Raw genomic sequence first — 72,089 nt, forward strand, 5'->3', positions numbered from 1 at the left:
CTACTGGTAAATGACCTGTTACAACCACCTCCATTTCAGAGGAGCAAATCACTTTTTGCTCATAATTTATATGGATAATTTTCACATATCCTTGCTTCCATAGTTAAGAACTTTAAATAATTATTTCTCTTCCAAAAAAAATATGCTGGTTCAAAAGGATTCTCTCGACCCCCCATGATAGCAATATTAATGGTGTAAGCAGTACAGAACCACATCTTTCTTGTACTCCAAAGATCATATTAAGGGATTTCAGTTTAACAGTTCATATGTAGACCAAAGAGAACTCCCCCTTTTGAAGTTGGGATGGACTAATGCAGCTCTCTTAAATCACCAAATCTGAAGCCCTTCATTGAAGGGGAAAAAACACAAGCTAGACACAACTATGATAATAAGATTTCAATCCAACGACTGTTACAGAGATCTACTACCTCACCACAAGTATTACAATTTGCAACAGATAACTATGACCTTTCATTTAGCAAATCACTATTGTATTTAACAGAAGGAAAACAGATACAATTTGCAAGAACAAGAAGGGGGTCCACAGAAAACAGAGCCAATCAATGGTGTGAGCACTCAGATATGACCAACTTAGGAGAGAGAATATTGAATGGAAGGAATCACTTTGTATAGTGCAAGTTTAGAAGATTACAACAACTACACAGTAAACAGCCCATCTTTCTTTTTGTGTCAACTTAATTCCACCCATTGTACCATATTTCTTTATTTTTTATCTTGCCCAAGAAAAAATAAAATAAAAAAATAATCACTACTGTTTTTATACAAGGACATAACTTATCTGATACATGCATGGGGCACAACTATCTATATTATGCAATATGTATGGAAGAAATGCCTGATGAGATTTCAATAGCTCGTGGATCTCCACTTTCTAAAGAAACACCATGAGGATCTTCTCTCACTAGCAGTGATAGAACACCAAGTGAAGTCCACAATTTAGTGACAAAGCGGCTGGAGTCGCCTAAAGTTACAGCAAAAATTGCATCAAAGCCACCTGCTCCAGGAACTCCAGCCAGCAGAACCCCTTCCATATTCATCGTGGTATCCAGAAGCTGAGTTTGTGATTTGGGCTCTATCTGTAAATTTAGAACAGAACAAATAAATGGCAACATAGAACCACTGGATCTGGACATACATTTACATATTCAAACAAATTAGAACTCTGTAATGTGGAACATAGAGAAATTTCTACCTAATACACTGAAAACCAAAATTTGGAAACCATTTTTTCCATGCTAAAAACAGAGCATCCAAACAATGATCCAACAATACAATTGCTCCAATATGATCAAAATCAGAATAATAGGATAGACCTCAGGTTTCTCCTTCAAGAAGGTTGGCAAATTTTTTTAATTTAGTTTCTTTTAATTAGAAGATGAATGGGATTGTTTATATATATGTGAAACACATAGATGAAGCATCAGCTAGGACATCTCCAAGGGCACACATCCATATTCCCAAGCATTTTGTAGGTTAACAAAATTTACCGAACCATTCGCAAGGAAAATATAAGCCTTTTCCTGAACCAACCAGCACTTGAACCGAATTTGAAGTATTCTTCACGCCAGAATTTACACTCTTCACTCTGGAACAACTCAGTTTGATGCTTTTAGATTGCATCCATACTCTTAGGGAAGTTCTCTTTCTAGTTTCAAGGATTTAAACTGGATTGTACTGATAAAACATATAACCTTTTTTTCTTTCTTTTGACATTTTAATTTCATTTACTTATTTTGGATAAGGAACGCCTATTCAAAATTCAAATGGTATTATAAAAACACCAGTTTAAAAACTACTCGCAGAAAATCATCAACAAATACTATTACTATCAGGACATGAGGAAGTGAAGTAGAAATATTCCCTGCTGCCATACAAACCGCATACATGGAAGGGATTGGATCCATATGATGATGTCTCAACAAGAAGATGCCTAGGCAACCAGATCCAATGAGTAAGATATTAAGATTATTTGATTAGATAGTTTTCACATAGAGGATCTACTGGTCCAAACCATAGTTGTCAAGGCATCGCCTAGGCGTCCAGGCCGCTCAGCCTGGATTGGCGCCTTGGGCACCTAGTCGACATTTAGTCGCCTTGCTGGTGTCGTCTTTGAATTTCTTCCACCTCGAATGCCTTGGTTCCGTGACAACTATGGTCCAAACTTAAAGTCTTTTTATCCGATCAAACCTAAAGATGCGCCACATGTATAGCATAATGCATGGAAGAATTCGTTTCTTCATTTTTATTCCCAACCTTGATACACTCATTCTTTCAAAGAGGAAATACCTACCGGAACACCTGCAGCTTCACCCATTTGACGCATATGTAATCTGATATCAAGAACAGCATCTCTTGCTCTTAACAAAGCATTAACAATTGCTTGTCCACATGGATCAGCGGCTTGCTTCATCCACTGTTCATGTGATGCAGTTCGTCAGATCTTAAAAAGCATCAGACTACAAAAATAGAAACAAGATAGAAAATATATTAAAGGCCAGTGAAGGGAGAAGATCAGCCTTAAACCACCAAAAAAAGAGAAAAATGAGGGAGATGATCATCTTCCTATGAGGCTACTAATGAGCTAAGAGCTTGATGTAAAACTGAAGACCTACCGCAGGAGGGCCAAGAAAGTTTCTGTCTAGCGTGGCCCAGTCTATTTCCAAGGCTTGGGTCCACTTTTATTTCATGGTTTAAGTGTTTCTTTTATGTTTGAAGTTGTTTGGGTCACTTCCGATTGAACCGGTGGCATGTTTCCTCCAGTTTAAATTAGATATTTCTTTTACTGTTTTTTACTGTTTTAAGTCTTTAAGTTGGGTCCACATCCTTTTGAAGGCCACGTAGACTTTTAAAAGGACTTGTGAGTTGGAATTGGAGTCGGCTAGGAGTTTCCCAGCCCAACTTTTTAACTCTCTTTTCGGATTTTAATTAAATACCATGTGTGGGACCCATACAAATAATTTGTTTTGAAAAAAAGAATGCTGCTGTTACTCCTTGCGTGGAGAGCTCCCCTTGTGTGTGATCAAGGTGTGATAGGTGTTTGATCAGGCCAAATACCTACAGGTGGGAAGCCTTTGTGCTATACTCCTCTTTCTTTCATTAAAGTACTGTGCTCTGTTGTTCACGCAACTCTGCCATTACTTTTGTCTGCAATTCTTACCTATCCCTACTAGGAATTGCTGATTTGGAAGTGAGTTCCTAACCTGATTTAGAACCTGTTTTCAGAAATATTTAACTTAAACTGCTACCTTTCATATTCTGTTCCAAGATCTAAATTTTGTTGGCTTATTAGTGCAGTCCTTCAAGTAGGATTGACTCTTGTTCTTGAATTACTGCAGTAAGTGTCCATATTCAATTTATTCTTCTGAATATTATAACATAATATCAGTTCTTACTTGGGTTTTTTAAAGTACTGCTGTTTGATTATTAATCTGAACTGTAGTTTGACATATATACCCTTCTCCTAGTGTCACTAGGAATACTCCATAATTACAGATCCACCCATTGGATCAATCTGGAATTTCAGCAAAGAATCTCTCCTTTAATAATAGAATTTGAACTGCTTTTTAGGTTCATCTATTGGTTTGATTCTTTTATCTGGAGAGTTTTTTTTCCCTAATCTGGATTTTTCTTTCTCTGGTTTCAGTTCTGTTTGGGTACTGTTTTAACCCCTTAACTCAGCATTACATTAGAGTTCATCATTGACATGCTATTGGCAGGAACTGACTTACTGACCCAAAAGCTTAGAAGCATGTGAAACCAAGACCAAGTCTCCAAACATACAAAAAATAAAAATCTTTGCCCAAGTCCGGTGATGCCTGCTTTTTCATTTAGCATTGGCGTCATAGTATGATTAGTTTTTTTTTTTTTCTGGTAAATTCATAGTATAACTAGTCACATCATGTATATGTTACAGGTTGAACACAATCTGACTCACCAATCCCACCATAGAATTCACAAGCCTAAGCAATGGGGAGACAGAGGCCAAAATCTAACATTTGTACGAGTGAAAAGCCTGAGAAAAGACAGCTTAATTAGCCCAATGGAGCAGGATAATTCCCTGGTCAATTTCCTCACTGAACTTGTTATTACTATATCCATGATTTAAGCCAACAAAATGAACTTGACTGGTGCTACCCAACAGACCTATGCAATCTCATATTTGATACATAATTATATTTATCTTCACAGCCAGGAGAAAATGGTACAGCCTGAAAGATCCAATGACAAACAGATCAATTATTCATATGTTCTATAAGACTTTCAGAGGACCAACACCATGAGTGTCATCTTTAGAGCAAAGTTGGGGAGAATGGTTACCAAACTGGATTATCGTGAAGTTTACATTCAAATATTTTTCACTGAGAATAACTACTGGAACTTCAATGCTCCATGTGTTATATTTTGAGCCATTTCTTCGTTCAGAAACCTTAGGAATCATTTCTTTGGTGAACAAAAAATGAAAGAAAGCTATGCTGGTAGCAAATGGATTAACTTCGTCTGCATCAAAGTTATCGAACAACTGTACTCTGCACCACATGGACATCTATCATCCAAAATAAACCCTTCAGATATATGCCCATCCAATCAATTGATTTTTCCCCCATAAAGGTTATTATTTATATGGGCAAAGCCATGAAGGAATTCTGAAAAACCCAAATACCTGCCACATAGCAGATTAGATGGGGTCCAAATTTTGTGGTGAGGTAGACCTCGAGGTCTCCTGCCTACATGTAAAGTTTCATCCCAAACAGAAATCGCAAAGTGGCAAAACAAAGCTTTGAAAATCTAGGGACTATGGGAGCGTACATGGGCATACACGGATGGCTGAAAAATACAAGGATGAATGGCAATACACAAGATGTGACGACCCAAGAATACGGCAAGTACCAGACCCGCATGGAAGATTGGTGAGGTGTCCCCACCAAGAATACGGCAAGTACCAGGGGGTTTGGGAGATCAGTGAGGGTGTGCAACTTTAGTCCCACATCGCCTAGGGAGAGATTACTGGGCTAGTTGATAAAATCTAGCCTCCTTAACATGGCACAATGCATTTTAAAGCCTTGAGGCCCATGGGCCAAAGAGGACAATATTGTGCAAGGCTAATGGGGTCAGGGCATTACAAAGGGTATTAGAGTGGACCCCGACAGTGTATGGGGACGCTATGCATAAAGGGGGGAGTGTGACGACCCAAGAATAAGGCAAATACCAGACCCGCATCAATGAAGTGTCCTCACCAAGAATACGGCAAGTACCAAGGGGTTTGGGAGATCGGTGAGGATGTGCAACTTTAGTCCCACATCACCTAGGGAGAGATTACTAGGCTAGTTGATAACCTCTAGCCTCCTTAACATGGAACAACGCGTTTTAAAGCCTTAAGGCCCATGGGCCAAAGAGGACAATATTGTGCAAGGTTAATGGAGCCGAGGCGTTACACAAGAGGGTACAACAAAGGTCGGAATCGACACACCATCTTCCCAAGTTCTCAAATAGTGGACCATTATGAGAAGTTTATCTCAATGGGCCATGCAAAACAAAATTATTCCATTTTTACTTTTTAGATTATCCAGGTGCAATTAAAGAACTAGACTTGATCCTCCAATATAGTCAACTTCAAGTTGGACAATCTCGTAGGACCAAATGGAGGCTAACAGGACCAATCGTGTGCCACACATTTAACAGTAGCCACTTTTAATCACTCTTCTGATCTACCCTACAGCATCTTGCTACCTATGACCAGGACTAACGATATAAATTCCTACCATGAAAATAGAGCAACTTTTAGGCGGAAGTATACAAGTGGACAGACTAATAAATCAAAAAGGAGAGAAAATTTGAGAAAAATTATTTCTCACTCCTAAAAATGCTAAAATATTCATAGGCATCAGCTTTAGAGTCCAGTTCAAAGAAAATATATACTCTTTTTCTACCCTAAATCCTACTTCTTGGGAGCAATAATACTATGAGCTCAAGAATTACCTGCCCACACTTATACTCACTGCACTTGTTGAGAACATATTTGTAGGTATCCCAGTGCTCTTCTGCCAATTTACTCAACATACTGAGTTGTAGTTCGAGTTTTGAGTTCCCTTCTGTTAATCTTCTCCATGTATCTTGGGCCTTTTGAGGTTCAGATATTTGCCACTTCTTAACAGCACCTACCATTGATGGTGTTGATGATCCTCCTGTTCCTGGCTCACCTAAAAGCTGCAAAAACAGCCCCATCAATAAGTGCAACTTAAACAAAACATATACCACCAGTAAGAAAAAGGCTCTATAACAAGGACAAGAGTGAAAACCAAGCACATGCATGCAATGGAATAATATGATACTCACAAGATTCATCAATGGTGGTAAGGAGAACTTAGTCTTCTGATGATCCCAATTTCCTTTTATAACATCAGTGATGACCTCTTGCAATGGCTTTCCTTTGACAGCAACCTGTAAATCCAAAAGTGAGTGGATAACATGATCCACAATGTTAAATTCAAGGAGAAAACTACTAGATAAATGGATTCTTATCATTTACTCTGATTAAAGTGTTTTCTATTTATGTTACTTTCAGAGAGGAACATCATCAAAAAACGTAAAAAGAGGAACATCATCAATTGATGTTCATTGAATAAAAATGCATAAATTATGTGGTTTACCAAGTAGGGAGTATTGAACCAAAAGCGTGGTTGAATGCAATCCTTTTTTCAGGGACCAAAACAATGCTTAAAAGGCTTACAACAAACTTGTTTATAGCAATGAAGATGCATCTCTAATTAATTTCATTAGACTTTTGGTTGTTACCAAGCAGTTTTGCTAATATTGTGTTATTTGCAATTGTTAGTACTGTGTTAAACTGAGAGATTCAATCTGAAGTCATATATCCCTTTATGTTTTTTTAAAGTAAGAGTACAAGGATTTCAGAGTAACAAAAATATAAAGCATGGGACATGATATTAATTGCTACTTCAAGTTAATAGTCACCATCTTATGGAATTTAGTTGGTTAACTATCAAAGACAACCCATGACCCATCTATCAACTACAAAAATAATCATATGGAAATGACTAGTTTTTCTTCAGGTTATATGAAAATTCCTAGTTAATCCACACAATGTTCTCAACTTTTCTTTTTGGTAAACAATGTTCTCAACTACACTGTTATATAATAATGGATGTTTAGATTCAAGAAATCAGGTTAAGCCTATACCCTCTATTCTATGGTGGTTCATCAAATAATATGGTTACACTGTCCCGACCAGCACATTTTTTCTTTAATGTTCCCATATGCTTTTGTCATACTGGACATTCTAGATATAAGGTACCTTCAATCTCCTACATAAACTCCATTGGAATCTTCCACAACCCACCCCCCCCCCCAAACACACACAAACATACACAATACTCACACAGAAACCCACAGAACAAAAACAAATAATATAATTACCATTACAGCCTCCCACATATATGCAACATATACCTTAGAGATTGAGAGAGAGAAAGAGAGACCTGGGCAGAAGAAAGTACTTCTGGTGAAAAACGAACATAGCGTTGACTGCCATAGACTGCAGCACTGACATCAAACCCACTGCCAACCTTCCCTTGTGCAATACAATGAGCACTCTGGGCTACCACATGCACCAAATCAAGAATCTCGGTTCCAGTCTTTCCTTGGCATAGAGTATTAGTTGGAACTGGGAGATTAACAACTCCAAGGTATTGAAGCAAAGCTGCAACCACAGCAGTTGTCATTGCTGCAGATGATCCCAACCCTGTTTTCGCAACTTCAGGTTTAAACTTTTCCCCGTTTAAGCCATCTACATTAGAAGTAATTGCTGAAAAAGGTGGAAGGGAGGCCAATGATTCTGGTGTCAAGGGGAGTCCCTGTGCCTCAATCTAACAAGAAAAGGTGAAGGATATTAAAGTATTTAATTTCCAACATGCAGTTAAAATAGATGTGTAACTGAAAACTCAATTAACAGGGTGAAAAATACAATACTAAAACAACCATTGCAAAAAAAAAATCTAATACATCATTCCTTGTGGCAAAATGAATAGATCATCATCATACTTTCTTTTGGTCCAAACACTCAATAATTTGTATTCAAGAAAGAAAAAAACGTCATATAAAGCTCATGAAGGTAATGAACTAACATGCAGAGAATTTGTTTTCATTCAAAAATTTTATTTGAAGTAACAGGGCTCACAAACATCAGCAACTGAAAGCATCTTTCAATATACACAACTAAGTCTAATACCACCCCTATAACACATTCAATGGTAAAAACATAATAATAGCAATAAAATAAACAAAAGGCAATACAAAATAGTGAACACTAACATGAACAGGTGGTGCACAAAAGAGCAAAACAAGTGAAGTATCCTGCAGACCAACTCTCCCATTCCCCTTCTTGCTCTCTTTCCCTTGACACAAAAAAACCACTCATAGCCCACTCCCCACCCCCCAACCCCCACTAAAGAAAAAAAGTAGACAGGACATCTCAAATCATAGTAAACCAGATTAGCAACAATAAATCAGAAACGAATAAGTGGAAATAGTATGAGCAACAGTTCATATTCACAACCAAGGTTCAAAGTTTTGGGCCTTTTGGCTCTAAACTGAAATATTTCACAAAATTGCAAAATTTCGACTAGGTTTCAGCCACAGGTTTCGATTGCTGGTTTCAAGGCCCAAATGACCAAATTAGGTCCAGAAACTTCAAGGAAAACCTAGGAAGACACTATAAACATGGTGGAACCCTAGATTTAAAAAATAAATAAATAAAAATGGTAGTTTCTCTTTGGACCCTAGGTCACTCATGTATACTTTCACTAATATAACCTATACTACAGAAAATTTAGTACTAGAACACACATAATTCAATTAAAACAAATAAAATATGTATTAGGAATGAATAAACATAAAATTAGAAACCATTCCGTAATAATGAAATGTTATATATGGTTCATTACAAAGAAAATGGAGTGATTTAGCCAAAAAAAAAAAAATGAGGCTTTCTAGGAAGTTTCCCTCTTTGGAGTCAAAATTGTCAAATCTACATAAAAGATACCAAAACCCGAAACATGGTCCAAATTTTTCTGAAAATACAAAATTTGATAGAAACCATGCCCTTTTTACAGAGGGTTTGACAAAAACAATATCAAAACCCAAAATATGGTCGAAAATTTACCGAAACAGAAAAATTTCAACCGAAACTTGGTAAGACCCAGGTATTGCACCTGCTTTCGTTTTGACCTTTGTCTAAACTGAAATATTTCATGTATTGTTCACAACACAATTCGTCAAATGATCATTTATTAATTTAAGTAATTAGTATGCCTTGGGTGCACATGCATTTTAACTCTTGAGGTAAAATTTTCCATTGCATCTTGACCAAATTGACATTTTCATAGAACTTACCTTCTGGTTGCAAGAATGCAAGTGAAGGGAAATGAGAGAAAGTGAAATTAAATTAAAAAATAAAATATAAACTAACTTAAAATCTTATTGAATATGGTAATTAAACTTTTAAACTGGATCCTTGACTTTCCAATTCAAATCCAAGAAATTTCATCTAAAAGTAATTAAACTTCAATTACTTGCTAACAAAAGTTTTTGAGTTATTTATACAATTCATTGAAAGTTTTAGAGTTATTTATACAATCATTGCTGGTAATGAAAGAAAAGTTCCCTTCATATTTTTGTCTCAATTCATTTCCTTTCCCTTCCCCGTCCTTCACTTCACCTTTAACCCAGACTCAGGTTCAGGTATTTTTGTAATTTGTAAAATAGAGTAGAATGAAGAGAAGAATACAACTGCTGCCATGCTTGAATTTAAAGGTTATTTCTTTCAAGAAAAAAGAAGAATAAAAAGAAAAGAGTGGGAGGAGGAGTAGGAGACCATGAAGCCAAAGAGATCTCAACAAAAATCATCATCACTGTGAGAAGAATACCTGGTTACGGTATGAATAGAAATCGTTGGAACCTAAGATCGTAATATCAAGACCTGCAATGCTAATCCAATTAAGATTTTAGATTCATAGAGTCCTATTGCTATATAAAGTAGGCAAGATTAGTTCATAAAATAAAAACTTTACCTCGCAAGAGTAGATTGCATAGCACATCCTTCTTACTTTTGTCAGCAAATACTGCATGCGCAGTTGCCACAGTGTATTGTATTGCTTGTTCTACGAAAGGGTTGCTTAACTCCCTGAGATATTAAACCAATACAGTGTCATTCTTATGAATGAATGGTCTATTTCCATTTCAACCTAAGAAACTTCACAACTAGATAGTTTGCATCCAAGCATAACGGATACAGTAACCTCAAATCCACTGGTTATGCATGATTGATCCCACACTCTGTTTTAAGCCATACCTACAATTATGTTCCACACATACAGGCACATGTAGCAGTCCACATAGTATAAACTAAAACTGGTAGGAACTTGCCTTGAAGAGACACACTGAAGGGTCAAGTTCTTAAGAGACATTTTGTACATGCTTTCTCTACAGAGTTGAGGAGATGTCAACTTCACATCTATCCATGCCTGAAAAATCCCAAAGAAACAAAAAAATCAGCAAGAATTCAAAAAAATCTACTCAGTCTTAATACCTAGTAGAGCAAACACAACCAAATATTCCAATTTCTTCACAAACACCCCCCCCCTTCAGTGAGAATGAAACAGATTTCAAAAAGAGTGCAAATTCAAGTTTCTAGTCACAGGAACAATAACATTAGAAAATCCGAAAAATTTCCTTATAGGATAAGATATTAGAAGTGTTACCAACAAAATTAGCAGTAAAAAAAGTCAGGGTCGTAACAATGAGGAAACATAGGAAACTACTGCAATAAGGTACCAGAATTTAAAGAAATTATGTATTATGAAGGTGTGGATTAGAACCCTAGAAGCATAATTTCTGGTTTAGATGTGAATTTTTTTTTTTTTTTTCCGTTACTATGCTTGTGAAGGCCACTTTGGGGTTCCCAAAACCAATTCCATCCCATTTTCAAGATTTTACTTTTAGATAAAAAGCAGCAATGAACTAGTAATGATATTTTCAAACATTAGAAACACTATAGGATTATACTTTTCATATAGATGTTTCCCCTTGATTTTTTATTTTTATTTTTTTTAAATCAATCTTATTAGTTATAGTAAGAACTCGGAGGTATTTCCATGCTAACAATTTCTTCTTAACTTTTCCTGCCTGAAAACCTAGGAAATTTCTTTTGAACTTAAATAACGCAGAGGGTTGAGATTCACTCTCAGCCTGCCCTCCAACCATTGATGTGCTTCAAGAAGCCCAAGAGAAAGACTTCTTTCGAGATCAACAAGTATAGAGATGGGTAGATCAAAGAGCACAGGTAAATAAGAGATATCAGTATGGGCCTATAGCTTAGTTGGATAAAGCATTACCACATCTACTAAGAGCGCCATTTCACCTCACAAAAAGATAATGATATAATTCCACAATGGTCATTTCTTGCATTGAGGTAAGTTCTAATATTTTATCAGACTAAGGTATATTCAGCTATCATTCCCCACTTCAAGTTCCCGACCTTTAAGCCATGATAGTCACCACAGTGACAACATTACAGCGCCCATGAATGCAAAATAATCAATACAAATTGGAGAGGACAAAGTGGCGATCCCTATGCATTTAGGATTCCAAACTGAAGACATCCAACACAAGTTTTGGACTGCATCACCTATGGGGTACCAAATCTAACTTCATTTGTTTTGGTAGACATTCCTCGGAAAGAAAGATGAAAAAAAACCCAAATATGAAACTCGGGAAAATATACAAAATATATACAAATCAGAAGAAGCACACACCCATGTCCATCTGTGAGGACTGACAGCTTCATAAATTGGCTTCACGATTGCGTAGAAACGAGCGTTTGTGCTGAGGACAAGGCCAGCATTTGGTCTCTCCAAGATAAGGTAGCCCCCAGTCATCAAAACCTTGCCAGGGGCGGATGCAACTCTGAAAGAACAACAATAACCAATACGAACAACCGAATTCAGATGCAAGTGTCTTCTATTTAAAAACCCAAACAGAAACAAACCAGAGAAACCAAAAACCATTAGATACAGCAAAGCAAGAGGAAACAAAAATTTTGCAAACTGGAATGGAGCTTACACTGTCATTGCTCTCCACTTATTTGCTCCACTCGTGTGCTCACTGCTTAATCAATCTGACTCCTACCCACTTCAGTACTCCCCAGGGACACCTAAACCACAATAAAATTACTTCAAAACATTGCTTGAAGGATGCAAAATAACCAATTCGATTGGATCCGTGAGGTCATAAAAAGTGAATTTTTTGTAGTACTTCGTTTTAACTGTGGGTTGCAGATTTTACAAAACTGTTACTTCGCTAATTCAATCTGCTAATATGTTCAAGAAACATGAAACAGAGAAGAGAATCAAGTTAGAGTTGAATTGGGCTGTCTTTGGTTGGATTTAGATTTCTATATTAGATTGATTTCTTAAAATAATTCAACAATTTTTTTTTTCAATAAATTGAAATTGTTTGGTTGCATCTTTCTTGGATTTGATAGAACATTTGCAGAGAAGGGGGGTGGAGTTGGGCAAAAAAAAAGGTCATCCGCCATTTTCAGAGGTTCAAATCTCTATACGTTGTTTTTTTCCGGTAGGCAGGACCACCATAGACAGAGCATCAAAGCTCTGCACGTCATGGTTCGTGGAAAAAAATGGAAAAATGGCCACTTTCCAAGTTCCAGTTTTAATTGCATCATGGGAGCTTTGCTGTTCAAGACTCAACAGAGAGTTCGAAAATGAAATAATGGCATTTCATATATTTCATTTCTGCAATGATCTGTGAGAGAGAGAGAGAGAGAGGGGAATTTTACCTGTACTCGTGTCGTCGAAATATTTCTCAGTAAAATCTGGAAGAAAACAGCCACACTCTACGAAGCAGTGATAAGTCTGGTCACATCAAGACTCTCCCTAAGCCCTGCAGTGGCGGAAGCCTCGGAGTTCTTTGGGGGTTGCGAAGAAGATGCAAGAGAAAAATAAACTAAGAGTATGGCCCCTCGGTTTGTCCCAGCGAATGTGAGCGTAAGCCATGGATTTAGTTGTCGATATCGGTATCGGTATCGGTATCGGTATCGGTATCGGTATCGGTATCGGTTTGGTATCGGTATCAATATTGGTATCGATATCAGTATCAAAGAGGATCCATGTATATCGGTTATTTTTATTTTTACATTTTAGAATAAGAAAAACATTTTTTACTGTTTTACCTTGAAAATGATATGGATATCTGATCTGGATCGATCAAGCAACAAGGATTGATTGAGGATCGATCTCAATTGATACCAATTCGATATGACTAATATGATACTAATACTTGAAACCATGGCATAAGCCATCAACCATAGGGGTACAGTACGGTGATCATTTCATACCTCCTTATGTCTCATTGTAACAATATGCTCCCTTTCTAAAATTAGCAATTTTTTTGGAGAGGGTACCCAAAAAGATAGTGTGACATCTGAGTCAATATGTGAACCAACGGGAATAATGACAGAAGTATTAATAGGGATGGGATTTCTACTTTTTTATGAAGAGTGTGGCTATCATTTCTCATTCATCGTGTTTGTGAGTAAGAGCCACGTTGACTTTTAGGCCTCTTCTTTTGTCCATTTTTTCTTTAATTAACGAAATAGTATGCTTCTCCATTTCATAACAGATAACATACTCTATGCTCCGAAGTCTCAATGGCTTTATTATGTTGATAGGGAAATTGAAAGGAAGGTAAAAGATGGGAAGTAAAATTTTCAAATCTAACAAAAAGAACTTTGAACGAGAAATTGCTACCCTCTAATGCAAGTACATGTCAGCAGACATGGCCAATGGGAGGGCACGTGCGAGCATCTTCATCATGGGGTAATGCGATCTTTTCACACCCCGTTATGTCTACATATCAATACACACCAGGAGGTAGTAATTTTTCTTCAAAAAAATTTTGGGGTAAATTACACCGAAGTATCCAATGTTTAAGAAAATCCTCTCTCTCTCTCTCTCTCTCTCTCTCTCTCTCTCACACACACACACACACACACATATGCTTCAGAGAATCCATATTTCATACTTCTTTCTGAGCTTTGAATTCTCTCTATCCACAACAATGTGCAAACAGAAGTTTAATGGCCATCGTTCTCCTATACTAGGGGTGTCAATTGATGCTTGTTAGGCCTCTTGGCTTGCACTATGAACTGCTTATTGAAGGAATTAGTATGGCAAAGTTGAGCTTGATCAGTTTTTGGGCTTTAACCAAGCTTCTACTAACTAAGCTAATCGGAGCTTAGTTGGGCCTTAAATAGGCTTCAGTTGTCTTAGATTTTAAAAAAATTAATATATTTATTAAATCATCAGCAATTTAGAAAAGCCAAACTTGATTACATTCAATAACTATATATATATATATATATATATACCTTATCCTACCAAAACAAATTGAAATATACCGTATAAACGGCCGGGCTAGTAGGTCAGGCCGAGTCGGTTGCTTATCAGGCTTGCACATTGTACTATGAATTTTCTATTTATAAACTAGCCCAACATGTTTATTAATCGAGCCGATCTAGGTAGGGCTATAAATGTTATACCCGTGCCCAAAAAATCGAGCTAATTTCAACTTTTGGACATATGTAACGCAACTCAGGTGAGAACCACTAGTAACTTATGAGTTGTCCGGCTCATTGCATGAAAGAACTATAAATCATTGAAGAAGTTAGGATATGCACTCTACCATTGAAGAGAATTTTCCCGAACCTTATTAGTAAAATGTACCAAGAGGTGGAGCCCACACATTGAAAACATATTGGGAAGGCCTTACTCAACTTAAGGATCCATTTCAACACAAAAGGGGACTAGTTCAGCCTTTATGAGCTGATGGTCATCAGCCAGTGATCACCCTACGGTTAAGGTTGTGGCCAAAATCGGTTTATTTTTCCGTGAGGCCCAAGTCCTCGCACCCTTGCACTTCAAACCACTGCCAATAGTTGGGACAACTTATTTGGGAATAGATTAATATATGGGACACCCCGAGGTGGGACCATTAGTGTCCAATGACAGATTAACCTAGTAATAAGTGAAAACTCATTATTTTTCATTGACTTAAGTGGCTATAAATACACTCTTGCTCCTTCATTTCTCCTTACCTAAAACGTTGGAGAAGAAGGAGAAAGGGAAGGAAGAAGGAGGAGAAGGAAAGCAAGGGAGGAGGGAAAATGAAGGGCTTGGGGTTCCTATTAACTAAGGTAAGACTATCTTCTCTACCCCTCTCCCCACCCCCCCCCCCCCCACACACACACACAAAAGTCACCCTCTTTCTTCCCCAATTTCTACTCTCCATTAAACCTAATGGGGAAACCCAACCGAATTTCACCTCTACACTCACCTATATTACCAGTTGGGAAGGGGATTTGCTGTGGGAGACTTGCCCTAGCAAGAGTAAAGGTTCAATTTAAGACCCTAACCCATCCCTAGTAAAATCCTCATCTAAAATCCCCAAACTGGTAACAAACTCTAACTGAAATTCCCTCACCCACCTACCTAATTTTCAAATTGAATAGGGGATTTTGGTTTAGGGGACCTAGGCAAGTTAATCACTCACATTGAGTGTGGAGACATCTTACATGAAAAGCCCCAAATTTGGCAACCCAAAACCCCAAATCCTCTACAACTAACATCCCAAACCCAAAATTGGGTTGGGAAAAATGAAATTAAACTCATGAATGATAGATTGGAGTGATCACATAGGTAATTGATGGTCATTACATGAACTCCCAACTAATATTCCCTAATTTAGGTTAACCTAGACTCGTAAAATTTAGGGATTTGGTGTATCTTGTGGTTCTATGTTAGTTAATTAATTAATTACACTAAACTTAACCTAAGTGGAGTGTGTGAGAATGATCTACACATAAACCAACCTCGTAGAAATCAAAACCTAACTTGTAAGCCACCTAAATAGGGCAAAACAGGTGTTTTAAGCTGGAATACACAATCCCCATAGAACTACACCCACCAATAGACATTAAAAATGGTCCCATTGACCCGTGGAGCAAATCTGGGCAAGGAACAACCTAGATTGGCTTACCGGTCAATGGTCACCGGAGGATGGACATTCACCAGCGAAACTCCCAAAAGGGGTTCTTGAACCCATTTTGAATAGACATGTACCCTAGGATCAAACCTCCTATGGTTGACTATTTTTCTTAAAAATCTTATGTATCCTAGGAATAGAACCAAGAAATGACAAGACAACGTGGCATGAGGCCATCGATTGTCTATCATCATCTAGGACTTGAGGTGAGGGATTTTTGTGATTTTATTTTATGGAATATTTATTTTATGATGCATATGTGGATGAGCATGCTAATTTCGTATTATAAACTTGTTACATGTGTTGGATGTGTATTTTGCATAATGACATGAGTTGTGAATGGAGTGTGTGTGTGTGTGTGTGTGTGTGTGATTGTGATGCAAAATAGCTGAAGGTTGGATTCCGATACTACATGCCCAGTATGAATGTATGTATATGAGTTTGTGCTATGGAGATTGGGGTGCAAGGTGGTCGAAGGTTGATTCTGGCACTGCACACCCATGGTGTGTGAGTGTGGGGTATAGGGTGGCCGAAAGTTGGTTCCGGCACAGTATGCCCACAGGGTGTGTAAGTGTGATTGTAATGTGGTGTGGCATATTAGAATGCATTGGGCTAGGATAACCACCCTAGTGCTACAATCCTTGTCAATAGGGTTTATATATTAGCTAATTCTACCGTCCAATGGTCCGAGGTTAGGGACGATTTTCAATGATTAAGGAGCGTAGATACCGACGAGTGACAATTTGATTTAGTGATGTGATGTATATGGGTGATTATTAATAAGGGTTTATCGGGTACCAAAGTAGCCATATAGTGACCGGTATGCTCTTGATTCACAACTAGCTTGTATCCTCAGGGACCAATAACGTACATTCGTGACTGGGGATATCACCTACATTGCAGTAGCACTAAAACCCAATATGGACTTAAAATCTATTGACTAGGAAATTAAACCTAGTGCTACACCCTTATAGCTCGGGTGACCGATGTGCTTGATTCTGGGACTATGGTATAAGGTGGTATTAATTGTTAGGAGTTTGCGGGGTGATCGATGCTCTTGATTCTAGGACCTACAAGCTCTTGACTCATAACTAGCATATATCACTGGGTGACCTATGCGCTTGATTCCAGGACCAGGGATATCCCCTATGTTGCAGTAGTCCTCAGACCCTAATTTAAATTAGTTTTATTTGCATGAGGTACTGGTTGTCCTATAACTCGAGTGACCCGATGTGCTTGATTCCAGGACCTGCAGGCTCCGAACTTGCAACTAGTGTATATCGTTGGGTGACTGATGGGTACTGATTTTTTGGGACCAGGGATATCCCCTATGTTGCAGCAGTACCTAGACCCTAACATTTAATTAGTTTAGTGGACAGACTTGTGTGATCATAATCCGAATCATATTTGCATTCATAAATTCTCATTGTTTCCATTATGTTGTATTATATGTATATTTGTTTTATATGGTAAATCCATATTCTTGTATCTATAATTGTTTTGGCATGTGTGCACCCCTCACTGGGCTTCGTGGAAGCTCACCCCTGTTGTTGCCCCCATTTTAGATGTTGATCCAAGTACCCATCCGGAGTTTGTGACTGGGGAGCCGACTCTCTATGGAGGTGACCTCTGTGATGAGGAGTTAGCTATGCACAAGGATGGTTGCGTATGTGGCAACTGTGCATTCATAGCATGTTGAGGATGAGAATATCATCTTCCTTTTGATTATTTTGTTTTACATATCAGATGTAGCCCTCGTGGTATAATTGTAATTATGACTTCCACTGTGAAAACATTTTGATAAATATGATTAATATTATTAAACTTCACCAGTTGTATCTATTTGATTATTACCAGTTTATTATTATCTTGTGATCGTAGAATCATTTCATAATTTATGCACTTAAATTATTGCATCATAGATCTTAGAGGGATTGTGGACACGTATGCGTGTCCATGTTATCAGCCTTCTCAGGTGAGTGGAGGCAAGGTGTGATAATAAATATGTCAGGCTAGGTCAAGCCTGGAATGACAATCTCATTCTCTACATTTTAACCATATTGTCTTTTGCCTTAACCATCATACCTTATACTATGATTCTATATCAATCATATGCATGGTTCAAGATTTCGACCATTTCGATTGTATTGCAAGTGTCTGATACAAAATGATAGTGTACTTATTAAAAGTCCCTCATTTCAACCCATTTCAATAGATCTCAACAAATTTCAACCGAAAGGGTCAAAATTCCAACCAACTCAATTGGTTTGCCCATTTTGGTCTAACTAGTACCTAATAAAGTGGATAGTTTCGTAGGAAACAAGCCCATTTCGCAAGTATCGACTCCTCCCTCCACATTACAATTGTAAGAGTTGGGAAACATAGGAAATTGACCAAGAAATTGAAATTTCTCCCTCAATCTTTCATTTTATACTTGAATCTTACACAACCAAAGCAGATCTACCTAATAAAGGGTTCTTGGAGCAAAAAGGTAAACCCAATTTTTTCAAAATTTTTTTTTCTTTTTTATAAATGTACTTGTACATATAGTAGAATGATTTCATTTTTTTTATACGTTAGCTAGAATGATCTGATCTACACATTCATTGTGTTGGATTTTTTTACATATTAAATTATTTTTTTATTTTTTATTTCTAGAAATACACTTTTCTACAACATATATTTGAAAAAGTAGGGTTAATATTTAATGTTTCGTGTTTGATTAATATATGTTGGACATTATTGGCCATTTTACGATGTTACCATGTCGATATCTTTTTTATCTTTTTAATTTTTTTTTATTTTAGAAATAAAATAAATAATTTAAAAAATAAAAATAATATGAAAACTCTTTTAATATGGTTTGAATAATCAAGAAAATTATTAAAGTTATTAGACCCGATTGTTAAGCGTCTTGAAGTTGGTCAACTCATAGAAGAAACCTGCCTTACCAGTCATATGGGCATCAATATAAATGATGAAAATGAAGATGGAGGTGGAGGTGGTGTGCACAAAGAGTAACAAGAATCATTTTCATAATCAAAGTCCATAAGGAGAGACAGCTCATGCATCCTCTAAATAAGGCTAGTTAGTTTTACTTTATTCACCTTACTTCAACTTATAAATTTGGACATTTAGTTGCTTACTCACTATTTTATATTATTTATTTTTAGTATGCTAGCTAAATTTAAAGTATCAATACAAGCATATGCCTGCATTGAGAACTGATCTCATAGATATAGTTTACGCCATGATGGAGAAGGTTGAGGCAAATCCAACAACACAAGATATTATCAATACAAAGATGAGAGTGGTAGTTAATAAATTATGCAATTACTAATTTAGGATATTGATGCTAAGTTGCTAACATTGGTACCAAACACTTAAATGAATACAGATGAAAGCCCAAGGGTAGTACTCAGAGTTTTGTCTGGGCAGCATCTGTTGTAGGTCTGGAAGGCACAACTATTGGCTGGTCTAATGACCTTATTCATTTCGTTCATATTTAGATATGCACCATTATGGCATCACCTAAAAGTCTTTTATGGTTTTATGTAGTTAAATGTTGAGTGCAATATGGAAGATATTCACCCAACCTGTCCAAAATAGTAATTAAAGTGTTTTTCCAAACATAGTCTGCTACTCGGTGCGAGTACAATTGGATTACTTTCAACCTCATAAACTCTAAGATATGAAACCAATTGTGTGTTGAGTAATTATTGGACCTAGTGTATGTGTGTTACATTTAGGTATGAGAATGATACTAGCTAATTGAGCTCGTCGATATCTTTCAAACGGATGACGATAAGGAAAATCCCTATATGAGTGGGTTAAATCGAGGTGAGATACATTTAGATGAGCCTAGTGGTCGGTCTAGAAGTCATATTACTTCATAAAGGGATGTTAACTTTGACAAATATATGTCAAAAGAAGGTAAAGTTCACTTAGAGACACCTAGTCCATTTAAGTCCCATCTTGATCCTGAAAATGATGAAGAAAAGCCTCGGTTGCCTTCATTGACTTCCACTCGGACACTTGACCCAATCCAAAGCTAAGATAATAATGATGGTGGGTATGACGGTGATAGATGAGCTTCCCTACGAGAGGACATGAAGCATCAGGATCTAATGCCACAACCATCGGTAGTCAAATTTATAGGAGAGACTCAGTTGACCTATGCCACGCAAAATGAACATCATGGTTCACGAAAATAGAGAGGCTACACTCGAAGACCACGCCATAAGTTCTAACCTGAATATGAGGCAACTGGGATGGGCTAAGGCATGAATATATCCAACTTGTCTGTCATAATGAAAGCAATGAGTTTGGGAGAGAGTAAATAATCTAGGCATTGGTGTTCACTAGAATTTATTGGCTCGTGCCCTAGTCCAGTATATCATAGTGATATCTACTTTGAGAGTGTTGGACCACACGCATCACATTGTGGGTATCCACTGTATGGTGTATATGCTGGTGGACCATCTTTCAAGAGCATTGGTTCCTCTAGATATGGTGGCGGATATCGATTAAATTATGGATTTTCTACTTCATTTGGATAAAGGATAGTTGAAGTAGTGGGTCAGCTTTTGCTAATAGCATCTTCGGGTATTTATCACAACCATGTGTGCCACATTCACATCCTATTAGTTTCAGTGAGTCGTTCCCTAAGTTGGGATACCTAGGAGATGTTGATGATAAGTCTTATAGATAGGAAGTGGTGGACTTCCAAAACAATTGAGCCCAAAAATCATTACGAGACTCATATGTGGTGCATTCAGATGAGTGACTATGAAATCTGCCGTGGTAAGCACTTTGTGTACTGAAACTTCCTAGACACTCCACCTGGAATTGAGTGGTGAGAGATAAATCCCACTTGTAACATTATTATTTGTTTGTATACTCTACATTATGTTTTGTTTCTTTTAATCATGTATTCCTATTTTTAGCTAGTAACTTGTATGTAAACTAGCAAACGTGGGTCAACACCACAGAAATCACTCTGGTTTTTTTGTTTTATGAAACTAATTCTTTGAATATGTTAGAAATGTCAACAATATGACATACAAAAAAAAAAAAGTTTCAATTTGCAACCTTGGTTTCCACGATTGTTGGAAAAATTCCCAAGTTTCCATGAAATTTCGATCGAAATTTTGATCTCGACCAGGGTCGAAACTTGAAATTTTAAAACTTGGTCATTTGTGGGTTGATCCCACACTGGTTTCAAAAGAGATTTTAATGTGGTCTAATACGATCTTGAGTTCCCTTACCGTGTACGCCAGTTTATTGGGTTGGGTTCTTTTTCCTATCTTCTACCTATCTTGGAAGAGATGATAAATATCTCTTAAAACAAATTATAGGAATCAATTTAGCTAATTAGGAGGGAGCAAACCTCTATCTTTTAGTATCTTAATTGGATTTCAACTTCTTACCTTCCATTATATTCTCTATCCTTTTAAATAGGATAACTATCAATTCATAATATTCCACAGAATCATCTATAACCCGTTATCCCTGCGTTTATATATATATATATATATATATAAATATATATAACTTCTACTGCACTTCCCATTACATAATAACTACTAAGGAGCTCCCATGATAACAACTTCTCATGTAATGATTAACTCTTAACCAACTTTCACATGTTGAGAGTTCTGCAATTACCCATGCAGACTAATACAACTACTCTAACCCTCTATATCGTGGATTCGTAACAACTCCCTTCCTTTTAATTTTTTTAATTTGTCCTAAATGTCTAATACTTTCCATGATGTGCATAGTCCGGTGGTGATTCTGCCACACCACTAATCAGCTCACCGTTACCTTATCTTACCCCTCTTCATCATAGCACCAATCAAGAATAACCTTTTACATTGATGGTTGGAAACAAATCGTTCCTTCTTAGTATAACATAGTTCTTTCACTCACCAATCCTACGTCTTGGGAGAAGTTAGTCGATTGATAGGAATCGAGAGCCTCCATTTTAAACTCGTTAATGTTTGGGGGTTGGTTGAAATCTCAAGCTTAGTAAAGCCAAGACAAACCAATGGCAGTGGTTAAGGTGGCGGGTCTACCAGCTAGGGTGTTCACCTTAATTTGGTCCCTCAACCAACTGATAAAAAAGATTGTCTTGCCTCTATGGCAGAAGAGCAATATTTTTTCAAATTTAGTTTAATAATCACCAATCATACCCAACTATTGCAACCGAGCATGTTCTCCAAAGAAGTCTTGGAATGGTGTGGGAACGAACCTTAGTGAAGTCCATTGCAGAAATATCCCAAGACACCACCTTTTCATCTTTCTTAAAACATGGTACCATAATTGAACGTCTATTCCAAGTGAAAGGAAGCTAGTGCTACATGTTCTTCCTTTTACTTTTAATATAAATTAAAAAGTTAACTTTCTCAACACATCCAACTAGTTGTGTCTTCGTTCCCATTGTGCGAAAAGTCAAGTTTAATCAATTTATGAGTAATAGCCTACTAGGAGTTAGAGGAGCTTCGTTGGATGGCTGAGTGGGCGCGTTTGTGGTGGCGAGACAATAGCTCCTAAATTTTCACCCACATCATATTGTGAATGAGGTTGAGAGGGATTGAACCTCTCAAAAATTTCATTGAATCGAAAAAGAATCTATTATAGTTTTTCGAGAATTCATAAAACTTGCATCATCATCATCCTTTTTTTCTTTCCCTCCAATTTTGATGTCGTTGACACAACACTCACTCCCCAATTCTAACAAAACTCTTGTCCACATATGGTGTAGAAGTCATTAGAGTTATAGCCAGAATTTTGGTTCAACAACTTAGAATAGGAGCCAGCTTGTTGTGTCTCCATTTTCATGAATCCTTTTGTAAATGTAATCAATTATCAATTCTGAGCTATCTCCTTAATTAATTATTCCAGTTGTTATAATTATTCTTCTCAATTACTAATTTATGAAGTGCTAACCAAAATTGTGTACGTACATGATCTAGGAGTGTAGGACTGCGATGGTTCCATTATTCTATATGGGCCAAATTCTAAGAAGGATGCACCTCCTAAGAGACATTCTACTCGGGGGATTTGAAGTCGTGGGGAGTATCAAGGCATAGGTTAATGTTTTGTGTCTCGGTATCATTTCATGTGCCAATATACTCATCGTTGCTACAAGTGAAATCTTTTTTTTTTTTTTTTCTGGTAATTAATTATTTTGTATTATAAATGACGGAAAAAGTTTTTCTGGTCTACCGACTAGCTTAGGGATTTGCTAGTCAGGAATAACCCCATACCTTCATATAGAATCAAAAAATCTAAATCGTTCATTAAAATTAATTTTTCGTATATACGATGTATCATTAGAGTCCAAGCCAAAATCAGATGAAGACGACGATGAATGCTCACCATCCTTTTGGGTAAGGTGATTATTGCTTCCTCCAGAGAAACCCAGAAAGAAATAAAAACTAACAGCTCTGTGAGGTACTCCTAAGTGGCATGGATCTTTGATTAGGTACTGGTATTGAAGAGATTTGTTCAAAGCCTGCATCAGCAATGTTTGTAGTCATTTTCTCACTGGATTTTCCATAGACCACTCATGAATTAGAAAATCTATTTGTTGATTTCTCTTTCTGGATCAGGATCAGGAATCGGTGGGCTAAAAGGAGTAAAACAAAATGGGGGTTTACTTTCCTTCGATTGTGTTTATTGTGCCATGATTTTGAAGGACAGAGACAGCGAACGTAGCTTCCTTGATCGATGAAAATTTACAAAACCCAATGCCACCCAACCATCAAAATAGCTAAAAACACTAGCAATTTTTACTGAAAAATCAGATTTGAAATCCACATGCCATGATTATAAGGCACAAGATTCTTGAGCCTTTTGTGCAAAAATCACACATTGATAAAAATCTCTCATCTCGTTAAAATTGGTAGGAATCTCAGATCCGAGGGTCTTGGGAAGTGGAGGGTTTTTTTATTGTGAATTTCTATAAACTTGATATTTGATTTTGATTTTACCTTTTGAATTTGTCTCTTTTGTTTCTGAAATTCTTGATTTAGATTAGTGGTTTTGTGCAAATATATGGGAAATCAGATATTGCGACGATCCTGAAGAAGAATAACAATAATAGATGTGGAATGTGACTCTAGAACGAGGATGTGGGCTTTGAGAAATTTATTGTTCTTATTTTGGTGTTCAATTTCCTGCTTGTAGCTGTTTATTGCAGAGCTCTACTACTTATTATGGTGGAAGAAGAGAATATAAGATGAAACATAAAACATAGGATATGCAACCAAGGGTATTCGTCTGGCTTGTATATACCAATCGTATTTTTAATAGAATTCTTTAAAACACATAATAGAATATAGTTTAAAAAGTACCACACAGAAGATTTTTAAATAAGGTGATCGACCAGAAAACCCCAACCGATAAATGACATTGGGAGAGATTAAATCTCTCAAAGAATTTATTAAATTGAAAAAGAATATATCATTACTCTTGAAGAATTTACTATTATCCTTGTTGAGGGAACTCACTTTTTCTTCCGTAGCTCCCCCGGCTCATCTGCTTCTTAACTCTGATACTAATTTGTTATGTGCATAGTTTTTCTTTTCTATCTATCTTGAACTAGAAGGTAAGAATCTCTCAAGAGAGATTATATGAATCGATTTTAGTTAATTGGGAGAGCGCTAACCTTTATCTCTTAAGAGATTAATTGAGTTTTAAATATGATAACTATCACTTACATAATATTCCATATAACCACTCGGAACCTATTATCCTCGCCATCCTATGCATAAATTATGTTTTTTCTTATCTTCTTTTTTTTTTTTCTAACAAGGTCATTCAAATAGAGTACATGGGTTACGTAATGTTTCAATACTCAATATTAAAAATCAATGAGTGAAATACCACAAACTTGTTATACATGTCGTTAATAGGGCCTTTTAGGCTAGGATATGTGCATAACTAAAGTATTCTCTAGAAATATTTTTGTAGACACAACAGACATGACAAATGGATAAAAAACAAATGTCCTCAGGAGAAAACCAAAAAGGAGGAGAGGCATGACAGACAAAGGCCCATGTTCTCTAAACATGATGGCCAACAACTTTGTCTAATCCCTATTCCCCACCTTCCCTAATGTCTGCATAACCAAAGGATTCTCTTATAATGGATAAGCATATGAACTTGGTCAAAAGCAGCAACGTCAGAAATAAACTCAACACTAAGGTGCCGTTTGATAACACTCTGGGAGAATGTTTATGGTGTTCTTCTATTCTGCGGGAATGCAAATAGAACAGAAATATGTTTGGCACGTCCAGTTCATTTTTTTATTCTCCCGGAATGAACCAATGAAAAAGAATGAGTAAAGAATACATTGCAAGAGTACCAAAAAGTTGCTTTTCTATTCTTTTAGAAACTTAAAAGAACAAAACTATTCAAAACCCTCACAATCCCTTTTCTCCATCTCACGATCAAAAATCCCCAAATCCTAAGGAAAACCTGCAATAGGTTTTCACTCTCTCGGTCGCGGCTTCCTGCAACTGTCGCCGCTTCCCTGCAATGGTCGCCGCTTCCCTGCAACGGTCGCAGCTTCCCTGCAACGATCTCTCCTCTCGGTCGCCGATGTCCTCTCTCTCCTTCACCGCTTCCCTGTCTCTCTCTCTCGGTCGCAGGTTGGTCGCAGGTCAGTCGCCGCTTCCCTGTATCTCTCTCTCGGTTGCAGGTCGGTCGCCGATCGCCGCTTCCTTGCCTCTCACGATCGTCGCTTCCCTGCAACTCACGATCAAAGTCGCCGCTTCCCTGCAGCAGGTATTGTCTCGCTCTCTCGCTCTCTCGCTCTCTCGCTCTCTCAGTCTCAAGTATCACACCCAACAAATTTGAAGTCGATGGATTTTGATTCTGATATCAACTTAAACACGAAGCCGATGGATTTTGATTTAGCCACTCAGGATCAAAAACCCCCAAATACTTAATGCAAGAGTCAGTTCTTTCTTTATTCTTTCATCGCATGTTTATCATTAATAGGTATAATTTGAGATCAGGCAAGGTTTCTAGTGCAAACCTTGTGAGCAGAATGAGTGATTAGCATGACATTATATTGTTGTTGATCAGTTGCAAAAGCTACAGCAATGGCCTGCAGAAAACAATTCATTTGATAATAAACTCTAACGAATTGATTTTTTTTTGGGGGGTGGGGTGGCGGGTCTGGAGTAAAGAAGAAGAAACACTGCCACGGATAGGAATTATGAAAAATTTATCACAAAATCTTGTTAGAAACTGGATAACTAACAGCAAGATTTAGTTTCTTCAGCCCAGAGACATTCGCATATACAGCACACATAAACTACAGGTGTTATAAATTCAAGGGAAGGCAGCTAAGCACTAGCTTGAAATTGGGACGGTCTGTCTGCCAGGTCCTTTAGTATTCAGAAGAAACAAATCAGGTAGGTAGGCTTGAAATTGAGCTCTAGTCCTATATTTTGAATGGTTCAATAGTAAGCTAATCCAACAACTAAAAGTGGCGGGTGGTGAACAGGAATTAAGAGCACTTAACACTTTTACATCATGGAATTTAACTAAGAAAATCCTACTAAATTTCAGTGGAGAAGAGGATGAGATATCCATCTCATAAAACCATCAGAATCCAACACCATACAGATTCTTGAGTGACAGTTGCAGATTCCCTTCTCCTCTGCCCTCGTCTGCCATGAATGACACGTCTAGCATTCACTACAATACTTCATCTTTCACAACGGAAAGTTTTCAGGCAGAAGAGATAGAATTGAATAGATTTACTTATGCTAGGCAATTTATTGAGTATTGCCATGCTAGGCAATTCACTACATTTAGAATTTCACCTGGAAATACCAATGAACAACTTGAGAATAAAGTGTTAAATACTCATTTTCTTTGAATTTCACCTGGAAACTCCTTTTCTTTGATGTGCATAGACTATTTCTTTTTTTAGGCTATAATGAGATGTGTTTCTAATTTTAGAGTAATGGCATCCACTTCGAGAGCTAATAACGAGGCAGCAAAATGGACTCAAAGCGAACAAGATTATCTCTTGAAATTAATGGTTGAACAAGTGAAAGTTGGTAATAAGAGTTCTAGCACTTTCAATAAAGGTGGGTGGAACAATATCAAGAAGGGGCTTGAGGAAAAAGCTAATCGGTCATTTACGATGGTTCAATTAAGGAATAAGATGAATAAAATGCGATTCGATTACAGCGCTTTCAAGAGACTACTGGATACTACAGGTTTTGGTTGGAATTCCGTGACGAGGACCTGTACAGTTGAAGATGAGAGTGTTTGGGATGTACACATCAAGGTATACTGTACTTTTATATGATTTTTTTAATATTCGGTGTAATTTTATCTAATAGCTAGTTTGTAAAATTTCCAAGCAAATCGTGATTGGTCAAAGTTTAGGAGGAATGGGCTACCACATTGGCCTGAACTATGTATACTTTTTGGGGATTCATATGCTAGTGGGATAGGAGGATTCGGGAATGAATCTGATTTCAGGTTTGAAGAGGAATCGAGAGGTGTTGATGATGAGGTGGATGCAGATGTAGATGTAACTCCAACTACTCCATTGGCTAATACCTTGCCAACAAGTTATTATGAAAGCCAAGATCCAGGAACTGATCATCCTAGAGTCAACAAAAGACTTGATAGGACACCTACAGGATATAGGAAGAAGAGTAGGACAACTGGTATTGAACGCGCCATACAGACCCTAGCCGAGTCAGTAGCAAACAAGAATACTTCAACCCCTAGCTCAACTCCAATGGGTCTCACTCCAAATACCACATATTTCAGCACTTCTACTTGTGTTCGATTATTGGAAACTATGAATGATATCCCAAGAGAGTTGCATATTAAGGCGTGCAAGAGGATATTGGTGGATCGGGAATGGAGAGAATTATTCATTACTCTCAAGGATGAAACGAAACAATTGGCTTTTGATGTGTTAGATTGATGGATGATAATCTAACCTTTTTTTTTAATATGGATGATTGTAATGAAATACATTTAAGACCTTTTGTAGTAGGATCGATATATTTTGTTAGGTACACTTGATGTAAAAGTGTAATATGGATATTTACACTTTATGCTACTTTTCTAAATATGCCAGTTAAATTTTACTATTATTGTAGCAATGATTCTGTTGGATGTCTTTTGTTTTAAATACTTATTACATCATCTGATAATTACGCATGTTGGATGATTATAGTTTTATAGATCTTTTGGAAAATTTGTATTAGGGGATAAACATTTGTATGATATTAACAAGTTTAAAATTTGTATGAATCAGTTATGGCAAATGTCGATAATACTCCAATAATCTCCTCTACTGACGACGATGTAGAAGAATTGATTCTCGCAACATTGTTGATAGTACAATATCATTATTCCAGCGATTTATATACTAGAGAACCACGCAGGGATAGTGCATTCACAGGGGCAACATGGGTACATGAGGTGTTGCATGGGCATGCAAACCGCTGTTACGAAGAATTTGGCATGGAACGACATGTGTTTTTAAATTTATGCCTACTAATGAGACATCGTGGTTGGTTACAAGACAGTCGCAAAATTAGGGTAGATGAGCAATTGGCAATGTTCATGTTCAGAATAACAGGTGTAGGTCCTACTAATAGAGCAGTTGAGGAGAGATTCCAACATTCAGGACAGACTGTCAACTATTACTTTGGCAAAGTATTGCAAGGGGTGCTTAAGCTTTCTAAGGAGTACATCAAAGCCCCATCGTTTGATGAGATTCCTATGGAAATAATTGCAAACAACAAATGGTGGCCATATTTTAAGGTAAATTGGCAATTTTCTTTCTAATAAGTTTACATCATTTTTTAACTTATGATCGTTTTTTGTTTCACATAATAGTGCTTTTGGTTGGTTTTTTGTTTTATTTTAATTAGGATTGCATTGGTGCCATAGATGGTACACATGTTACTGCTATAGTTCCTAAGGGAAAACAGATCCCATATCGAGGACGGAAGGGGATAACAACCCATAATGTGATGTGTGCCTGCTCGTTTGACATGAAATTCACTTTTGTATATGCGAGTTGGGAAGGCAGTGCAAATGATTGTCGTGTATTCAATAGAGCCCTAGAGGATCCTACTTTACGATTTCCTCATCCTCCCCAAGGTATATCAATTCCCAAATTATCATGTATGCAAATGATTATTGTGTATGCTTTTAATGTCTTGCTTTATCATATTGTAGGGAAGTATTACATTGTAGACTCATGATATGCAAGTAGGAATGGATACTTGACACCATTTAAAGGAGAGAGATATCATATACCAGATTATAATGGAGGAAGAAGGCAACCCAGAAGTACTAAGGAATTGTTTAACTATAGACATTCTTCTTTAAGGAATCATATTGAGCGTTGTTTTGGGATTTTAAAATCAAGATTCTCTATTTTAAAAAACATGCCTCAATTCTCACTTAGTTATCAAAGTTATATTGTGATAGCTTGTTGTGGACTTCATAACTATATTAAATCTGAACAAATAGCAGATGCACTTTTTCAACAATATGGGGAAGATGACTACTATGATCCTAATGAAGAGAGAGTCAGGGTAGTCAACGCTCACGGAGAACAAGAAGATGGTGATATTGCGAGTACTTCTACTACAATTCATCAGGGCAATCAACGTGTACAAGGAAGACAGATGAATGAGCTAAGGATACAAATTGCAAATCAGATGGCAGTAGATAAGGGTTACCCCCTGATTTGATTGTTTATGTAATAAAATTTCAAGACACCTATTTGCAGCTATGATTTTTATTTTGTAATTCCTATAAACTTGAATAGTAGACTTTTGTTTTTTTATTAAGATAAATGTGGAAACTCTTTATGCTTATATTTTATTATTTCCTTTAAGTAATAGTATTTTAAAAGATAATTTCATAAACAAATTATTTCCTTATTTAAGTTAAATTTGACCATAATAACATGTTTGTAATTATTGATTTCATTGTTCAAAAGTGAATTTTCATTATTGTACTCTCCAGGAATAGAAGTGTTTGTCAAACACTGTTTTTGTTCTTTCCTGTTCTAAAGCCATTTCTGAAATAGTTTTACCAAACGATGTTTCTGTTCCGCCAGAGTGTCTTCACAGCATGGAATCGAAAAAGAACACTCTCCAGGAATAGAAGTGTTATCAAACGGCCCCTAAATGTGTATCACCATTATATAGAACTTAAATTCGGACTTCAACTAATCTCAAATTCTCGGACTTAACATCCTTACAAGTCCATATTTATGCATTGAAAATAATAATAATGAGCCACCACCAATCATCGAACAAGTAGGGTTGTTGGTCTATGTGATCATAATTCAATCTGTCATTTATAGAGGTGACTGGTGAGCCCATCTTTGTCGAACAAGACTAGATTGATAAGGTCCACCATGTGATAGAGGTTGCACATCACCGACTTCTTTTTGTAAGGGAAAAAAAATCTTTCTGGCTGGTGCAAGGAACATCTAAAAACAAGGCACGTGAAAAGATATTACCTCATGTTGAGGGTGCTGAAGATGTTGGCGCATCCTCTCTTTGGTCTCACGCACTGATATTTCTTACGTCAATAGGATAGGGTTCTTTATGTCGTTCATTTTTATGCACAACCACCAGCCCATCATTATTCTGATCATAAATTGTATATGAGCTGAATAGCACTCTCAATGACTGACATGGTCGGATGGTCCCCACACCCATGGACAGTATGAGATGCGGTGAGGGTGGTTACTTGCAGGGTGGGGGATTTGGGCTCGACATAATTATATTTTGAATTGCCAACTGGCTCATCACGTGTGCAATTAATAAAAGTTGTTGGCCATTGAAAGGTGGTTTTTTTTTTTCTTGCTAATTTATCTTACAACATCCCCAACTGGGCACTACATGACCAATGGCCAACCTACTACTAAGGGGTGGGGGGTGGGGACACACACACCCACATGGAGCTAGAGTTGATCCTCAAACCTCCATGTGCCAGCTTCAACTAGCTAATGCTGCTACCAGTGTGCTAGGCAGTAGAACCACTCCGTTGAAAGGTGATGATCATCCATGAGATGTGATGAGGGTTAAGGAGCCCTAACCATTTTTCATAAGGCTATAATCATTCAAAATTTTAAAAGATTCCTTAAATTTCTATTTAGGCAGAGAACGTTTCTTCCTGGCACAGGTAGATGTCAACGGGTGCAACCAATTGGAAGTTGCTCTGGAGCATATTTACTGTAGGGCAGCATAAGCATGCACTCATTTTGTCTTGAACACACTAGAGGGTAGCACTCTTTCTTCCTTTTTATTTTACATTTTGCATTTACTTTATCAAACTTGAAGGAAGCGGTTTCGAATTTATATAACTTTTAAGGGATATTCGAACAGATTGTACCTTTAGTCCATTTTTTTTGTCATTGCATGAATGGAGAGTCTTTTAAGGTTTCTAAGGATTTGTCCACAAATTTCATGCAAGTTATGGAAATAAGAGCAACCCAGTGCACAAGACAACCGCTATCGTGGGGTTTGGGAGGGGTAAGTGTACACCCTTTAAATATTATCAAAGTAGCTCAATGTTTCCAAACCTAATCACCATACAGAGTAATAACTAGAACTGTACAAAACTAACCATTCATGCTAAGGATGGTTTAGCATAAGCTAACAATCAATTTTGCGAGTTGCCTAGGAATGCCTATTTTTACCCCCCAAAAAAAAAAAGCCTAGGTATGCCTATCCATAGGACCTTTGGTCACCTAGGCACTGCCTAGGCGACATCTAGGAACTTAGCAGATTAAATTTGCCCCTCCCAAACCCTGCAGTAGTGGGAGCCTTGTGCACTAGGTTGCTCTTTTTAACAGAATTTTTTGTAAGGGGTGTTGGATTACACCTTGCGAGCTACTTCTGTTAATTGATTTTCATTTATCTGTCAATTATTGAGGATATTAAAAGGTTAGAGACAAAGAAGTACTATATTGAGGTTTAATCGTTGTTTTACCAATTGTGTGCATCTGTTTTGGTGATAATCTACAGCTTGCAGGGTAAAAAGGAGGAAGCGCAAGAGTAGTTTGAGATATATCGAAGTCTTGTACCTGAAGATTTTCCCCAGAGTGGATTCCTTAATGATGTGGTACTGGCAGCCAAAACAGAATCTCAAGAGCAGAGAAATACTATTTGAGTGGTAAGTTTTGGATATCTACTAGTATGTATTTTCTATTTGCAGAGCAGGAATGCTGCAATGACTAGGCTTGCCTGAGCTTTGCTTGCTACAAGGACTGCAATGAGAAGATGATGAGCCATTTTGGGTCCAGTGAGGCAGGACAGGATTACATAGAGAATGGAACTTTATGTAGTGAAAGTCTGCTACTTCGTGGCTATAGATGGATTTGTTAGTGGTATTTAGGTTGACTTGTTGACTTGCACTAATAATCTGCTTTGCCTTGTCGCATTTTATATGCTATCAAGGTTGTTTAAGGAGGCACCAACTGATAGGAAGGATGATTGGCACCTCTGAGTTGGTGTTACAGGATATTGTAACTCAAATTTCACTGGATTGATTGTTCCTTCCTTCCGTTCGGTGCAGATTAAGGCATTGGTAAAATTAGAATGTGATTTGATACTTCACTTTTGGTTTAATTAGGATTTTGACTCAAATCAGTAGATATTAATATTATTTTTTAGGTAATTAAAGGCAATGTCGGAATTGAAATCTCATTTGATGCGAGCAATTGTGTTTTGCAATCAACCTTTGCTAAGATACCACACTGGCATCCTAAGTAAATTATAGGAGGTTACCAAATTTTGGTTCTTCACCTTCTTAGACTTGAATCCTCTGTGGTGATTAGTGAGTGGCAGAGAGGATCCAATAATTGAGAGGGCCCCGACATGCATCCTAACCGTTAGATCTTCACTATCACTCATTGGCTCCCCACAAAGGATTTTTGTGCACTTTTGCATTTCTTCAATGAAGTACTTAACAACCTTGAAAATGTTTTACAGGGGTCTGGGGTCAGTTTTTGGCACCCATAGTGCTGAAAGTCATTCCATGATATTGACAATGATAACTCATTAAACATAGCATGGCAGTTTGTAAATCTTTTGACATTTTCTTTTAATTTGAGAAAATTATATTCTAATGCAGAGAAAGACACATAAATTGTGATTAGGATTTTCTTCCAAATCGTGAATGGAAATAAAAATCATAGAATACTTTCTACTATTCCTCAACACACTCAAGTGGAATGAATAATTAGTGCCAAGATTTAAGAAGCCAGAGAATAACATGTTAAAATAGAATCCCACAATGCTTACTCATCCTATAGCATGTTATTTTCTAATCTATCCATCACATCCATATAAAATCTTTCATTTTTAATAGTGTTTACAAACATAAATTATTTTAATAGCTAGATTGCAGATGTTTCCTATTGAATGATTCCTCCAGGTTAGGTAACTCGTAAAGTTCCAAAGTTTCCAGTTTAGCAAAACCTCCTCCAGAACAAATCATTTCCTTTCCTTCAAATGCTTCCCATAAAAAGAGCATTTCAAGTTTGGTAGCTTCTCTAGTGTTGCCATTGGTTGGTCGTTTGTAGATTGCAGAGGTTTCCCATTGAATGTGGAATTCTTCCTACTTTGGTTCCCCTCAAGTTCAAGTACTTTAGAACGACAAGCCCTCCAATTTCCTTGGGTAAATTGTCAAGAGTTGTCAAATTCTCTAAATCTAATACTCTAAGCAGATTGAACCCTACATAAAGACTCTTCCACAGATTTTTTTGGAGGTCTTCACTGAAGCACAAGAAGGAATGAAGATGGTCAAGAGTGGAACTCGATATAGGGTGCATACCATTGTTGCTCGGATGGATCGCAAGCACACGGAATCAGCTTAGAGAACTGGCGGAACAGTTATTCCCATATACTTCATGAAGCTTATCTTTCTTGGCTTCTGAAACTGCTACGTCCAGCAATAGGTCATGGATACGACAGACTCCAACACCTCCATCTAGTCTCTCAATTGCTGCTTGGATCATGCTCTTATCGATCTACTCTTCTAGGTACTCTTCCGAAGTATCTTCCATAGTTTCCTCTCCTCTCTGTTTTATAAACCCCTCTGCAACCCATAATCGAATCAATTTTTCAGAAGAGAACTCATAGTCTTCTGGGTAGAGACCAAAATAGAGAAAACATGATTGCAAGTAATACGGTAAGTCCGTATAGCTCAAAGCTATTATGTCCATGCATTGCTGTGGGCCTTCATTAAGTTGCCAATTCACGCTTTCAAATACTTTGTTCCACATGCTAAGTGTTCGCTCCTTTGTCGATAAGAGAACTCCCAATACCACAATCGCAAGTGGTAATCCACCGCACCTAGCAACCAATTTCCTTCCAACATCTTCCAAATATTTGGAGTAGCTTATTTCCTCATTTCTTGCTTGGTATTGGAAGACCTTCTTTGAGAAGAGTTCAAAACTCTCCTCACCACTCGAAGGTGCTAGTAGATGTGGAGCAGTTAATGGATCAGCATGTTTGGCTACTTCCACAATACGAATGGTAAGTAACACTCGTTGCTTCCCCTCATCCCGATGTGGTAAAAATGCCAACTTTAATGTGTCCCAATCTTCTTTCCTCCATACATCATCGAATACAAGCAGGCATCTCTGTTCTTTCAAGTAACCAGAGAGCAAATTCTTCAAATCTTCCTCATTCTTCTTTTCTAACTCCTCCTTCTTGAGCATCATTAGTTGTGCTATGGCCTTGGAGAGAAGATCTTTTAATATGTGTTCTTGAGAGACATAAATCCATGCATAAGAATCGAAAGTTTTCTTGGCATCAATCTCATCATAAACACTTTTTGCCAGGGTGGTCTTACCTAAACCACCTATACCCACTATGGAAACAAGAAGAAGCTGTTGTGACTCTTCTTCTATTAGAAGCGTCGCTAGTTCCTCAATATCTTCCTCAAAGCCAACAACGTCAACTTCTTCTTCCACTGTATCTCTCCTTCTCTTTCGTGCTAAGCCATTATCCAAACGAGCTGAAGTTTCTCCAGTTTCAAAACTTTCAATCCCGTACTTGGATTTGTTGGCCGAAATCTCTCCAATCCTTCTTTTGATGTCCTCCAGTTGATTTCCAAACTGTGTAGAGTAATCCTCAGCCCGATATTTCTTTGCCGTCGTCGCTGGACTTCAAGTATGAACAAATCAATAGTATCCATAAGTTCACCCTATTGTTTCTATTGCGCTTTTCATCAGTATCTCTTAGAAATAAGTTAATCCACTCAAGTTCTTCATGAAGAGACACAATTTGCGTTTTCATTCCACTAAGAAAATCAGCTTCCTCTGATAACAGAGAGCCTAATTTTCCTATAACAAACGCAATGGAGTGCTCAATCATTTTTTATAGAAAATAGTGAAGAACACTAAACACCGGTGCAAATGGCACTAAACAACTTGTCAACAAAAAAAAAAACAATTGAAAGAAAGGAAAACCTGGCATCCAAGCTTTCAAACAAGGGAACGGAATCGGATCGATCAGTGGCGATTTCGATTTGAATCAGCCAAACGGAACAGAATCAGAAGGGATCCAGACCCACTAGGGAAGGAAAAATAAAAAATCACAAGTCCCTCAATTGCTACTTGATTTAAAACAATCATTAAATTATTCAACAGCGATGTCTGGACAAATAATTTAAAATAAAATTATTGGATAAATTTCTCAAAAAAAAAATAAAGACCAAGCATCAAACCATTCACATTCCAATGAGAGTTGAACTCATGAGTGCTTACTCGTGAGGCAATGGTGCTTGCCAACTGAACTAAAGGAGCTGAAATTCTATGTGCGAGTAGAACCCAAACATCTCCTTATATGTAAAATTTCAGTGCAATCAGAGTAAGCACAAACACATACCCCTCCCCCCTCCCCTCCCAAAAAAAAAAAAATTTTGATTCTCATTGGACAGATTGGTAATTTCAGCCATATTACCATACCTATAATATCTTTATTTCAACTATGAACACCTGAGTTGCAACAAAACAATGCTCAAATAACTATAAAAAATTTTCTGTATTTGAAGTTTGAAGTGTGATAATTGTTGGATATTGATTTGTTATTGCAGTAGCATAACTATAAGATTATTGATTCATTCATTTACCCATCTGCGGGTTGCTCAGACGATTAGGGCAACTTAGGGATTGTGTGGATAGGTGTACCGTTTCAGGTTCGATTCCAGGATTAGTCGAAGTGAATGTAAGCTGGCTTGGGCACCTTGGTTAAAAAAAAAAAAAATCTTGAGATTCATTCCCAATTTTGGATGGAGTGGTCAACTTAATTTTATATATTAAAAAAAAAAAAAAAAAAAAACTGTATCGGCTGAAAGCCACTTATTCCATGCTGATCATCCTACAAAAGAAAAATAATTCTACTTCAAGCTCCACTTGGTTACAACAGAAGAGAAGGAAGGGAAGTGAAATGAATGAGAATAATTGCATTTCTTTAGGATTAAACACAAAAAATGACTTTGAAGATATGGTTGGACCATTAATGGGGCAGGCCATCTTTGAATGCCTACTGTCCCCAGCCCTCAGCAGTGACCTGGAGGCCCATGTGTCGGCTTTACTCCATTAAGATGGTTCGATCCAAAACCTACCAAGGATAGTTAAGCCCAGTTCATTGGGCCATGGATTTTCTGGGTCCAATGGGGAATTTCTATAATGCTATCTTGATGAGGCCCTCCAACAACTGGGTTAAATGGGCTTCTTTGATTTGGTTTAAGTTTGCTTTCGTGACGTTCAGTTTCATAGCTTGGTATGGCAACCGAGGGGTGCCTTCCCATTGAGTTAAGAAAGGCTAAACGAAATTGGGATCGTCCATCAGGATTCTTATCTATTTTTTCAAGCTCCAGTGTAAAATTCTGAATCTTTGATCACTTGTTCTTCTTCTGCTGTTAGAACAGCCAAGTTTGAACATTCCTTACTGTGATTGTTGGGCTTACTTAACATTGAATGACTTAAACTTACTACGTATAAGTTAATCGGTTTAATAGCTTATTTAAACGGTTTACCAAGGTTTAAACTTTAAAACCAAAACCAAATCAAGGTTTCAATTTTAAAACAAAACCAAACCATTTAATAAATGGTTTCACGATTTTGATATAAATGATTCGGTTCGATTTTGATAAATGGTTTCAATTTCAAATTCACATCCTTAGGTTGAGGTGACTGGCTTAGCAAGTTTTAGTGTCTGCTAGGTGGTGAAATGTGGTAATTGGAGAAAAAGACATTGCCGATCTAGTGGCTCCTATGCCCAGACATAGGAGTGCACGGAATTACTGCCCTAACTGTGTGAAATAAAAAATTCTGTGCATGTTAATGCCCTGCACATGCCTTCATGGCCCCCCTCTAGTGTAGAGGTCATGCAACCAGACAGTGATCTCTCTTGCCTTTTATTTAAATTAGAAAATGCAATATTATACGAATTAAACTCAAGAATCAGTATGGGATTAATCAATCTAGATTGGACTTGTCCAGTTTTTGTACATTAAAATATTTTGAGGCCGATTCAGATAGATTCAGGTCCTCTCCAACGTAGGGGTGTGTCCAATGCACATTTGACGACTAACACCTGAGTGTGTGACCTAAGGGATTTGAATGCTCTACAACACCCTAGTGCAACAGAGGTACAAGCGAGGAGAGAGACAAACACAAAATAGGAGAGAGAAAAGTAAAACATGTGAAAGAAAATAGGGGAGATAGAGTGACACAAAACCCGGTTACTCTATTGTACCAAATTCTTCTTTTATAGCAATGGAGGGCAACCCACGGCCTCAGCATTACCTCAAATCAGGACTTTCATGTTTCAAAACCCTTTTTTTTTTTTTTTATTTAGCATGAAATATGTTTGAAAGTTCATTCAAAGTATTTAAATGAGGATGGTTCACCCACCATCCTTATAAGATTTTAGTATCTATCCAAAATATCCTTCCAATACTTGGCACGCATCTCAAGCCCCATGGTGAATGTGAATCCATTCACTGTGGGCATAGGAAAACTCAGTCTTAAATTAGAAACCATTTAACCAAAATTATTTAGACAATGAATTCCACATAGTCGAAAATGATATCATTCATAAAAAAATTATCAAATTAAAATATTTTCAAACCATTTTTAAGCTCTAAAAATTAATTATTAAATCATAAAACTTAGAACCAATTTCAAGGCTCTTTCAGATCCTCTTGCGATATCCGAACTTTAATTGTTCAAGGAAACATAGATAAATGTGGTTTAACCTTACGACATGTCTCTTCACTTCTTCAATTTATTTATTTATTCATTATTTTGTGTGTGTGTGTGTGTTAGCCTGTCAAAGTCGTGCATATTATTTCAACAAAACAATTCTCATTTCCTTGGCATAACTTTTGGGGTTTCTCAAATGGGGAGAATTTCCTCTAACCCGTTTCATTAAAAAAAAAAACATACACACACACAATCAAAAGCTGATTGATACATAGTCTTTTTCCATTTCTGCCCTCAAAAGTAGGGCAAACACCAGAATTGTTTCTTTGGAACATTACCTTTCTCAGCGTAATAGACTCAATTACATGGATCAATATTAATCCTCCATGCATAAGATATAACATGAGATGGAAATAGCAATAAGATCCCACATTAACTGTTAGCAGCAAGAATGGAGAGAATGCTTCAATGATTTGACTAAGCCCTTTATTTATAATATACAAAATAGAGTCATAATAAGAGTACAAGTCGAAAACATAATCCAGCTACAAGTATACCCCACATTCAGCCACCCACTTTAAATAGAGTTGGTGGAGGGAAAAAAGTCCCAATGCACCCTACGGCACACTTAACCCCTATTCGAAATTAACATTAATACCACCTAATCTATCATCCATGTATGATATAAGAAAATAACAATTTACATTTGCATGTCATAATGGAAAGTAAATGACCAAACAGATTCTGAGGCAAAAGCATTAACAGAAAATATGGAACGAAGCATGAAGCATGATCAATACTATGGCGGCATGGCCACATATGATGAAATGATATGATGCAATGTTAGAAGAGAAGTGCATATAATAAGATTCGAAAAACAAAATAAGAAACAAAAACTCAATTATTTTGCAGCACTAGCTAGTAGTCCAGCAGTTCTCGATTTCTCAATCATGGACTCACGATCTCACTCCTTCATTTTTTTGGGTATTTCAAAACGGCAATGGAGGCTTTCTTTTATGAGTTTGGATCTGTTGTTCATACAATTAGTTGGTCGTATATGTAAACTGTAAGTATTTAACACATGTTTCACTTTTTATTATTACAAGGGTAAAAAGGGGTATATTAAAAAACAAAAGAGACATGTGTGGGATGCTCATATGTATGATAAGATGATCGTATGAACAGAAAATCCAAATTCTTCTTTTATAGCAATGGAGGGCAACCCACGACCTCAGCATTACCTCAAACCATGACTTCCATGTTTCAAAATACCTTTTTTTTTTTTTTTTTAGCAGCTGAGTTCATGATTCAAAATATGTTTGAGCATTCATTCAAAGTATTTTGATGGTTCACCCACCATCCCTTATAGGATTTTAGTATCTACCTAAAATGACTTTTCAATACTCGGCATGCATCTCAAGCCCCGTAGTGAATGAGAACACATTTCAAGCCCCACGGTGAATGGAAATCCATTCACTATGGGCATAGGAAAACTCGGTCCTAAATTAAAAAACTATTTAACCAAAATTATTTAGACAGTGAATTCAATATGGTCAAAAATGGTATCATTCAAAAAATAATTATCAAATTAAACTAAAAATTAATTATTAAATCATAAAATTTAGAACCAATTTCAATACTACTTAACTAATTTTGACCCAATCCACCATGTAATGGTATTTTGGTCACTCCATCAGTTATTTTCTTGTATTCTTTGTAATGGCTCCAGACATCAGCCTGGTTTGGAGGGAGCCGTCAAAACTATTAAAATAAGTCTCACACCGTTTTAGGAAGTTTGCTCATAATCGCCGAGCTCATTTTTGAAATAACAAAATGAGGTATCTACAAGCAATGATCAAACCGCGAACTAAAATCCTGAGCTCTCCTCTCATGACCATTGTTTTAGGTAATGACACCAATGAAATGGATCCTAGGACACTAATAATGGACTGCTATAAGGTTAAACCTTGAAAATAAGTCATTGCATAAATGCTATGAACTGAACCAAAAAACTCAATAAAACTTTGATTAAAAGGAGGGTTAATAAAAAAAAAACTCACCGGAGAAAAAGAATGAATTGAAGCTGCAGTGAAGAGAAAAATACGTTTATAGCACTAGTAGTCCAGCAGTGCTCGATTTCACAGTCATTGACTCTCTCTCCCTCTTTTCTTGTGTATCTCAAAACGGGTATGGGGGGCTTACTTTTATAGCAGTGACGAGCAGCCAACTAGCACCCAAAAAAAAAAAACACCCCACGACCCCAGCACTACCTAGAACCAGGACTTTCAATATTTAAAATACGTTTGAAAATTTCCATAAAAAGTATTTTAAAATGGAATACCGAATACCATATAAATTAGATACCATTTATCGACAATAGAATCATTAACAAAATAATTGCCAAAATTTAAATATTGTCAAACTATTTTTTAAGTTCTGAAAATTAATCAGTAAATCATATAACTTGAACCAATTTCAAGGCTAGATATCTAACTAAGTATCGTTTTACGACATATGCTCGTATTGTCGCCAAGTCAATTTATAGGGTGATAAAATGAGGTGTCTAGCATTTACAAATGGTCATGATCAATACTGGAACTAAAATCCTAAACTCTCCTATCATGACCATTGTTTTAGATATAAATATTAAGTGTCTATACCAGTCATCATTGATACCGATACGGTAACGATATGGATCAGCTCAGCTCTAAAGAAAACCATTGTTTGATAGATATTCTTGATCCATATTGATATCGCATTGATATTGAAAATTATTACCCTAATGGCATGTAAAACTAATCCATTTAAAGGTTCTCAACTAATGACTTAGAAGAAAATTTTAAAAAAAATTTAAATAAATAAAAAGGGAGAAAGAACGCTATCCGCTAATGTTCCTTATGTCCAAATTCATGGAAAAATGGGGCATGGGTGTCTTTCACAACTTGATTCCACTTCTTCCTGCGTTTAAGCATACGGAACACTAGCGGATAACGTTCTTTCCCTTTAAAAAAAAAAAAGAAGGTTGATAACATGGGCTTAACTCCATTATTTAACACGAAAAGTTTATTTATTTATTTATTTTGGATAAAGAATATGAAAGGTTTATTTTTGTTATAAAATTAATTTTATAACATTTAATGCAATTGAATTGACTAGATAAATCCAACATGGAGCGAATAAAAGATGTTGTCTAATGTCCAAGTCCAGCATATCATCGTTGTACGAGGGTGCACAACTAATGCCCCATCAGTCACATTCGCTATTCTACAAAAAAATAAAATAAAATAAATTCGCTGTCCATTTTTTATCACTAACCAAAATAAAGTGTCATGGGGACGACTATCGATCCTTTCTATGGTCTACTTAGTCCCCACCCCCCTTGCATATTGTTGCATCAAGCCTCGCCTGCTAAATTGGTAGGAATGTAAATAGAATAAAACCAGAGAAATGCATCGATCAGTATCTAAATTCACATCCAATTAACATATCATTATCTAAATTCAGTGAGATATGGGAAAAATATTTTATTATATTTATTTATGTATTTAAATTTAATTGGTCAATGATTAAAATATCTACATTCACATTTGAATATGATAACATATAATTAGTTTATAAGGAGAGGGTCTATGAGCAAATGGCATAGAAGAGTAGACCAATGAAATATGATGGAATGGTTCCTCACATAGATGCGAGATCATTTAATGTAAAAAAAAAAGATGGAGAGAGAGGGTACAAGCGTACGTTGCGTTGACAGCTCAGAGATTTTTTTTATACTTTATTTTTTTAAGTATCTATTACTATATAAAAAAATACATATAATTGTTGTATTTTATCTTGTGTAAATTTATAAGTAAAAACTAGATGCATATTTACAATGCCCCACAACTCCGGTCACTAGTGTGAAGAGGAAGAAAACAGGGAAGGAAGCTAAACTCCTTTAGACAGGCGCAATCTGCACTCTCAATTTTAAGTGGACCTCTACAATGACTAGTGAGAAAGTGCCCTTTAGAATAAGATTGTTTGATTCTTTCTTTGTTAACTTCTTTGTAGCTTCTGTATATCGCCTTGCTCTGAATTCGAAGACTTCAACTCATCTGAAATCCGGAGTGATTCGAAAGAGACGCATAACGTGGTGGTGGACTTTAGCACTTTTTCCTAGCCTTGAACGTTGTACTTATATTTTTTTATGTTTATAAATCCCTCTCTTTAGTAACTTTTTGTCTCAAACAGTCTAACGATATCATGCTTTTGTTTAAACATATTGTTACGCCAAATTTATGATAACTGATGAGATGTAAATGTTAAAAAGACTTCTACTATCAGAATTCCTCTATGGTTAAAATTATGACATGTAAACTCTGCTCCAAAAATTAAGTTTACTATTTGGAAGATTATGCATGACAGAATGCCTCTTTCGTCTCTTCTTGTAAGTAGCGCTATGCCCTTTCTGTTCCCAAATGGATGTTCAGCAGAGCAGTTTTTATGGGCAAGGAATACTATATTAGCAATCCTTTCATGGTTAGGCGAGTCAATACCCTCCATGTGTTTGATGGCTCTGCATTGGGTTGTCCATGTCCCGCTGGTGCAGGTGGCGTTTTTCGGAGTGCTGATGGAGATTTTATGTTGGGCTTCGGAGTTTTTTGGCTGCATTTTCTATTTGGTTGCTAAAATCTCTCTTCACCGTTCTCTTTTACAAATGATTTCTTAATGTGCTTGTTGAAGGAGATATTTTGCTCATAATCAACATTCTATCCAAGCAATCAAGAACCTTTTCCCCCTAGTTATAATGATCATAATTTTTTTTAATAAAAACTATAATAATGAGCCAACAGGTGAGCATAGTTGTAACCTGTAAGTATTGGTATCAGATCAATTGTATCAATCAGGTAAAAAAAAAAAAAAAGGTAATGCAAACAAAAGTGATCTATCTGCATCAATCCGAACTGGCATCCGATACCAATACCACTATGAGGGATCAGTACGTACAAATCTATAAGATCTGTTCAATCCTTTCAAGATCCACGGGGATAGGATTCCTCTCCATAGAGCCAAGGGACTAGAGAGATGGGATGGTGGTGGTGGTGGTTACTTGTAGTGGTGGGGATCTGGGCAAGACATAATTATCTTCCGAATTGTCAACTGGGGCTCTTCGATCATGAGGTGATTTCTTTTGTGCTAATCCATCTTACAGCATCCCCAACTGGGCACTGCATGCCAATGGTCAACCTACTCCTAAAGAGGGGAGGGGGGATCATGCACACCCACATGTGGTTGGAGTCGATCCTTAGACCTCCATGTGCCAGCTTCAACTAGTCAATGTTGCTACATGTGCGCTAGGCACTAGAACCACTCCGTTGAAAGGTGATAATCGTCCATGAGATGTGATAAGGATTACAAACCATCTTTTGTAAGGATATTAAAATTCAAATTTTTAAAAGATTCCTTAAATTTCTATTTAAGCAAGAAAATGTTTTTTCCTAACGTATGTACACATCATCAAGAGCGACCAATGGGAAGGTGCGTGCGAGCATCTTTAGTGTAGGGCAACACAAGCATGCACTGCAGCCATTGAATTTTCACTATCGTTCACTGCCACCCCACAGAGGATTTTTTTGCGCTTTTACATATCTTCATTGAAGTAGTCGACAAAACTGAAAATGTTTTTCTGGGGTCTGGGATCAGTTTTTGGCAGCCATACATTCCATGATATTTTTAATGAGTAATCCATGATATTGACAAAGATTACTCATTAAGCATAGCCAATGGCAGTTTGTAAATCTTTCGACATTTTCTTTTAATTTGAGAAAAATGTATTCTAATGCAGAGAAAGACACATAAATTGTGATGAAATTTTCTTTCAAATAGTGAATGGAAATAAAAATCATTGAATACTTTATATTAATCCTCAACAGACTCAAACTCAAGTGGAGTGAATAATCAGTGCCAAGATTTTTTTATTTATTTTTCATGAATATGAAAAATGTCATAACCTTGAGAAGCCGAGAATAACATGCTCAAATAGAATCCCACAATGCTTACTCATCTTATATCATGTTATTTTCTAATCCATCCATCACACCCATGCATATAAAATCTTTCATGTTTAATAATGTTTACAAACATAATTTATTTTAATAACTAGATTGCATAAATCAAATCAAATTAAGAGATATAAAAATCCCAATGGCCATTGCCACCTTCAACCATTTTGCTAACTCCTGAGACTCTGACCATAAGCTTCCCATCTGCATTGCTCTGTCAAGCCCTTGTTGTAGTCCTTATTTGATCTCTGCCTCCTATGGACACTCTGTATAGTCATAATCCAGGAAAAAAAAAAAAGGACAAAACTGTTAGCTGATCAAAATTAATGTTGCCCAACTCAGTGATTTGAGTCATTTTGACCATCACCAAAATTTATTGCTTTGATACTCCTAACTCTCAAGAGGGCAGGCGTATGAGTATGACCAAACTAAGAAGTGAAAATAGGGAGTATGATCCGACTGCCCGATAAGTGGGAAGGGTGCGGGGCGACCCCGAGTATGGATGGGGTTATTGTACTGTCTTGATTCTATACAAAATATCCCCCACAAGGTTTTTCTTATTCTGAATTTCATGTGTGGATCAAGATAGTACAACAACTTCATTCGCTCTCGGCGGTCTTTCCCTAGTTGAATTTGTTTTTTGTTTTTTAAAATTGAAAAATCATCTTGTGATGTGTACGTACGAGGGCTCCTTAAATAAAAAAAAATCTTAACAAGAGTACTCTTAATAAAAGGAAATAGAAAAGGAATACTAGGGAAGGGGAAGAGGGAAAACACTTATTGGTGTTACTGTTGACGAATAACTTACTTGTAATTTACGTGTAGGAATAATGGGACTTGCTACTCTTTCATCTAAGAAATATTGACAGAGGGTATGTGCTTTATCTTTTCCCAATCCTCTCCGTGTCTTTTTGTACCCTCGCTTCAAATTCCCTCAGCATGTAGCGTATGTTGAGCTCTTGGAGGGTAGTGACGTGTTGCAGCCCATCTGGAAGCATCTTTAATTTGTCGCACCCATAAATAGTTAAAACTTTGAGGAAGGGGAATGCTCCTTACTCCACCTTCAAATCCTCCAAGTTACGTAACAGAGTAAGATTCAACTTTTGGAGTTTAGCAAAACCTCCTCCAGAACAAATCATTTCCTTTCTTTCAAATGCGAACCAACCTAATTCGAGAATCTTCAAGTTTGGTAGCTTCTCTAGTGTTGCCATTGGTTGATTGTCTTGCTTTAGAATTGATCTATACAATCCCAACTCTATGAGGTACGGTGGAAAATCCTCGAGGGCAGGTATCTTCTCTAGCCTTCCATGCAACACCAATTTGTCGAGGTGCACATGGTGTGAAAATGAAACAAAAGGCAAATAATCTCCGATTTCATATTTTCCCCAAAAGTGCAACACTTTAAGTTTTTTCAATTTGTCAATAGAGTCGGTTAATGCCCTCGTATACAAACTCAACTTTCCCTCTATCTGGAGTTCTCTCAGATTTGTCAACTTGTTAAGACCACCTTCTATCCAACTGCCTGCAGGTAGATGTAGCGTCTGGAGGTCCCTCAGATTATCGACTCTGGGTGGACGACGACAACAACTTCGACCAATCTTAGTGACAACCTTTTCTACGCATTCAACTAAAATTGAAGGAGACTGAATGTCGTAAATAGAAAGATGTCTTAGTTGTTGCATTCTCCATATTTCCTTGGGTATGTGTCTGATGTATGTGTCGGATAGATCTAAAGTTTGTAGATTGCAGAGGTTTCCCATTGAGTGTGGAATTCTTCGTAGTTTGGTTCTACACAAGTTCAAACGAGGCCTCCAATTTCCTTGGGTAAATCCTTAAGAGTTGTCACATACTGTAAATCTAATACTCTAAGCAGATTGAACCCCACATAAAGACCCTTCCACTCATTTTTTTCGAGGATTTTACTGAAGCACAACAAGGAATGAAGATGGTGAAGAGTGGAACTCGATATAGGGTGCATACCATTGTTGTTTGGATGGATCGCAAGCCGACGAAATCTGCTTAGAGAACTAGCGGAACAGTTACTAGTCCCATATATTTCAAGAAGCTTATCTTTCTTGGCTTCTGAAACTGCCAAGTCCCGCAAGAGATCATGGATTCGACATTTTTCAACACCTCCATCTGGTCTCCTACTTGCTGCTTGGATCATGCTCCTATCAATCAACTCTTCTAGGTACTCCTCAGCAGTATCTTCCATAGTTTCCTCTCCTCTCTGTAGTATAAACCCTTCCGCAACCCATAATCGAATCAATTTTTCAGAAGAGATCTCATAGTCTTCTGGGTAAAGACCAAAATAGAGAAAAGAAGATTGCAAGTAATACGGTAAGTCTGTATAACTCAGAGCTAATATGTCCATGCATTGCTGTGGGCCTTCATTAAGTTGCCAATTCACGCTTTCAACTACTTTGTTCCACACGCCAAGTGTTCGCTCCTTTGTCGATAAGAGACCTCCTAATACCACAATCGCAAGTGGTAATCCACCGCACCTAGCAACCAATTTCCTTCCAACATCTTCCAAATCTTTGGAGTAGCTTCTTTCCTCGATTCTTGCTTGGTATTGAAAGACCTTCTTTGAGAAGAGTTCAAAACTCTCCTTATCACCGCAGCCATCGGATCTTCACTATCATTCATTGCCTCCCCGCAGAGGATTTTTGTGCACTTTTACATATCTTCAATGAAGTAGTTGACAAAACTGAAAATGTTTTTCTAGGGTTTGGGATCAGTTTTTGGCAGCCATACATTCCATGATATTGTTAATGAGTAATCCATGATATTGACAATGATTACTCATTAAGCATAGCCAATGGCAGTTTGTAAATCTTTTGACATTTTCTTTTAATTTGGGAAAAATGTATTCTAATGGAGAGAAAGACACATAAATTGTGATTGAATTTTCTTCCAAATAGTGAATGGAAATAAAAATCATAGAATACTTTCTATTAATCCTCAACACACTCAAACTCAAGTGGAGTGAATAATCAATGCCAAGATTTATTTATTTATTTATCATGAAAATGAAAAATGCCATAACCTTTAGAAGCAGAGGATAACATGTTCAAATAGAATCCCACAATGCTTATAGCATGTTATTTTCTAATCTATCCATCACACCCATGCATAAAAAATCTTTCATGTTTAATAATGTTTACAAAGATACTTTATTTTAATAACTAGATAGCATAAATCAAATCAAATTAAGAGATATAAAAATCCCAATAGCCAAGCCACCTTTAACCATTTTGCTAACTCCTAAGACTCTGACCCTATGCTTCCCATCTGCATTGCTCTGCCAGGCCCTTGTTGTAGTCCTTATTTGATCTCTGCCTCCTGTGGACTTTCTGTATAGTCATAATAAAAAAAGAAAAAGAAAAAAAAAGACAATACTGTTAGTTGATCAAAATTAATGTTGCCCAACTTGGTGATTGAGTCATTTTGACCATCACCAAAATTTGTTGCTTCGATACTCCCAACTCTTTAGAGGGCAGGCATATAAGTATGACTAAACTACGAAGTGAAAATAGGGAGTATGATCCAACTGCCCGATAAGTGGGAAGGGTGCGGGGTGGCCCTGAGTGTGGACCATGTTATTGTACGGTCTTGATTCTATACAATATATCTCCCACAAGGTTTCTCTTATTCTGAATTTCATGTGTGCAGATCAGGATAGTATGACAACTTGATCCGCTCTTGGCGTCTTCCCCTAGTTGAATTTGTTTTTTGTTTTTTAAAATTGAAAAAACATCTTGTAATGTGTACGTACGAGGGCCCCTTAAATAAAAATAAATCTTAACAAGAGTACTCTTAATAAAAGGAAATAGAAAAGGAATACTAGGGAAGGGGAAGAGGGAAAACACTTATTAGTGTTCCTGTTGACGAACAACTTACTTGTAATGTGTAGGAATAATAGGACTTGCTGCTATTCCATTTAATCAAAAAATGGTGACAGAGGGTATGTGCTTTATCTTTACCCAATCCTCTCCCATGTCTTTTTGTACTCTCGCTTTGAATTCCCTCGGCATGGAGCGTATGTTGAGCTCTTGGAGGGTAGTTACGTGTTGCAGCCCATCTGGAAGCATCTTTAATTTTTCGCACCTATGAATAATTAAAACTTTAAGGCAGGGGAATGCTCCTTGCTCCACCTTCAAATCCTCCAAGTTAGGTAACACCGAAAGTTTCAAATTTTGGAGTTTAGCAAAACCTCCTTCAGAACAAATCATTTCCTTTCCTTCAAATGCCTTCCATCCTAATTCGAGAATCTTCAAGTTTGGTAGCTTCTCTAGTGTTGCCATTGGTTGGTCTTCTTGCTTTAGATACGAACAATAAAATTGCAAATCTATGAGGTACGGTGGAAAATCCTCGAGGGCAGGTATCTTCTCTAGCCTTCCATACAACACCAATTTGTAGAGGTGCACATGGTGTGAAAATGAAGCAAAAGGCAAATAATATTCGATTCCACCATCTACCCCTAAGTGCAACACTCGAAGTTTTTTCAATTTGACAATAGAGTCGGTTAATGCCTTTTTATGCAACCTCAACTCTCCTATTGTGAGTTCTCTCAGATTCGTCAACTTGTTAAGACGACCTTCTATCCAACTGCCTGCAGGTAGATGTAGCGTCTGGAGGTCCCTCAGATTATCGACCTTGGGAGGAGAACAACAGCTTCGACCAATCTTAGTGACAACACCTTTTCTATGCATTCAACTAAAATTGAAGGACACTCAATGTCGCAAATAGAAAGATGTCTTAGTTGTTGCATTCTCCATATTTCCTTGGGTATGTGTCTGATGTATGTGCCGGATAGATCTAAAGTTTGTAAATTGCAGAGGTTTCCCATTGAGTGTGGAATTCTTTGTAGTTTGGTTCTACGCAAGTTCAAGTACTTTAGAAGGACGAGGCCTCCAATTTCCTTGGGTAAATCCTTAAGAGTTGTCACATTCTGTAAATCTAATACTCTAAGCAGATTGAACCCCACATAAAGACCCTTCCACTCATTTTTTTGGAGGTTTTTACTGAAGCACACGAAGGAATGAAGATGGTGAAGAGTGGAACTCGATATAGGGTGCATACCATTGTTGTTTGGATGGATTGCAAGCCGACGAATTCTGCTTAGAGTACTAGCGGAAAAGTTACTTCCACATATTTCAAGAAGCTTATCTTTCTTGGCTTCTGAAACTGCTAAGTCCCGCAATAGATCATGGATACGACAATTTTTAACACCTCCATCTAATCTCCTATTTGCTGCTTGGATCATGCTCCTATCAATTAACTCTTCTAGGTACTCTTTCACAGTATCTTCCATAGTTTCCTCTCCTCTCTGTTGTATAAACCCCTCTGCAACCCATAATCGAATCAATTTTTCAGAAGAGATCTCATAGTCTTCTGGGTAATGACCAAGATAGAGAAAACAGGATTGCAAGTAATACGGTAAGTCCGTATAGCTCAGAGATAATATGTCCATGCATCGCTCTGGACCTTCATTAAGCTGCCAATTCACACTTTCAAGTACTTTGTTCCACACGCTAGGTGTTCTCTCCTTTGTTGATAAGAGACCTCCCAATACCACAATTGCAAGTGGTAATCCATCGCACCTAGCAACCAATTTCCTTCCAAGATCTTCCAAATCTTTGGAGTAGCTTCTTTCTTCACTTCTTGCTTGGTATTGAAAGACCTTCTTTGAGAGTTCAAAACTCTCCTTATCACCCAGCAGTTTGAGTTGATATGGAGCAATTAATGGATCAGCATGTTTGGCTACTTCCACATTACGGGTGGTGAGTAACACTCGCTGTTGCTTCCCCTCACCCTGATGAGCTAGAAATGCCACCTTTAATCTATCCCAATCTTCTATTTTCCATACATCATCGAATACGATCATGGATCTTTTTTCTTTCAAGTGGCCTGAGAGAATTTTCACCAATTCTTCCTCATCTTTGGTTTCAAACTCCTTTTTTGGGTGCATCATAAGTTGTGCTATGGCCTCAGAGAGAAGATCTTTCATTCTGTATTCTTGGGATACATAAATCCATGCACAAGAAACAGAAGTGTTCTTGACATCACTCCTATTATAGACTTTCTTAGCAAGAGTGGTCTTACCTAAACCACCCATACCCACTATGGAAACAACAAGAAGCTTTCGTGAATCTTCTTGTTTCAGAAGCGTCGCTACTTCATCACTGTCTTTCTCAAAGCCAACAACATCAACTTCTTCTTCCATGGTATCTCTCCTTCTTTTCCGTGCTAAGCCATCATTCAAACGAGCTGAAGTCTCTCCAGTTTCGGAAGCTTCAACCCCGTACTTCAATTTGTTAGATGAAATCTTCTCAATCCTTCTGTTTATCTGGGCAATTAGCGTCCCACTCAAACTCAACCTCTAGAGTCATCCTCATACTCAACAACCTCTCCTACATTGTAGGCATTTTCAGTGAGCACAAACTCTAGAGACTACCTCATGAGATAGCAGAGTTGGAATAGGATCCCACATGTGATCATAGAGTTTGTCTATAACTCAATAATTGTAACTACCTCTGATACCATGTTGAAATAGTCTATTGGCATTCACATTAATGAGTGTACAATGGTGCTCTTATATAGAGATTACAATTATTGAGTTATAGACAAACTCCACTCCCGCCTTCCCATTGTTGATCCTGCCATCGATGCATCAGCCCATGTCACTCACCAAGGTCGTGGCCCTCCTTCCACTGGTGGTCGTGGTACAAGCTCCTCCTGAGGCCGTGGTCGTGGTCGTGGTCGTGCTAGTGGATTTGGTCGCTCTAATGCATTCGCTCACAATCCATGCACAATCTGTGGTTGCACTAATCATTAGACAAACACTTGCTACTACCGCCCACAGGGACCTACCTGAGCCGCCATTCTACCTACCCCTCCCCGTCCCTACAATCGACCACCACCTCAACCCAACGCCTACCATACTACACCCTTCCCTACCCCTCAACCTCCTACCATCGCACCTCCACCCCATCACCCCACACCTCCACAATCCTTCACCACCTCTTGGATCCCTGATACTGGAGCCACCCACCATTCCACCCCTGACTTAACCCAATTCTCCACCTATGATCCATACACAGGTAATAACCAACTTGTGGTTGGTAATGGTAAGGGTCTTCCTATATCTCACATAGGCACTGCTTCCATCTCTTCTCCCTCTCGTTCATTTTCTCTTTCTAATGTTTTACATGTTCCCACTCTCACTTGTTCTTTGTTATCTGTTCAGCAATTTTGCCGTGACAATAATGTTTACTTTGAGTTTCACTCTTCCTTTTTCTCTGTGAAGGATCTGAAGACCAATCAAACCCTCTTCACTGGACACAGTAAGCATGGTCTCTATTCCGTTCCAGCGTCACCTTATGCCAATCTGGCCTCTGCCTCCTCTTTCAGTCGCTGGCATCATCGTTTAGGGCACCCTCATGAACGTGTGCTTCGTCTTATGTTACCGGGTCATCAGCTCGTGAAGTCTCCTTCTTTATGTTCCGCTTGCCAAATGGGCAAAGCTAGTAGATTGTCACTACGTGAAACTAGTACTCGTAGTTCCTCTCCTTTGGATTTTATTTTTAGTGATGTATGGGGCCCCCACCCCACAGTTTCTTCAAATGGGAATCGTTATTTTGTTATATTTGTTGATGACCATACTAAATATATTTGGTTTACTACTTTAAAGTTGAAGTCTGATGTTTACTCTGCCTTTCGTACTTTTCAGGCCTTGGTGGAACGTCAGTTCTCTCGCTCCATCAAGGCCATTCAAACTGATTGGGGGGGAGAATTCCGTACTCTCCCATCTTATTTTGCCAAGTTGGGCATCCAACACAGGTTATCTTGCCCTCATACTCATGAGCAACAGGGAACAGTTGAACGTCGTAACAGGCACATTGTTGAAACTGGGATTACCCTACTATCCCATGCCGCTGTTCCCCAAGCTTACTGGGATTATGCCTTTGAAACCGCAGTCTTTCTCATCAATCGCATGCCCTCCTCTATCACAGGTAACAAATCCCCCCATCAGTTAGTTACAGGCAACTCTCCGGACTACTCTTTTCTAAAAATCTTTGGATGTCTTTGTTATCCATGGCTCCGTCCTTACAATCATCACAAGGTTGAACCCCGTTCTGCCTCATGTGTTTTCTTAGGATATAGCCCTTCCCATCATGGTTATCGTTGTATGGATCTCATCACCCGTCGTATCTATATATCTCGCCATGTCAGATTTGACGAATCTACCTTCCCATTTCACACTGCACCACCATCCTCATCAACCCAACCCCTTCCTACTACCCCTCTCCCATGGGGCATTGCACCTAACATACCTACCCCTCAACCTCACCCTAGCCCTCTACCTACACTCCCAAATCCACCCATCCCTCTCCCTGCCACCCCAAACCCACCCCTACCCGAACCACCCTCTCCCATATCCCCTCCTTTCTCACCTCACCCTAACCGGCCCTAACCCTGACTCCTCTACCACCCCACCCCGTCGCACCAGAACCCTACACGATCTCTATGCTGACCCCTTGACCCTCTCTACCACCACCTCACCTGACCCGACTGAACCTACATGCTTCTCCCAGGCCCACAAGGTTCCTCATTGGCGTTCTGCTATGTCTGATGAATTTAATGCTTTATTACGAAATGGTACTTGGTCTCTTGTGCCTTACAGGGAAACTATGAATCTGGTTGGCTGCAAGTGGGTGTACCGCATCAAACGGAAGGCAGATGGCTCCCTTGAGCGCTATAAGGCCCGTTTAGTTGCTAAAGGATTTCATCAACAACCTGGTCTTGACTATCATGAGACCTTTAGCCCTGTCATCAAACCTACTACCATACGAACGGTCCTCTCCTTGGCCATATCTAACGGATGGGCTGTTCGTCAGCTTGATGTTCAGAATGCATTCTTGCATGGTATTCTATCTGAGGAAGTCTACATGGCTCAACCCCAGGGTTTTGAAGATGCCCTGCGCCCTAATCATTTCTGTCGCCTCCACAAGTCCCTCTATGGGCTCAAACAGGCTCCTAGGGCTTGGTTTCACAGGTTAACTGAGTCCCTCACTCGCTCCGGTTTTCGGTCATCCCAAACCGATACATCACTATTTATCTACATGCAGGGCTCTGTTGTCACATATGTCCTTGTCTACATCGATGACATCTTGGTTACAGGGAACCAACCAACTCATGTTCAGACTCTCCTTCATCAACTTGCTTCAGAATTCTCTATCAAGGATCTTGGCCGTCTCAGTTTTTTTCTTGGTATTGAAGCCCTATATCGGTCTGATGGTGTCCTCCTCTCTCAACACCGGTACATCACTGATCTCCTCCAGAGGGCTGGCATGACTGACTGTAAGCCCGTCACTACTCCCATGGCCACCACCTTTGCAGCATCTTCCACAGGGGGTGTCCTTCTTTCAGACCCCACCAGATATCACTCCATTGTCGGTGCTCTCCAATACATCACCCTCACCAGGCCTGATGTGGCTTATTCAGTTAACCGTGCCTGCCAGTTTATGCATGCCCCCACCGAAGACCATTGGACACTAGTCAAACGGATTCTACGCTATCTCCAAGGAACCAATGATCATGGGTTGTTCATCTCCAAATCTAGTTCCCTCCAATTACAAGCATTCTCTGATGCTGACTGGGCTGGTGACAGTATGGATCGTAAATCCACAGGAGGCTATGCCATCTATATGGGTTCTAATTTGATCTCCTGGGCCTCTAAGAAGCAGAAGACAGTTGCACGCTCCTCCACCGAGTCTGAGTACAAAGCAGTGGCTGATGCCTGCGCCGAACTCACTTGGCTTCGTTCTCTCTTTGAGGAATTAGGGATCCCTGTTTCCATTGCACCCATTCTTTGGTGTGACAATATTGGGGCCACTTACCTTTCGGTCAATCCGGTCTTTCATGCTCGTACCAAGCATGTTGAAATTGACTTCCACTTTGTTCGTGATAAAGTCGCCTCCAAGGAACTTCAAGTGCAGTTCATTTCAACCCATGACCAGATAGCCGATATCCTTACCAAAGCTCTCAGCTCTACACGGTTCTCCTTTCTACGGGACAAGCTGCGGATTCAATCATTCAAATCCCCACCTTGAGGGGGTGTATCAGGGCAATTAGCGTCCCACTCGAACTCAACCTCTAGAGTCATCCTCATACTCAACAACCTCTCCTACATTGTAGGCATTTTCAGTGAGCACAAACTCTAGAGACTACCTCATGAGATAGCAGAGTTGGAATAGGATCCCACATGTGATCATAGAGTTTGTCTATAACTCAATAATTGTAACTACCTCATGAGATAGCAGAGTTGGAATAGGATCCCACATGTGATCATAGAGTTTGTCTATAACTCAATAATTGTAATCTCTATATAAGAGCACCATTGTACACTTGGGAATGCCAATAGACTATTTCAACAATCAGAATGGAGGCCGGCCATCGGACAAACGCTTACAACGGCTGATAATAGATTTTTGGAAACCGTCTATCCCTGACCGCTCTATGGCCGAGGGTGTTTCCGAGAGGGCTGCTGAACCTAAATCCCAGGAGAATGCAGAGGTGAGGGGAGATACAACTGATAGAGTAACGGCAGGGCAAGAATCTTATGCGGCTGTAATGAGGAAGGCGATGCCAGATGTGGCAGACCTCCCAAATCCCATTCGAGCAAGTCCCTTGACCAAGGTAGTCATACCTCAAGAGGACTATGAAGAGAAACTTCAAACGTTTCAGTTTGCTCTGATCGGAAGGGTTAACTTCAAATACGTTTCCATGATTGATATTCAACGCGACTCGTCGTCAGGCTCATGGAACTTGAAGGGGAAGGTGAACCTCGCTCCTCTAGGGAAGGGCTTCATTCTCTTTCGCTTTGAGAGGGAGGGGGACATGGCATCGAGGTTCAATGAAGGTAGGAAGTCAATTGATTCGATTTCAGTGATGGAGGTTGGAGTTCAGCATTCATGATAACCACACTCAAACGAAGTTAGTTTGGGTTCGGTTCCCTGAACTCCCCATGGAGTATTGGCACGAAAGAGTTCTCTTTACTATGGCCAAAGCCGCAGGGAGGCCGGTGACTTTGGATAGGAGAACCTTGAACAGTACCATGGGCAGTTATGCTAGGGTCCTAGTGGAGGTTGATTTAGTTGGTTCCAGAGTTGAGGAAATCCAAGTTGAGCGGAAGCATCCTGGAAAGGATATTACGTTTTGGTTCAAATAGAAGTTATCTTATGAAGATGAGTTCTCTCGATGCACCCTCTGCAAAAAACTTGAGCATGTTGCTGATCAATGTAGAGGGAAGAGGAAGAACAGAGAAGATGCGGCTAACGCTAAGTTTGCCGGAGTAGACCAACATAACGACTTCACCGGAGTTGGGAGAGAAGGTACGACAGCGCATGGAAGCCCCAGCCGAGCAAGGAGTCCTATTATGGTAGGAGATTTTCTCGCTCCCACGATTATAGAAACTGCCAATAGCGACATGAACTGCCATGTAGAGGGAGATATCATGGTCGATTTAGACCAGGAATATAATAAGAATTATGAGAATATTCCATCAAAGGAATTGAGGATAACTAATTCAAATAGTGCCCAACACTATATGGACCATGAACCGGTCATGGTGGATAACCCATTGGGCGAGGGAGGCTACGGGTCAGATCACAATACGGTGGCATCTGAATGAATCACTGCCTACTCGGAACTTACGACCCCGTCGCACTGTTCATTATCAAGGTGCTGGCTGTGGAGGACGTGACAAAGGTGTAGAGGTGGATGAGGCCAAGCAGGAGAGGTGGTAGAGCATTTAGAGACTGGGCTAGCACCTACTTAGCTGGTGGGAGGCAGAGTTGTTGTTAACCATCCGGAGGTGACTGAAATAGATATTGCCCTGCGAAGGGCAGAGGAGCCAGCTAGAAGAAAGGGAAAGGCCACAATGGAGGGGGAGCAGATGGGCAAATTTGCTCTGTAGCCCCACCCCAAAAAGTGATCTCATGAAGTCATTCTTCTGAAATATCAGAGGAATGAAGAAGGCGGCTAAAAAGAACGCATTATGCCAATTTGTGAAAGAAAAGGACCCTGACATTCTGTGCATCTTGGAGCCTATGATTGCTGTAAGTGATCTTCCAATTTTATTTTTTAATAAATTGGGTTTCTGCAGTGACTTCATTCATAACAATCTGGTTGGGAAAGTCCCAAACCTGTGGATTTTATGGAAGAAAAATTTAAATAGTCTAACGGTCATCTTGGAATCTGAGAAACATATCTCTGTTGCTATCATTTGAGAATCAATTACTCTGTAAATTTCTTTTGTCCACGCGAGCAGCTTTTGAGCAGAAAGAAGGTCTCTGTAGTTGTATCTAGTTGGTGATCTTCCTCAGACCCCGACCCCTTGGTCTATTATCTGCGACTTCAATGCCACCCTACAGTCTCACGAGAAGAGAGGCCCGGGTAATTTTAGCTTGGGCTCGGTGGCAGAATTTGGGGCCATGGTGAATGCTTGAGCCATGGCACAGATTCCTTCTTCGGGTCTGAAATTTACTTGGACCAACAACCGTAGAAGAGGTAATGTGTGTGCAGTGTTGGACAGAAGTTTCTGCAATGATGAGTGGCTAACTTTATTTCAAGACAACTCTCAATAGGTTGTAGAAAGAATTGCCTCGGACCATGCCCCTATATTGATTACCTCAGACTTGTCGCAGCGGCCAATCAATTCCCCCTTTTGGTTTCATAAATTTTGGATAGACCATGGAGATTTTGACAATGTGGTTGCAACGTTGTGGGATGAGTTGATGTCTGGGGAATCCTATTTTTGTTCTTATGAGCAAATTAAAAAGATTAAAGCGGATTCTGCGAGCCTGGGCTAGAGCCTCCTTTCCTAACATTGATGTTGCTCTGGATGAGGCAAAAAATAAGTTGTTAAAGATCTAAGAAAAAATTGAAGCTAATGGCCTGGACAATATCTCCTTTGCTCAGGAAGCTGATGCAAAGATAGCCCTAGTGAAAGCCTTAGAATTGAATGAAAAATTATGGGCAGAGAAGGCTAAAATTAGGTGGATAAAACAGGGGGATAGGAGCTCAAAATTTTTTCATTTGTCTGCAAAAATAAGAAGAATTAAGAACACTATAAGATGCCTCAAGAAAGATGATGGATCCTTGGTGGAAGGTAGGGATCAGCTGGGTGAGTACATCGAGAACTTATATGAGAACTTTTACAAAGCCACCCCTACGGCGGATAATGTGGAGCTACTAGATTCAATTCCCCAAGTTCTGCAGCAAAGGGATGTATTCTTACTAGACTCCATTCTTGGTGATGTAAAGATCAAAAAGGCTGTGTGGGAGCTTGACCCAGAGAGTTCTCCTGGGCCAGATAGATTTACTGGTGCTTTCTTTAGAAGATACTGGAATATTGTGGAAAGGGAGGTGTGCAATGCTACTCAGCACTTCTTCAGCTTTAGTTACATGCCAAGGGGTATAAATAATAATTTTTTGGCGCTGATTCCTAAAGTGGAGGGCACTTCTACTCTGGACAAATTTTGGCCATTATGTATGGCGAATTTTTATTACAAAATTCTCTCCAAAGTGATGGCTATGAGGTTGGAAACCTATCTTCCGAAGCCGATTTCAGAGGAGCAAGGGGAGTTTCAAAAGGGGAAGCTGATCCACTCCAAGATTAGCCTGGCCTCTAAGCTCGCAAACATGATGTTTGCTTCAACAAGAGGGGTGGCCTAGGGTTGAAAATTGACATAAAAAAATCTTATGATACAATCTCATGGAATTTCCTATTCCAGGAGTAGCAAAAATTTGGTTTCTCTGAGAATTGGATCACTTGGCTGCATCAGATTTAAGTCTCCACTAAAATCTCAATAATGGTGGATGGTGGTCCGCAGGGTTTTTTTGGAGTGGAGAGAGGCTTACGTCGAGGGGACCCTATCTCTCCTATGTTATTTATTATAGCGGAAGAAGTGTTGTCAAGGGGACTGAAGACTCTAATTAACACAAAGGGCCCGTTTGATAACGTTTCTGCTGTTTCTGTTTCAAGAAACGGCATAAACATAAATTTCGGTTTCTAGAAACAGAAACGGAATTGAAGGTGTTTGATAAGTCATGTTTTTAGAAGTCGATAGTAACCAGTGAAAGAATTGCCACAAGTCGTTTCCAAAAACGGCAAAACAAGTTGAACTTGTTTCGCCTGGGTCGTTTCTTGAATCATAAATAAGTAAAAATTTCTATTTCTATTTCTAAAAATAAGTGAAACGGAACAGTTTTATCAAACGCTTTTTGCTCCATTTCTACTGTTTCTGGAAACAGAAACGACAGAAACGCGTTTCTTGAAACGTTATCAAACGGGCCCAAAGAAAGTGAAGTCGATTCAAGGCCCAAGGGGCATTCCTACCCCTACTCATATCTTATTTGCAGATGATATCTTCATCTTCTCTAATGCATCCATGAGGTATGTTCAGAATTTAAGAGATTTTTTGATCATTTTTCTGGCCAAAATATAAGCTTAGAAAAAAGCAAACTTTTTTTGGGTAAAATTCCAGCAGTGAGGAAGCATCTAATTTCAGATACTCTAGGCATTCCGGTGTGTAATTTCCCTACTCGATAACTTGGGGTGGAAATTTTCAAGGGTAGAGTAAAGAAAGAGACCTTGTTGCCGATCATGGACAAGGTTAAAAGTAGATTGGCAAGATGGAAAGGGAAGTTGCTATGTATGGCAGGGAGAGTAGAATTGGTGAAAACTGTCATCGCAGGGATGCCTACTCATAGCTTTTCAGTGTACTAGTGGCCTTCATCCCTCATTATTATGATGGAGAGATGGATGAAGAATTTCATTTGAACAGGGGAGATGGACACAATAAGGTTGATCACTATCAAGTGGGACGCCTTATGTAAGCCTAAGGATGAAGGGGGCCTAGGAATAAGGAGGCTTCGTGATTCAAATAAGGCTTTACTTTGCAAGCTGGTCTGGAGGATTAGAAAGGAGAAATCTGCTGCTTTTTCGTTTCTCAGAGGCTGTTTTGTCAAGAAGGATGGTAGGTCCCTTAAAAGTTGTTGGCCTTCCTTGATTGCTTTAGGAATCAAAAAGATGTGGGATTATGTGGACGAAAAGGAGAGGTGGATTATTGGGAATGGCCAACTTGTGAATTTTCGGAAGGATAAATGGTGGGGATCTCAGTCTATAATGGAGACGATCAATCTGGACGATTTCAGCTCTCTTTCTACTGAAGCAAAAGTGGGTGATTTCATCAGAGACAGGGCATAGTCCCTCCCTAAGATAAGCTCTATTCAGCTTTTGCATTTTTTTTATAAGATTACGAAGATTAAAATCCCTAGAGTTCAAATGGAGGATGTATGTGTATGGTCCTTAATGCCAATGTCGAATTTCTCCATGGTGTCTGCCTGGGAGGATATTAGAAGGGACTCACCTAACGTGTATTGGGCTTCTCTGATTTGGCAGAAAGACATTCCTCTAAGGTTTTCTACCTTTGGATGGCGTCTGATTCACTGCAAGCTCCCTACAGATGAAATGGTTAAAAGGAGAGGCACTCACTTGGCCTCTTGTTGTCACCTTTGTGGTCTAGCTGAAGAGAGCACAGATCACATCTTCCTTCAATGTCCCTTTGCTATTTCTATATGGGGAAAATATTTAAATAGCTTTGGAATTCAGTGGAAGAACCAGATGGAGATTAACAGCTTGTTACTGTGGTGGAAGAGGAAAGGTAACACAATAAATATCAAAAAGCCTTGGAAGATGGGTTAATTGATAATAGCTTATCATATTTGGTGGGAGAGAAATAAGAGGAGGCATGAAGAGAAGAATAGACCCGCTGAGTTTATCTTTGAGGGCATCAAACAGGATCTCAATATATGCTGTGATGGGGTTTGCAATGAGGTGAGGTGAGTCTCTGATGTTATATGTTGCAGAAGCCTAGGCCCGGAAATCAAAGCCCCAACAACCATTCCTCCCCTAGAAGTGCACTGGTGTAAACCTCCTCCTAGATGGTTGAAGATTAATGTTGATGGCAGTTCCCTAGGCAACCCCGGGAATGCAGAGGCAGGAGATGTGATGCCCAATAGTGAAGGGCAGGTGTGTGACTCCTTCAGCATTTTTTTTGGGTGTTAAAAAGATCCATGAGGCAGAGTTTGAGGTGGTGTTGGAAGGCATCTCGATGGCTAAGGCCTATAATGCCATGGGAGTGTGGATTAAATCTGATTCTGCAACTGTGGTATTAGCGATTCAAAGGAATCAGATCCCCTGGTTTGCTCTGCAAAAATGGATAACGACTATGCATTTCTTGGAGGCTATCCTTTGGAAAATATCTCATTGCTTTCGGGAAGCAAACACTATTGCAGATTATCTAGCTAAGAAGGTTTCAAAAGCAATGGTCTCTAAATACTCAGTGGTATTCCCTAGTCATATTGTTACGGAAATTGATAATGATGCTGGACCAGGCACCGATTTTGATTCTGCTCGGTCGATCGCTTACTGTCTCTGCTGATGGCCATGCCGAAGGTGGAGTTTGCAAGTTGATCTAGCGGCTTCTATCCTGTTCTGTTTTTTCTGTATCTTTTTGTTTTTCGCTTTTTTAATAAATTATCCTTTTAACAAAAAAAAAAAAGTACTTGACCAGGCAGGACCAAATGCTAGCTTTGCTGCTTTGTACATGCAAAATGGAAAGAAACTAAGAAAAATCCCCCGTTTTTGTTATTCCATTTGCTTCAGACCAACGCTCTAGGCCTTGTGGATTGGGATGAGTGGATGACAACAACCTGAAAGGATTCAAAACTGTTCCCATAAACTCATATCTGAAATGGAGAGAACAATAATGGAATTAATGAACAATAAAAGCCAATTACGGAAGGAAAATAATTTGATCAGGAAAAAGAACAAAAAGAATAATGAAAAAAACGAGTATAATTGAAACAGGGGATGAACTATTTTCTTCCCCACTCTGAAACACATTGAATTAAATGTGTTGTTGATGAGAAAATATTAAGGAATAGGTTCCAATAATTGGCTATCTTTGACCATCTAATCTAAAATTGGATGGTCAAAACCATTTGATAGTATAATTTTTTGGTCAAGTAGATATCTTAGGTGGGACCTATTATACGCTGGTTCTGAATCACATTCCTAGCAAGTTCCCACTTATTTGCAAATCATTAATTTGAGCTCAGAAACAGTATTGAGTGATCAAGAAACTGGATATAATCCATAAAAAATATTTCTTACACAAGGAGCAAGGTTAGTTATATACTTCTGGTACCGTTGGGGGCAAAAGAAAAGGCCAAGAAGTCGAGTCCCATGGGTGACCTACTCCGATCCAACAAATGGATGATCAACAAAGATTTTTGAATAGCAATCAGTGGATATTTTCTGTGCACATGTACACTGAGGTATTTCTTGTTCCATATTTACCTGAATGTATCATATCCAACACATGTGGAACAGTGCAGAAAATAGTTGGTTTTAACTCCCCAGGGTCTTCAATCATCAATTTGACATCCCGAAAAGCAAATAAATGATCAATTTATAAATTTAGAATCCTTCTAATTAAAAATTGTATCCCATATATCTATGTAAAATTATATGTTGTAATTAGTTTACCCCATGCCAAAATCCTATGGAGGCACCATGATCAAAGACTGGAAGGCCAAAATGCAAAGAGTGCTCTCCAAGTCAACTCCATTTTGGGGCTTCAGATGGTATGAACTGTTTGGATTATATTTATGTTCAAAATTTTCAGTCTCACAACCGATTCAATATGTCCTCTCAATGGGTGTCAAGTCCCTCAACCTGCAAAGTTAGAGGTAGAGGTCAATTCAGTATCTGATGGATGTCCTTTTCCTCCCTCCCCCCCCCCCCCCCCCCCCCCCCTTCTCTCCCTCTCTCCCTCTCCCCCTCTCCCTCTCCCTCTCCCAAACTAGAAGAAATTTCCCCAACTAATAAAGAGCTCTTAATCATGAAAAGAAATAAGATAAATTCTTAACAGGTGTGAATAACTCGGGTCCATAGAAAGAAAATTTGCTAAAATATGGGTCATGTTAAAATAGTCAAGAGTAAGGAGAAGAATTAAGGGACACTCTTTTGGGGGCTGCTGTTTAGCTCATGTCAAAGTTGGAATGGTTTGCTCAAGAAAGGTTTCAGTCCAACAAGAAAAGTTTTCAAAACTGTCATGTGAGTCAAATTTGTTTCATGCCTAGGAGCATGTAGCATATTTCTAAGACTTTAAGCTCAAGAAAGAAAATCATTTGGAAGGTTAAGACATGTCAATATATATTAGGAATTGCCTCTGTCTACATTCATAAATTCAGTTTTAGGAAGCAGAAAAAACAAGAAATGTGAATGGCTAACAAAGAAAGAAGGTAGAGCTTCAGAGAAGTGAAAAATAAGGGCCCGTTTGATAACGATTCCAGAAACATGTTTCTGTGTTTTCCTGTTCTCAGAAAAGAAGAAGCAGCATAAAAACCGACAAAAGTGTTCTGTTCCACTTGTTCTTGAAACATAAATTGTTATAAATTTCAGAAACATGAACGACAAAACAGACCCCCTTCCCTCTCTTCCCTCTCTTCCCTCTCTTCTCTGTTAAACCTTCACGATAGTACCCTGAAGGAGCTCCAGAGATTCGCATACGAAGAATCGCCCTTACTCCATCTTGTGAAGAACCCTACAGTAGATTCGCCTTCTACACCCTCGTGAACAGTACGAATCTCTTCGTCTTCTTCAACCTCGTGAACCCATACGGAAGATTCGCCATTGTTGCAGAATTTCGACTAGATTCGTCGATCAGTCACCTTCAGAGGTAAAGCGAAGGATATTCACCTCAGATGTGAAGAGTATACAAATTCAAGGGTTGTTCTTTGAAGGTTTGGCTGTCCTCTCACATATGCTCCGTAAGAAGTGAGGTCCCCCTAATTTCTCTTTAAACCCTAGAACATAGTGCGTCTCTCATCAGAAGCAGTGATTTTGATTCTACGATTTTGACGACCAGTAGAGGAGTTTTTGGTTGGAGCTCAGACAACAGCCGCGCCCTAATCGTCGTTTCCACTTCAAATCAACAGGTAAATCCCAATCGTCTTCCTAGGGTTTTTTTCATCTCAGATTTATTTCTTAGAAAATGGTAACTATGCGATTCAATTCCTTTGTTTCTTTGGGTAAAAAACCCCTTTGCTTGAGAGGTAAGACCGAATCATCATTGTATCGAAGAACACGAATTTGGGTATGTGGTTCATTCAATTTTATTCTTCTATGCATGCATTTCAATTTCTGTATCATGGTTCTGTGATCTTTCTTCTCCTCATTTTTGTTATTCTATCTTGTTACCTGTTCTCCATTTCTTTCTTCTTTTGCTTTCGGTTTGATGGTTTATGTTGCAAAGCAGTTAGGTTTTCTAACTTTTGTATCAAACACCTTCTTACCCATTTCTGTTTCCATAAACAAGAATTATCAAACACCGTTCTTACCTATTTCTGTTTCCAGAAATGGCAATTTCTGTTTTTGCCGTTTCTTGAAATAGAAATAGCAGAAACATTATCAAACAGGCGCTAGGTCTGTTGTTATTCTGCCTCTAAGATGAAGGGGAAGATACTAAATACTATCTTTTTATGCTTGAGCTTCTATTGGTAGATACTTCTCCTATAGGCGGATTGTTCACAGTGAATTTCCAATCCCATCTAGGAAGCCATCCTCAAATACAAAAGAATTTGTCTATGCATTTACATTTTCAGAAAATGAAAGAAACATATTATGCTCAAGCACTTGTAGGCCATGTGAGCACGGAATAGGATCTCTGATCTCCATCTTAGCAAATATATCTATGATTATTTGATGGTAGCATAGAAAAGTGATTTGAGCATTAGCAGAATTTTATGCTCCATATTTCTTTCTTATTGATAACGAAAGAGATTATTAGAAATAAGGTGGAGGAAAAAGAGAGAGAATGGGGCCAACCAGAAGAAAATGTGTTGATTAGAACCAACTCACAATGAGATAAAGACAAGCCAAGACTAGCAATGCATTCAATTTTTCCTCTCACTGGAAATTATCAATCCCGAGCATTAATAAAAGTTTTTTTCTACCCATGACTCCAAGTTTTCATGGAAGAAACCAACAAGTAGAAGGCGTACTCCTAGATCTGCAGCACGAGCTACTCCAGTTAGTAATATATATATATATATATATATAATTGTACATAAAGTAGAAAAGTTGGATACATAAAAAATTTAACAGCCGAATTTTCACAATCTCACGATAATGTTCTGGAAGTTCAATAGATGTGATGAATAAATCTAGTAGAAATAAATATGAAGAGCCATGGGAGGAGAAAGGTAAATGAGGATGCTCCACCGAGAATCAAAATTATACTTTTTTTTTTCTCGCTAAAAAGATGACTTTATTCAAAAAATATGATACAAATACAAGTAGAAGATCAAAGCAGGAAAGAACCAAAGAAAATAAATAGCGATTTCCCCATCTCCACCTTCGGCATTGCCATCAGCAGATCAGCAGAGAGAGGGAGAAGCGCAGTAGGTGAATCAAAATTATACTGATTTACAATGATGGCACATATATTGAAATTCCCCTAGAAAAAAAATAAAGAAAGGAATCCTCAAATCTTTTTCAATCAACACATGCATTAGGTAGTGAAAACAGCTCAACTTCTGATTTGACAATAATTAGGTAAAAACAGTTTGACAGGTAAACAATCTCTATGAATATGATACAGGGGATTCAATTACGGGGAAATATGCCAGCAAAGTAATCTACCTTTTCAATAAGGTCATCCACAGGAAGAGCTTCATGTTCCTCTCTATTACGATCCAACAATGAAGAAGCAGAATACATGTTTGTTCCAATTCAAAAATATTGGCATGTCTCCTTTGCAATAGATAATTGGTCACCTATTTAAGCCCAAGAAGAACTGAATTCATAATTTGGAAATGCTTTGGCTGCCCAAACTTTGCAGACTTTTTAACAATGAAGATTATATGTTATCATGAAAAGTAATTAGTTGACTTATCCGTATCTCCATGATAGATAATATGCAATGTCAATAATGAGCACAATAAAACAGAACTAAATTAAGAAAAATATTTGAAAAATTAATTTAGAAGAATGAATGTTTGGAAAACATTTGAAATCAGGTTATAAGCGATCACTTCTTTCCGTGGCTTGATTGAGTTCATCTTAACGGATGGTGCCCGTGTAGCTCCTGCAATCAGTAACTGTTCCAAAGCAAGTAATCAGGTTGCACATTATTGTTGCCTTCAATTTATGTAGGTATGTCAAGGACAGCTTTTCCAAACTGCTAAATGTGATTTGTTGAATAGTAATAGTATTCAAAAGATATTCCATATCATCACATTTCTGTACACACAGAACCCGCAAGTTATTCAAAACCTTCGCACCAAGGCCGCTTACAAAGTCACCAGGACACGAATTCAGTTGTAACCCTTCTGTTCGTTCCAACAATAAAAGTGGATTATTATTAGGGATGATGGCTCCACAAATGACCACCCCAGTGGCACATGCCTTCACATCATAGTCCATAAAACACCTATCCACGTATCCCAGAATTATTAAGAAGTGTGTGAGGTTTTCCCAGCAGCGAAATGGGATATTATTTGCACTGCCCAAACATTTAATATTCGATACCTTCATCCTTAGTCTAGTCAAAGAAGACAAAGATATTACCTCAGATAAACAACAACACGCCTTCTTACATAATATTCCTCCGCCGTCTTCTTCTTTTTTTTTTGATCCTTCTTCTTCGATCTCCCATTCGTGAAAGCTTTCCTCAAGATTGAGTTCTTCCAAGAGAGTCAACCTCGATAAAATATTCGGGGCAATACTCATACTCTCATTCCTCGACAAATCCAACAATTTCAGATTTGTAAGCTCTCCTATTTCTTCGCTTAATCTTGTTACGTTGACATTTTGTACTTGAAGTATTTCAAGTTTCTTCAACTTCCCCACCAACGACACATCAAAAGGTTCATGATCACGATTATAATCATCACTTATACGAAGAACTCGAAGGTCTGTTAAGCATGACAATGAAGACGGTATCGAAGAGAAATATGTACCTACCAGATCTAGTGTCTTCAATGATATCATCCCTTTGAAAAATCCATCAGGGATTTTCCTCAAATCCTCATTGTCTCTCAAGGATAAGGTCATAAGCTTATCAGAGCAATATTCGAGCCGATTGGGGAGCTCAGTAATTTCATTTTGCATTAACGAAAGTCTCTTGCATTTCCTTAGGTTCTTATCCCTATCTTCTTCTGAAAAATGTGTCAATCCTCTCCCAGATTTTACAACAAAATCATGACATTCTTTCGATGCAATCCATATTGACACATCCCGAATAACATCATGCATCCTTACACATCCCTCCATCCTTTCACTATCATCTAATAATAAGCACGATGACTTAAGTCTTTCCATATGCATGTGCAACCTATTCCTTGCATCCTTCAGGTGATGATGATCTTGACATCTTGAGTTGGCTCGCCGCATCTTTCCACACAGATATGTCCTTAGTTTGCAGCGCCTTACCAATTGTAACGATTGCTAAGGGCAAACCCCCGCATTCTCTAACAACTTGATTTGCCACTTCACACAACGTATCATTGTCCTCTACTAGACAATCCCCAGCAGCCCATTTGAATAGAATCCACGCATCTCCTTCTGATAAAACTTTTAGTTCAACGTTCAATTGGGTCCCCATTTGTCTACACACTTGGAGCTGTCTTGTCGCGAGAACTACGTTGCAGCTGCTTTCACAGGGAATTCCTAGCTCCTCTGGTAAATTTAATGGCTTCCACAAATCATCTAAGACTATGAGGATTCGTTTCTCCTTCTTCAATCTCTCCAATAAACGCCTTGCTCTCACATCTAAGGACTCTTCTGAAAGTGTTAGTCCCAAGTTCTCTCCAATTTCACCTTGGATCTTCTTCAAGACTGGTTCTTGAGACACAGTGACCATCACAACCTGATCAAAAAGCCCATCTTTCGTCATATTTTTAGCCACTTCTTTCATCAAGGTTGTCTTTCCAACCCCTCCTATGCCATATACACCAACCATCCTGACACCCTCATCCTTCAAAGCCTCCACGATTTAGCCCGTTGCTAATTTTTTGGAATCATAAACATGGAAATCTAGTGTTTGCATGGATTCTAGGCTGGGAGAAAGTGGAGAAGGATCTGACACGGCAGCAAATGATCGTCCTTCATTTAGGAGCTTCTTCACTTCATCAATATATGCGTTTTGCATCTTTCCCTACTCGATAACGCAAGGAGCAACCCCTTTGGAGGCATCCCTTCCTCTCTTCCAATTCACTATGCAATGTTGTCTCCTCAAACTCTATTTGATTCACTTTTGAAAACCAGCTTTCCACCACCGCTTTGATCACATCTCCTCTCAAGCGAGCAACATCCACAGAGCGTTGTACACCAGCTTTCAGTTCTCCGAGACTTGCCATTTGTTTTCCAAGGTCATTAGCATTTGTCTTGTAATGAAGAAGATAACTGGCACGATCCATGAAAGGAGAAAACATATACTTGGCCACTTTGGTGATGACTCCAACGACAATGTCAGTGATGGCTTCAACCACAATGTCCATTACTATAGCTTCAAATAAGAATAGAGGTAATGAGCCGTGAAAATCCAAATCAAAAAGCTTTTAAGAACGTAGAGCGGAAAACAGTTGGAAATATTTTGTTTATTAATTGCAACTTGGAATTATTATATTTTCAATTAGAGAAAATATCCAGATGGTCTCCCAAATGCTGTGTTAAAATTTATATATTTATTTGGAAATATGCTTCTTTTGAGATTTTGGATTTTCATGGACTGCTTTTGATTAAAGGACTGAGGTTTTATGAGGTCAAGGTGAATCAGCATCAGTTCAATGTGGCTTATTGAATGCGTATCATAGGGAGACATGGGAGGATCAAATCCTGAACATCACTTCTTTCACTAGAGGTGAAGGAAAATTTTGTCTATCAAATGTTAATAAATTTTATCTTTTCCTATCATGGGATGATATGGGTATTCATTATATATTTTTTTGATTTATGAGACAGCCACATCTCTTCCTACCTTACTAAACACTTAAGACACATGTTTTACGTGTGCCACAAATAGGTAAAATAAGAAGACTATTTTCCTCTCAAGACAAAACTATACCCTTTTTGACTTTTTCCAATCAATCCCTATTATATATGAGATCTGTTGCTCATGAATAAACCAAAAAGTCTCCCAACAATTTTAAAATTCATTAGAATTATATTTTACATTTTTCTTTCTCATACACAATGCAAAAATAAATAAATAAATAAATAAAATAAAAAAATAAAAGTAAAAATAAAAATAAAATACTGAAGAAAGACTAGAATATCATTAGCTTATGTTAATGTTGATTTGCAAAAATACCTATAGACCTCATTAGCTACATAGCTTCCTCGTTGATATTTTCTCTCATTGGCAAATGCCTGGAATAACCCAAATATATTTGAACTTGCTCTATTACTTTTTTTTTTTTTTTTTTTAAATCAGCAAGAGTTTATTAACAATGAAAAAGGGACAAACATACCGAAGCCATACAACAGAATTCTAGACTAAAAAAAACTCAATTCTCAAATCCACCTTCGGCATTGCCATCAGCAGAAAAGGGAGCTAAGACAAAGAAAGACAAAATACTTCAAATAAGCATAGATTATAAAAGGGAGTCAATTTTTAAGTCCGAACCAGAAAAATTGGGGATGTCCTTTTTCTGGGTTGGACTACTAGTCCATTAGTTATAATGAAATAATACACATGTTTTTAGGGGATGGAAAAAGGTCAAAACGATTATTTTTTTACATTTATTGAACTTATCACAATTTTATATATATTAAATTTATTGGACTAAAAGCATGCAAAAATAAGATTATACCACAAAAGAAAATATTTTCTATATCCCATGAAAAATGATTTCTTCATGTCCATAAATTATCAACTAAAGAGACGAGCATAGATGTACATACCTCAAGCTTTCACAATTGCCAAAGCCTTTAGCTTGTTCACACACTGTCCTTATATTGAAGATGATAATCACAAACCCTGGATGAGAGGTGACAGTTTGCTTAGTGTCTTGGAGGACCAAACTTGCAGAAAAAGAAAATGAGAAAGGAAAGGAGAGCACCCAAATCCAAAGAGGAGGGAAGGGATTATGATTGGCTAGAACCTTCTTCCCTCTTCTCTCTTCTCCACCTCTATTTTGGATTTTGGATCCTTCTAGTTTCTTCAAAAAAAAATCTATTATTTACATAAAGAAGTAAGGTATAAGTAATTTTAATTAAAACTTATCTAATATTTCTGTAAATTGCAATTAACCGCCTACTATTTCTAGTAATTCCTCAAGGAATTAGGAGTTATATGAGTTCACTCTTAATAAATAATTAAATATTAAAACCTCCTTAAATCTTAGATTCTTTATAGGCCAATAGGATTTAACTTTCATCCCAGTTTAACCTAGCCTACAAGTAAGTCCATAGCTCATGAAAATGGTCAAATTATTTAAAAAATATTTGATAAATATTTAATCAACCATTTTGTGAAGAATAAATTGACAGGATTTACTTTAATGCATGGATAGATACAAATATTAAGTATTCACCAATTAAATTGGTCTAGAAGAATATCCATGTTAGGAATTATTTATTCTTTTAGCTAAATATTGTAAAGTACAACATGACCCCTCTGACGCACATCAAAACAACCTAAAAAGTTTATAGTTATTTGTGATTGGGGTTCAGTAGCTTCGTAAGTACAATGGAATCCCGTGGCATTCTTTCACTTCATGGTGATGCTAGGTTTGGCACTCTTAAGATGTTTGGTAAAGATAGTATTGGAGATTTAGCATTTTATTCTACCATTTCTTAAATTTGAAATGAGAGAATTTCAGAAAACTTTAAAACAAAACAAGACCTCACCCTTTCATTGCAAAAGATATCCGGGTGATGTTCTTAATCAATGCAAGGATGTGATCTCCAAAGGGGAAGAGACTTCCTCGAATGTGCTCCTTATCCGAAGTTGGGGCTCTCATGTTGTTTGGAACCGGAATTAACTTTCCACCTCGGAGTGTTTGAAGTTGTGGATCTTTGATTCTAGTTGTTTGTTTTCTTGTTTAGTGGATTGGAATTGATCAGAACTTAGAAATTGGAATCAATAAAGAATTAAAGCAGAGTTTTTTTATTGGATAAATTTGAGAATCTTACTATAAGATGTAAGCTTATCCCATTTTCTACTATTATTTTACTAAGAGAAGGCGGAAAAAAAATGTATGCAGGAAGCTTACCTTTTACTCAATAGAGTAGGAATTATACCATCCCCACCCACCATTGTATCCAAAAGTCATTCAGCCAATATCAAATGGCTGGTCGACTCCAGTTTTTGGGATTACATTTTATGTAAACCTTATAGAAATAGTCTCTCCACAAACATTGATCTTCCACCAAAAAAAAAAACAAAATGAAAAAGAAACAAAAACATTGATCTAAATATGTCTATAAGACGTATTATATGTATTTATTATACCGTTATGTAAAATACAAGATTTTTCCATATGCATGGTTCCATACATAAAAATATGTTTTTTTCATCAATACATATGGATACACATATAATTCATGTGTTATATACATATTTGCTAACTAAGGCTGCACCAAGAGAACACTGAGGGAGACGTTTCTAGTGGGAGGAGTGAGGCAAGCTCGGAGACTTGAGGGATATTTGTTCCATCCTTGATGGGTAGAACAAAGATTACTTTAGTATCTATTTACCAAACCGAATGCCAAATCTGGTTGCATGCACAACATGACGTACATCAAACTATCGACGGCCTGAGCATAAGATACATACAACTTTTTTCATATTTCATGAGGATGTTAACTTTTTTATAAAAAGTCTTTCCCTGTACAATTGGAGTTGATGAATGATTGCAATTCTATATCCCGAATCTTTTCAACACATAGTTCAAGTATTTTTCTTAACTCAAACACAATCTATATTGTGTTTGATCTCTAAGGATATGAATCCTATGATATAGGATGCTTCCCCCATATCCTTAATTCCAAATATGTTGTTGAGTTCAGACTTGGTTCTTTTTAGCATATCCAAGTCATTTTCAGCCAACTATATGTCATCACCATACAATGAGAGAATAATAATACTACTCACTTTTCAAAATATATACACAATTGTCCAATTTATTTGCCACAGACCCTAATTTAAGGATTTTTTTGAGATATATTAGATATTGTTGATGTGAGAACATAGGTCTAGATTTCGATTTATGTAATTTACTTTGTCTTTCTTGCTTTGAGTCTTTTTTCTGCTGATGCCCATGCTGAAGGTGGAATAGAGGCTTGAAGGGCATTTGTAACTTCACATTTGATGATTATTAATATACTTTTGCTGACCAAAAAAAAAAAAAAAATTTGACGTGAGAACGGTTTTAATCCGTACAAAGACTTTTTAAGTAGGCATACTCTATCTTCCTATTCCATCACCTGAAAACCTTCTGGTTGTCGTATATAATATAGTTTCTTCCAACTCGCTATTGAGAAAGACAATTTTCACATCCAT

The 72,089-nt window shown here is 38.0% G+C and overlaps 7 protein-coding genes across 8 annotated transcripts in view; 2 read left to right on the top strand and 5 right to left on the bottom strand.

Moving 5' to 3' along the window:
• The window catches only part of LOC122068490 (pentatricopeptide repeat-containing protein At1g31920), a 2,227-nt gene extending 2,179 nt beyond the window's left edge, over positions 1–48 (top strand). The window contains exon 1 of the mRNA XM_042632367.1: positions 1–48. This exon is cut by the window's left edge and continues 2,179 nt beyond it. Coding sequence (XP_042488301.1) covers positions 1–10 — 10 coding nt within the window. The 3' untranslated portion in view covers positions 11–48.
• Positions 49–606: 558 nt separating this feature from the next.
• On the bottom strand, positions 607–13,069 carry LOC122068502 (phosphomevalonate kinase, peroxisomal-like). Of its 2 annotated transcripts, none has more exons than XM_042632383.1 (11): positions 12,890–13,069; positions 12,157–12,247; positions 11,850–12,000; positions 10,462–10,559; positions 10,107–10,219; positions 9,963–10,015; positions 7,518–7,904; positions 6,355–6,459; positions 5,998–6,225; positions 2,312–2,434; positions 607–1,097 (listed from the first exon to the last, which is right to left on the bottom strand). In XM_042632383.1, the coding sequence occupies exons 2-11, from the start codon at positions 12,162–12,164 to the stop codon at positions 831–833; spliced, it is 1,533 nt and encodes a 510-aa protein (XP_042488317.1). In that variant the 5' UTR covers positions 12,165–12,247; positions 12,890–13,069; the 3' UTR covers positions 607–830. The 2 variants fall into 2 exon arrangements, with proteins under 2 accessions (XP_042488317.1, XP_042488316.1); XM_042632382.1 differs by having other exon boundaries at positions 11,850–12,054.
• Positions 13,070–28,461: 15,392 nt separating this feature from the next.
• Positions 28,462–29,409, top strand: LOC122068492. Its single transcript, XM_042632369.1, has 3 exons — positions 28,462–28,971; positions 29,082–29,180; positions 29,392–29,409. Exons 1-3 carry the CDS (start codon positions 28,462–28,464, stop codon positions 29,407–29,409), a joined length of 627 nt encoding a protein of 208 aa, XP_042488303.1.
• Positions 29,410–34,210: 4,801 nt separating this feature from the next.
• LOC122068493 (disease resistance protein RPP13-like) lies at positions 34,211–35,561 on the bottom strand. The gene is made up of 2 exons (XM_042632370.1): positions 35,408–35,561; positions 34,211–35,346 (listed from the first exon to the last, which is right to left on the bottom strand). Exons 1-2 carry the CDS (start codon positions 35,559–35,561, stop codon positions 34,211–34,213), a joined length of 1,290 nt encoding a protein of 429 aa, XP_042488304.1.
• Positions 35,562–44,487: 8,926 nt separating this feature from the next.
• LOC122068491 (putative disease resistance RPP13-like protein 3) lies at positions 44,488–47,055 on the bottom strand. Its single transcript, XM_042632368.1, has 2 exons — positions 46,423–47,055; positions 44,488–44,708 (listed from the first exon to the last, which is right to left on the bottom strand). The coding sequence occupies exons 1-2, from the start codon at positions 46,814–46,816 to the stop codon at positions 44,698–44,700; spliced, it is 405 nt and encodes a 134-aa protein (XP_042488302.1). The 5' UTR covers positions 46,817–47,055; the 3' UTR covers positions 44,488–44,697.
• A 1,109-nt stretch (positions 47,056–48,164) lies between these two features.
• On the bottom strand, positions 48,165–51,330 carry LOC122068495 (disease resistance protein RPH8A-like). Its single transcript, XM_042632371.1, has 3 exons — positions 51,319–51,330; positions 49,189–50,794; positions 48,165–49,156 (listed from the first exon to the last, which is right to left on the bottom strand). Exons 1-3 carry the CDS (start codon positions 51,328–51,330, stop codon positions 48,390–48,392), a joined length of 2,385 nt encoding a protein of 794 aa, XP_042488305.1. The 3' UTR covers positions 48,165–48,389.
• A 15,587-nt stretch (positions 51,331–66,917) lies between these two features.
• Positions 66,918–67,544, bottom strand: LOC122068496 (disease resistance protein At4g27190-like). The gene has a single exon (XM_042632372.1). The coding sequence runs from the start codon at positions 67,542–67,544 to the stop codon at positions 66,918–66,920; it is 627 nt and encodes a 208-aa protein (XP_042488306.1).
• Positions 67,545–72,089: the final 4,545 nt, after the last annotated feature.

Source organism: Macadamia integrifolia, unplaced genomic scaffold (assembly GCF_013358625.1).
Source record: "Macadamia integrifolia cultivar HAES 741 unplaced genomic scaffold, SCU_Mint_v3 scaffold402, whole genome shotgun sequence".
In the NCBI taxonomy this organism is placed as follows: Eukaryota; Viridiplantae; Streptophyta; class Magnoliopsida; order Proteales; family Proteaceae; genus Macadamia; species Macadamia integrifolia.

What these genes read in the sequence shown, in the direction of transcription:
- LOC122068502 (XM_042632382.1), bottom strand. An exon ending in ATGCAATCTACTCTTGCGAG is followed by an intron (nt 10,016 to 10,106) that starts GTAAAGTTTTTA and finishes TTAGCATTGCAG; the next exon opens with GTCTTGATATTACGATCTTA. An exon ending in TCTATTCATACCGTAACCAG is followed by an intron (nt 7,905 to 9,962) that starts GTATTCTTCTCA and finishes TTTTCTTGTTAG; the next exon opens with ATTGAGGCACAGGGACTCCC.
- LOC122068492 (XM_042632369.1), top strand. Translation starts at nt 28,462, where the DNA reads ATGGCAAATGTCGATAATACTCCAATAATCTCCTCTACTGACGACGAT. An exon ending in AATGGTGGCCATATTTTAAG is followed by an intron (nt 28,972 to 29,081) that starts GTAAATTGGCAA and finishes TATTTTAATTAG; the next exon opens with GATTGCATTGGTGCCATAGA.
- LOC122068493 (XM_042632370.1), bottom strand. Translation starts at nt 35,561, where the DNA reads ATGATTGAGCACTCCATTGCGTTTGTTATAGGAAAATTAGGCTCTCTG. An exon ending in AAGAGATACTGATGAAAAGC is followed by an intron (nt 35,347 to 35,407) that starts GCAATAGAAACA and finishes CTTGAAGTCCAG; the next exon opens with CGACGACGGCAAAGAAATAT.
- LOC122068491 (XM_042632368.1), bottom strand. Translation starts at nt 46,816, where the DNA reads ATGGACATATTAGCTCTGAGTTATACAGACTTACCGTATTACTTGCAA.
- LOC122068495 (XM_042632371.1), bottom strand. An exon ending in ACTAAGACATCTTTCTATTT is followed by an intron (nt 49,157 to 49,188) that starts GCGACATTGAGT and finishes ATTTTAGTTGAA; the next exon opens with TGCATAGAAAAGGTGTTGTC.
- LOC122068496 (XM_042632372.1), bottom strand. Translation starts at nt 67,544, where the DNA reads ATGGTTGGTGTATATGGCATAGGAGGGGTTGGAAAGACAACCTTGATG.